At 42.1% G+C, this 59,056-nt stretch overlaps 1 protein-coding gene and 1 long non-coding RNA gene across 5 annotated transcripts; both read left to right on the forward strand.

Annotated features, from left to right (window-relative positions):
- Positions 1–16,964: 16,964 nt before the first annotated feature.
- Positions 16,965–18,074, forward strand: LOC137606905 (uncharacterized). The gene is made up of 3 exons (XR_011037935.1): positions 16,965–17,168; positions 17,244–17,326; positions 17,915–18,074. It is a non-coding gene; the product is annotated as an uncharacterized lncRNA (long non-coding RNA).
- Positions 18,075–25,782: 7,708 nt separating this feature from the next.
- col28a1a (collagen, type XXVIII, alpha 1a) lies at positions 25,783–56,564 on the forward strand. 4 transcript variants are annotated; one of them, XM_068333787.1, is made up of 35 exons: positions 25,783–25,873; positions 26,857–27,010; positions 28,326–28,891; positions 29,170–29,190; positions 29,685–29,744; positions 30,399–30,452; positions 30,550–30,594; positions 30,765–30,791; positions 30,992–31,036; positions 31,110–31,154; positions 33,425–33,478; positions 35,551–35,619; positions 35,753–35,821; positions 36,054–36,122; positions 36,259–36,327; positions 36,435–36,503; positions 36,584–36,652; positions 36,896–36,964; positions 37,049–37,120; positions 37,262–37,330; positions 37,779–37,850; positions 38,750–38,818; positions 40,087–40,155; positions 40,758–40,826; positions 40,940–41,008; positions 41,838–41,906; positions 42,032–42,100; positions 42,423–42,491; positions 42,572–42,652; positions 42,968–43,003; positions 43,088–43,124; positions 43,632–44,180; positions 48,170–48,318; positions 52,999–53,257; positions 53,335–56,564. In XM_068333787.1, exons 2-35 carry the CDS (start codon positions 26,875–26,877, stop codon positions 53,505–53,507), a joined length of 3,516 nt encoding a protein of 1,171 aa, XP_068189888.1. In that variant the 5' UTR covers positions 25,783–25,873; positions 26,857–26,874; the 3' UTR covers positions 53,508–56,564. The 4 variants fall into 4 exon arrangements, with proteins under 4 accessions (XP_068189888.1, XP_068189892.1, XP_068189890.1 ...); XM_068333789.1 differs by having other exon boundaries at positions 25,802–25,873; positions 26,825–27,010; XM_068333790.1 differs by lacking the exon at positions 25,783–25,873 and adding an exon at positions 25,963–26,018.
- The last annotated feature ends 2,492 nt before the right edge of the window (positions 56,565–59,056 follow it).

The following is a 59,056-nucleotide window of genomic DNA, read 5'->3' on the forward strand; positions in this document are numbered from 1 at the left end:
GGTAAGTCAATGTCTAAAGTGTTTGACACAGGTCAAATTCAGAGGTTTCTCATAGGAACAGACCTTTCTACAACAGAGGCAGAATAATCCTCTAAGGTCTGGTGAGACAAAGGTAGTCTACCCTTTGTTCTCTATATATTTTAGAGATGACTTGTTGGATATCAATTTGCTATCCGACCCCTACAAGGCAGTATTGGCCTCTATGCCCAGTAGCAACAACAATTTACACCTGGGTGAGGTCACCAAAATTGATCACATGATGATGGGCGGAACAACGACCCCTTTTGGATCGCAACGACTCTTAACGAGGCCCATTGCCCTGGTGGTTTTAGTCTTTTGTTTGTTTTGTGCTCCAGCAGGAGTATAACTGTCTGGTTTCTCTTACAGTTAGTCAGACCTGAAGAAGCTTCGAGGATGAGATGTGAAATGTCTGGGAGCAGCCTACATCAAGTCTCGTTGATTCATTTTTGTTTAAGCTTTCCTTGATTTCCCCTTGACCTGGTTGTCTGAGAACCTATGCTGACAAAGTGGCTGACAGGCTCTCTTCAGCTGTGCAAGAAAATAAGCTTCTGAAACCCTGGAATTGGAATGATTCCGCAAAAAATATTTATCATGAAAGAGTTAATCATCACTCAAGTGTCTATAATGCCAAAGTCGAAACTCACAGGATTTATATGGGATCAGACAGTTCTACAAAAGAGCAAGACAATCCTCTGAAGTTTGGTGAGGCAAAGGTAAGTCAATCTCTGAAGTCTTTGACAGAGGTCAAATTCAGTTTTTTGATAGGAACAGACCTTTCTACAACAGAGGCAGAATAATCCACTAAGGTCTGGTGAGACAAAGGTAGTCTACCCTTTGTTCTCTATATATTTTAGAGATGCCTTGTCTGATATTCCTCTTGGTTAGAATTTTGGTTCTCTTGCACCAACAATTCATTTGAGATGAACCATCTCCAACTCAATTAGGAGGTGAGGTGCATTATGAGACATTGGCTGTAGTTTTCCAACAGTGTGTTCAGAAGCTGTGCTTCTGAAAGTCTGAAGATGAATTCAAACCACAAGAGATGATTCATTAATTAAGGTTTAATCATCACTCAAGTATGTCGCCAAAGTTGAACCTCAGAGGATTTGTATGGGATCAGACAGTTCTACAAAAGAGTAAGATAATCCTCTGAAGTTTGGTGAGACAAAAGATAAGGCAATCTATGAAGTCTTTAAATCAGGTCAAATTCAGAAGTTTCTCATTGGAACAGACCTTTCTACAACAGAGGCAGAATAATCCTCTAAGGTCTGGTGAGACAAAGGTAGTCTACCCTTTGTTCTCTATATATTTTAGACATGACTTTTTGGAAATCACATTTTCACCCGGACCTGGTTGTCTGAGAACCTACGCTGACAAGATGGCTGACAGGCTCACTTCAGCTGTGCCAGAAAACAAGCTTCTGAAACTTTTGAATTGGAAGGAAACACAAAAAATATTTACCAATTGAAGTTTAATTCATCACTCACGTGTCTATAATGCCAAAGTTGAACCTCACAGGATTTATACGGTATCAAAATTCTTACAAAAGAGCAAGATAATTCTCTGAAGTTTGGTGAGCCAAAGGTAAGTCGATGTCTAAAGTCTTTGACACAGGTCAAATTCAGAGGTTTCTCATAGGAACAGACCTTTCTACAACAGAGGCAGAATAATCCTCTAAGGTCTGGTGAGACAAAGGTAGTCTACCCTTTGTTCTCTATATATTTTAGAGATGACTTGTTGGATATCAATTTTCTATCCGACCCCTACAAGGCAGTATTGGCCTCTATGCCCAGTAGCAACAACAATTTACACCTGGGTGAGGTCACTAAAATTGATCACATGATGATGGGCGGAACAACGACCCCTTTTGGATCGCAACGACTCTTAACGAGGCCCATTGCCCTGGTGGTTTTAGTCTTTTGTTTGTTTTGTGCTCCAGCAGGAGTATAACTGTCTGGTTTCTCTTACAGTTAGTCAGACCTGAAGAAGCTTCGAGGATGAGATGTGAAATGTCTGGGAGCAGCCTACATCAAGTCTCGTTGATTCATTTTTGTTTAAGCTTTCCTTGATTTCCCCTTGACCTGGTTGTCTGAGAACCTATGCTGACAAAGTGGCTGACAGGCTCTCTTCAGCTGTGCAAGAAAATAAGCTTCTGAAACCCTGGAATTGGAATGATTCCGCAAAAAATATTTATCATGAAAGAGTTAATCATCACTCAAGTGTCTATAATGCCAAAGTCGAAACTCACAGGATTTATATGGGATCAGACAGTTCTACAAAAGAGCAAGACAATCCTCTGAAGTTTGGTGAGGCAAAGGTAAGTCAATCTCTGAAGTCTTTGACAGAGGTCAAATTCAGTTTTTTGATAGGAACAGACCTTTCTACAACAGAGGCAGAATAATCCACTAAGGTCTGGTGAGACAAAGGTAGTCTACCCTTTGTTCTCTATATATTTTAGAGATGCCTTGTCTGATATTCCTCTTGGTTAGAATTTTGGTTCTCTTGCACCAACAATTCATTTGAGATGAACCATCTCCAACTCAATTAGGAGGTGAGGTGCATTATGAGACATTGGCTGTAGTTTTCCAACAGTGTGTTCAGAAGCTGTGCTTCTGAAAGTCTGAAGATGAATTCAAACCACAAGAGATGATTCATTAATTAAGGTTTAATCATCACTCAAGTATGTCGCCAAAGTTGAACCTCAGAGGATTTGTATGGGATCAGACAGTTCTACAAAAGAGCAAGATAATCCTCTGAAGTTTGGTGAGACAAAAGATAAGGCAATCTATGAAGTCTTTAAATCAGGTCAAATTCAGAAGTTTCTCATTGGAACAGACCTTTCTACAACAGAGGCAGAATAATCCTCTAAGGTCTGGTGAGACAAAGGTAGTCTACCCTTTGTTCTCTATATATTTTAGACATGACTTTTTGGAAATCACATTTTCACCCGGACCTGGTTGTCTGAGAACCTACGCTGACAAGATGGCTGACAGGCTCACTTCAGCTGTGCCAGAAAACAAGCTTCTGAAACTTTTGAATTGGAATGAAACACAAAAAATATTTACCAATTGAAGTTTTATTCATCACTCACGTGTCTATAATGCCAAAGTTGAACCTCACAGGATTTATACGGTATCAAAATTCTTACAAAAGAGCAAGATAATTCTCTGAAGTTTGGTGAGCCAAAGGTAAGTCAATGTCTAAAGTGTTTGACACAGGTCAAATTCAGAGGTTTCTCATAGGAACAGACCTTTCTACAACAGAGGCAGAATAATCCTCTAAGGTCTGGTGAGACAAAGGTAGTCTACCCTTTGTTCTCTATATATTTTAGAGATGACTTGTTGGATATCAATTTGCTATCCGACCCCTACAAGGCAGTATTGGCCTCTATGCCCAGTAGCAACAACAATTTACACCTGGGTGAGGTCACCAAAATTGATCACATGATGATGGGCGGAACAACGACCCCTTTTGGATCGCAACGACTCTTAACGAGGCCCATTGCCCTGGTGGTTTTAGTCTTTTGTTTGTTTTGTGCTCCAGCAGGAGTATAACTGTCTGGTTTCTCTTACAGTTAGTCAGACCTGAAGAAGCTTCGAGGATGAGATGTGAAATGTCTGGGAGCAGCCTACATCAAGTCTCGTTGATTCATTTTTGTTTAAGCTTTCCTTGATTTCCCCTTGACCTGGTTGTCTGAGAACCTATGCTGACAAAGTGGCTGACAGGCTCTCTTCAGCTGTGCAAGAAAATAAGCTTCTGAAACCCTGGAATTGGAATGATTCCGCAAAAAATATTTATCATGAAAGAGTTAATCATCACTCAAGTGTCTATAATGCCAAAGTCGAAACTCACAGGATTTATATGGGATCAGACAGTTCTACAAAAGAGCAAGACAATCCTCTGAAGTTTGGTGAGGCAAAGGTAAGTCAATCTCTGAAGTCTTTGACACAGGTCAAATTCAGTTTTTTGATAGGAACAGACCTTTCTACAACAGAGGCAGAATAATCCACTAAGGTCTGGTGAGACAAAGGTAGTCTACCCTTTGTTCTCTATATATTTTAGAGATGCCTTGTCTGATATTCCTTTTGGTTAGAATTTTGGTTCTCTTGCACCAACAATGCATTTGAGATGAACCATCTCCAACTCAATTAGGAGGTGAGGTGCATTATGAGACATTGGCTGTAGTTTTCCAACAGTGTGTTCAGAAGCTGTGCTTCTGAAAGTCTGAAGATGAATTCAAACCACAAGAGATGATTCATTAATTAAGGTTTAATCATCACTCAAGTATGTCGCCAAAGTTGAACCTCAGAGGATTTGTATGGGATCAGACAGTTCTACAAAAGAGCAAGATAATCCTCTGAAGTTTGGTGAGACAAAAGATAAGGCAATCTATGAAGTCTTTAAATCAGGTCAAATTCAGAAGTTTCTCATTGGAACAGACCTTTCTACAACAGAGGCAGAATAATCCTCTAAGGTCTGGTGAGACAAAGGTAGTCTACCCTTTGTTCTCTATATATTTTAGACATGACTTTTTGGAAATCACATTTTCACCCGGACCTGGTTGTCTGAGAACCTACGCTGACAAGATGGCTGACAGGCTCACTTCAGCTGTGCCAGAAAACAAGCTTCTGAAACTTTTGAATTGGAAGGAAACACAAAAAATATTTACCAATTGAAGTTTTATTCATCACTCACGTGTCTACAATGCCAAAGTTGAACCTCACAGGATTTATACGGTATCAAAATTCTTACAAAAGAGCAAGATAATTCTCTGAAGTTTGGTGAGCCAAAGGTAAGTCTATGTCTAAAGTGTTTGACACAGGTCAAATTCAGAGGTTTCTCATAGGAACAGACCTTTCTACAACAGAGGCAGAATAATCCTCTAAGGTCTGGTGAGACAAAGGTAGTCTACCCTTTGTTCTCTATATATTTTAGAGATGACTTGTTGGATATCAATTTGCTATCCGACCCCTACAAGGCAGTATTGGCCTCTATGCCCAGTAGCAACAACAATTTTCACCTGGGTGAGGTCACTAAAATTGATCACATGATGATGGGCGGAACAACGACCCCTTTTGGATCGCAACGACTCTTAACGAGGCCCATTGTCCTGGTGGTTTTAGTCTTTTGTTTGTTTTGTGCTCCAGCAGGAGTATAACTGTCTGGTTTCTCTTACAGTTAGTCAGACCTGAAGAAGCTTCGAGGATGAGATGTGAAATGTCTGGGAGCAGCCTACATCAAGTCTCGTTGATTCATTTTTGTTTAAGCTTTCCTTGATTTCCCCTTGACCTGGTTGTCTGAGAACCTATGCTGACAAAGTGGCTGACAGGTTCTCTTCAGCTGTGCAAGAAAATAAGCTTCTGAAACCCTGGAATTGGAATGATTCCGCAAAAAATATTTATCATGAAAGAGTTAATCATCACTCAAGTGTCTATAATGCCAAAGTCGAAACTCACAGGATTTATATGGGATCAGACAGTTCTACAAAAGAGCAAGACAATCCTCTGAAGTTTGGTGAGGCAAAGGTAAGTCAATCTCTGAAGTCTTTGACAGAGGTCAAATTCAGTTTTTTGATAGGAACAGACCTTTCTACAACAGAGGCAGAATAATCCACTAAGGTCTGGTGAGACAAAGGTAGTCTACCCTTTGTTCTCTATATATTTTAGAGATGCCTTGTCTGATATTCCTCTTGGTTAGAATTTTGGTTCTCTTGCACCAACAATTCATTTGAGATGAACCATCTCCAACTCAATTAGGAGGTGAGGTACATTATGAGACATTGGCTGTAGTTTTCCAACAGTGTGTTCAGAAGCTGTGCTTCTGAAAGTCTGAAGATGAATTCAAACCACAAGAGATGATTCATTAATTAAGGTTTAATCATCACTCAAGTATGTCGCCAAAGTTGAACCTCAGAGGATTTGTATGGGATCAGACAGTTCTACAAAAGAGCAAGATAATCCTCTGAAGTTTGGTGAGACAAAAGATAAGGCAATCTATGAAGTCTTTAAATCAGGTCAAATTCAGAAGTTTCTCATTGGAACAGACCTTTCTACAACAGAGGCAGAATAATCCTCTAAGGTCTGGTGAGACAAAGGTAGTCTACCCTTTGTTCTCTATATATTTTAGACATGACTTTTTGGAAATCACATTTTCACCCGGACCTGGTTGTCTGAGAACCTACGCTGACAAGATGGCTGACAGGCTCACTTCAGCTTTGCCAGAAAACAAGCTTCTGAAACTTTTGAATTGGAAGGAAACACAAAAAATATTTACCAATTGAAGTTTAATTCATCACTCACGTGTCTACAATGCCAAAGTTGAACCTCACAGGATTTATACGGTATCAAAATTCTTACAAAAGAGCAAGATAATTCTCTGAAGTTTGGTGAGCCAAAGGTAAGTCGATGTCTAAAGTCTTTGACACAGGTCAAATTCAGAGGTTTCTCATAGGAACAGACCTTTCTACAACAGAGGCAGAATAATCCTCTAAGGTCTGGTGAGACAAAGGTAGTCTACCCTTTGTTCTCTATATATTTTAGACATGACTTTTTGGAAATCACATTTTCTCCCGGACCTGGTTGTCTGAGAACCTACGCTGACAAGATGGCTGACAGGCTCACTTCAGCTGTGCCAGAAAACAAGCTTCTGAAACTTTTGAATTGGAAGGAAACACAAAAAATATTTACCAATTGAAGTTTTATTCATCACTCACGTGTCTACAATGCCAAAGTTGAACCTCACAGGATTTATACGGTATCAAAATTCTTACAAAAGAGCAAGATAATTCTCTGAAGTTTGGTGAGCCAAAGGTAAGTCGATGTCTAAAGTCTTTGACACAGGTCAAATTCAGAGGTTTCTCATTAGGAACAGACCTTTCTACAACAGAGGCAGAATAATCCTCTAAGGTCTGGTGAGACAAAGGTAGTCTACCCTTTGTTCTCTATATATTTTAGAGATGACTTGTTGGATATCAATTTGCTATCCGACCCCTACAAGGCAGTATTGGCCTCTATGCCCAGTAGCAACAACAATTTTCACCTGGGTGAGGTCACTAAAATTGATCACATGATGATGGGCGGAACAACGACCCCTTTTGGATCGCAACGACTCTTAACGAGGCCCATTGTCCTGGTGGTTTTAGTCTTTTGTTTGTTTTGTGCTCCAGCAGGAGTATAACTGTCTGGTTTCTCTTACAGTTAGTCAGACCTGAAGAAGCTTCGAGGATGAGATGTGAAATGTCTGGGAGCAGCCTACATCAAGTCTCGTTGATTCATTTTTGTTTAAGCTTTCCTTGATTTCCCCTTGACCTGGTTGTCTGAGAACCTATGCTGACAAAGTGGCTGACAGGTTCTCTTCAGCTGTGCAAGAAAATAAGCTTCTGAAACCCTGGAATTGGAATGATTCCGCAAAAAATATTTATCATGAAAGAGTTAATCATCACTCAAGTGTCTATAATGCCAAAGTCGAAACTCACAGGATTTATATGGGATCAGACAGTTCTACAAAAGAGCAAGACAATCCTCTGAAGTTTGGTGAGGCAAAGGTAAGTCAATCTCTGAAGTCTTTGACACAGGTCAAATTCAGTTTTTTGATAGGAACAGACCTTTCTACAACAGAGGCAGAATAATCCACTAAGGTCTGGTGAGACAAAGGTAGTCTACCCTTTGTTCTCTATATATTTTAGAGATGCCTTGTCTGATATTCCTTTTGGTTAGAATTTTGGTTCTCTTGCACCAACAATGCATTTGAGATGAACCATCTCCAACTCAATTAGGAGGTGAGGTGCATTATGAGACATTGGCTGTAGTTTTCCAACAGTGTGTTCAGAAGCTGTGCTTCTGAAAGTCTGAAGATGAATTCAAACCACAAGAGATGATTCATTAATTAAGGTTTAATCATCACTCAAGTATGTCGCCAAAGTTGAACCTCAGAGGATTTGTATGGGATCAGACAGTTCTACAAAAGAGCAAGATAATCCTCTGAAGTTTGGTGAGACAAAAGATAAGGCAATCTATGAAGTCTTTAAATCAGGTCAAATTCAGAAGTTTCTCATTGGAACAGACCTTTCTACAACAGAGGCAGAATAATCCTCTAAGGTCTGGTGAGACAAAGGTAGTCTACCCTTTGTTCTCTATATATTTTAGACATGACTTTTTGGAAATCACATTTTCACCCGGACCTGGTTGTCTGAGAACCTACGCTGACAAGATGGCTGACAGGCTCACTTCAGCTGTGCCAGAAAACAAGCTTCTGAAACTTTTGAATTGGAATGAAACACAAAAAATATTTACCAATTGAAGTTTTATTCATCACTCACGTGTCTATAATGCCAAAGTTGAACCTCACAGGATTTATACGGTATCAAAATTCTTACAAAAGAGCAAGATAATTCTCTGAAGTTTGGTGAGCCAAAGGTAAGTCGATGTCTAAAGTCTTTGACACAGGTCAAATTCAGAGGTTTCTCATAGGAACAGACCTTTCTACAACAGAGGCAGAATAATCCTCTAAGGTCTGGTGAGACAAAGGTAGTCTACCCTTTGTTCTCTATATATTTTAGAGATGACTTGTTGGATATCAATTTTCTATCCGACCCCTACAAGGCAGTATTGGCCTCTATGCCCAGTAGCAACAACAATTTACACCTGGGTGAGGTCACTAAAATTGATCACATGATGATGGGCGGAACAACGACCCCTTTTGGATCGCAACGACTCTTAACGAGGCCCATTGTCCTGGTGGTTTTAGTCTTTTGTTTGTTTTGTGCTCCAGCAGGAGTATAACTGTCTGGTTTCTCTTACAGTTAGTCAGACCTGAAGAAGCTTCGAGGATGAGATGTGAAATGTCTGGGAGCAGCCTACATCAAGTCTCGTTGATTCATTTTTGTTTAAGCTTTCCTTGATTTCCCCTTGACCTGGTTGTCTGAGAACCTATGCTGACAAAGTGGCTGACAGGTTCTCTTCAGCTGTGCAAGAAAATAAGCTTCTGAAACCCTGGAATTGGAATGATTCCGCAAAAAATATTTATCATGAAAGAGTTAATCATCACTCAAGTGTCTATAATGCCAAAGTCGAAACTCACAGGATTTATATGGGATCAGACAGTTCTACAAAAGAGCAAGACAATCCTCTGAAGTTTGGTGAGGCAAAGGTAAGTCAATCTCTGAAGTCTTTGACACAGGTCAAATTCAGTTTTTTGATAGGAACAGACCTTTCTACAACAGAGGCAGAATAATCCACTAAGGTCTGGTGAGACAAAGGTAGTCTACCCTTTGTTCTCTATATATTTTAGAGATGCCTTGTCTGATATTCCTTTTGGTTAGAATTTTGGTTCTCTTGCACCAACAATGCATTTGAGATGAACCATCTCCAACTCAATTAGGAGGTGAGGTGCATTATGAGACATTGGCTGTAGTTTTCCAACAGTGTGTTCAGAAGCTGTGCTTCTGAAAGTCTGAAGATGAATTCAAACCACAAGAGATGATTCATTAATTAAGGTTTAATCATCACTCAAGTATGTCGCCAAAGTTGAACCTCAGAGGATTTGTATGGGATCAGACAGTTCTACAAAAGAGCAAGATAATCCTCTGAAATTTGGTGAGACAAAAGATAAGGCAATCTATGAAGTCTTTGACACAGGTCAAATTCAGAAGTTTCTCATTGGAACAGACCTTTCTACAACAGAGGCAGAATAATCCTCTAAGGTCTGGTGAGACAAAGGTAGTCTACCCTTTGTTCTCTATATATTTTAGACATGACTTTTTGGAAATCACATTTTCACCCGGACCTGGTTGTCTGAGAACCTACGCTGACAAGATGGCTGACAGGCTCACTTCAGCTGTGCCAGAAAACAAGCTTCTGAAACTTTTGAATTGGAAGGAAACACAAAAAATATTTACCAATTGAAGTTTTATTCATCACTCACGTGTCTACAATGCCAAAGTTGAACCTCACAGGATTTATACGGTATCAAAATTCTTACAAAAGAGCAAGATAATTCTCTGAAGTTTGGTGAGCCAAAGGTAAGTCGATGTCTAAAGTCTTTGACACAGGTCAAATTCAGAGGTTTCTCATTAGGAACAGACCTTTCTACAACAGAGGCAGAATAATCCTCTAAGGTCTGGTGAGACAAAGGTAGTCTACCCTTTGTTCTCTATATATTTTAGAGATGACTTGTTGGATATCAATTTGCTATCCGACCCCTACAAGGCAGTATTGGCCTCTATGCCCAGTAGCAACAACAATTTTCACCTGGGTGAGGTCACTAAAATTGATCACATGATGATGGGCGGAACAACGACCCCTTTTGGATCGCAACGACTCTTAACGAGGCCCATTGTCCTGGTGGTTTTAGTCTTTTGTTTGTTTTGTGCTCCAGCAGGAGTATAACTGTCTGGTTTCTCTTACAGTTAGTCAGACCTGAAGAAGCTTCGAGGATGAGATGTGAAATGTCTGGGAGCAGCCTACATCAAGTCTCGTTGATTCATTTTTGTTTAAGCTTTCCTTGATTTCCCCTTGACCTGGTTGTCTGAGAACCTATGCTGACAAAGTGGCTGACAGGTTCTCTTCAGCTGTGCAAGAAAATAAGCTTCTGAAACCCTGGAATTGGAATGATTCCGCAAAAAATATTTATCATGAAAGAGTTAATCATCACTCAAGTGTCTATAATGCCAAAGTCGAAACTCACAGGATTTATATGGGATCAGACAGTTCTACAAAAGAGCAAGACAATCCTCTGAAGTTTGGTGAGGCAAAGGTAAGTCAATCTCTGAAGTCTTTGACACAGGTCAAATTCAGTTTTTTGATAGGAACAGACCTTTCTACAACAGAGGCAGAATAATCCACTAAGGTCTGGTGAGACAAAGGTAGTCTACCCTTTGTTCTCTATATATTTTAGAGATGCCTTGTCTGATATTCCTCTTGGTTAGAATTTTGGTTCTCTTGCACCAACAATTCATTTGAGATGAACTATCTCCAACTCAATTAGGAGGTGAGGTACATTATGAGACATTGGCTGTAGTTTTCCAACAGTGTGTTCAGAAGCTGTGCTTCTGAAAGTCTGAAGATGAATTCAAACCACAAGAGATGATTCATTAATTAAGGTTTAATCATCACTCAAGTATGTCGCCAAAGTTGAACCTCAGAGGATTTGTATGGGATCAGACAGTTCTACAAAAGAGCAAGATAATCCTCTGAAGTTTGGTGAGACAAAAGATAAGGCAATCTATGAAGTCTTTAAATCAGGTCAAATTCAGAAGTTTCTCATTGGAACAGACCTTTCTACAACAGAGGCAGAATAATCCTCTAAGGTCTGGTGAGACAAAGGTAGTCTACCCTTTGTTCTCTATATATTTTAGACATGACTTTTTGGAAATCACATTTTCACCCGGACCTGGTTGTCTGAGAACCTACGCTGACAAGATGGCTGACAGGCTCACTTCAGCTGTGCCAGAAAACAAGCTTCTGAAACTTTCGAATTGGAAGGAAACACAAAAAATATTTACCAATTGAAGTTTTATTCATCACTCACGTGTCTATAATGCCAAAGTTGAACCTCACAGGATTTATACGGTATCAAAATTCTTACAAAAGAGCAAGATAATTCTCTGAAGTTTGGTGAGCCAAAGGTAAGTCGATGTCTAAAGTCTTTGACACAGGTCAAATTCAGAGGTTTCTCATAGGAACAGACCTTTCTACAACAGAGGCAGAATAATCCTCTAAGGTCTGGTGAGACAAAGGTAGTCTACCCTTTGTTCTCTATATATTTTAGAGATGACTTGTTGGATATCAATTTTCTATCCGACCCCTACAAGGCAGTATTGGCCTCTATGCCCAGTAGCAACAACAATTTACACCTGGGTGAGGTCACTAAAATTGATCACATGATGATGGGCGGAACAACGACCCCTTTTGGATCGCAACGACTCTTAACGAGGCCCATTGCCCTGGTGGTTTTAGTCTTTTGTTTGTTTTGTGCTCCAGCAGGAGTATAACTGTCTGGTTTCTCTTACAGTTAGTCAGACCTGAAGAAGCTTCGAGGATGAGATGTGAAATGTCTGGGAGCAGCCTACATCAAGTCTCGTTGATTCATTTTTGTTTAAGCTTTCCTTGATTTCCCCTTGACCTGGTTGTCTGAGAACCTATGCTGACAAAGTGGCTGACAGGTTCTCTTCAGCTGTGCAAGAAAATAAGCTTCTGAAACCCTGGAATTGGAATGATTCCGCAAAAAATATTTATCATGAAAGAGTTAATCATCACTCAAGTGTCTATAATGCCAAAGTCGAAACTCACAGGATTTATATGGGATCAGACAGTTCTACAAAAGAGCAAGACAATCCTCTGAAGTTTGGTGAGGCAAAGGTAAGTCAATCTCTGAAGTCTTTGACACAGGTCAAATTCAGTTTTTTGATAGGAACAGACCTTTCTACAACAGAGGCAGAATAATCCACTAAGGTCTGGTGAGACAAAGGTAGTCTACCCTTTGTTCTCTATATATTTTAGAGATGCCTTGTCTGATATTCCTTTTGGTTAGAATTTTGGTTCTCTTGCACCAACAATGCATTTGAGATGAACCATCTCCAACTCAATTAGGAGGTGAGGTGCATTATGAGACATTGGCTGTAGTTTTCCAACAGTGTGTTCAGAAGCTGTGCTTCTGAAAGTCTGAAGATGAATTCAAACCACAAGAGATGATTCATTAATTAAGGTTTAATCATCACTCAAGTATGTCGCCAAAGTTGAACCTCAGAGGATTTGTATGGGATCAGACAGTTCTACAAAAGAGCAAGATAATCCTCTGAAATTTGGTGAGACAAAAGATAAGGCAATCTATGAAGTCTTTAAATCAGGTCAAATTCAGAAGTTTCTCATTGGAACAGACCTTTCTACAACAGAGGCAGAATAATCCTCTAAGGTCTGGTGAGACAAAGGTAGTCTACCCTTTGTTCTCTATATATTTTAGACATGACTTTTTGGAAATCACATTTTCACCCGGACCTGGTTGTCTGAGAACCTACGCTGACAAGATGGCTGACAGGCTCACTTCAGCTGTGCCAGAAAACAAGCTTCTGAAACTTTTGAATTGGAAGGAAACACAAAAAATATTTACCAATTGAAGTTTTATTCATCACTCACGTGTCTACAATGCCAAAGTTGAACCTCACAGGATTTATACGGTATCAAAATTCTTACAAAAGAGCAAGATAATTCTCTGAAGTTTGGTGAGCCAAAGGTAAGTCGATGTCTAAAGTCTTTGACACAGGTCAAATTCAGAGGTTTCTCATTAGGAACAGACCTTTCTACAACAGAGGCAGAATAATCCTCTAAGGTCTGGTGAGACAAAGGTAGTCTACCCTTTGTTCTCTATATATTTTAGAGATGACTTGTTGGATATCAATTTGCTATCCGACCCCTACAAGGCAGTATTGGCCTCTATGCCCAGTAGCAACAACAATTTTCACCTGGGTGAGGTCACTAAAATTGATCACATGATGATGGGCGGAACAACGACCCCTTTTGGATCGCAACGACTCTTAACGAGGCCCATTGTCCTGGTGGTTTTAGTCTTTTGTTTGTTTTGTGCTCCAGCAGGAGTATAACTGTCTGGTTTCTCTTACAGTTAGTCAGACCTGAAGAAGCTTCGAGGATGAGATGTGAAATGTCTGGGAGCAGCCTACATCAAGTCTCGTTGATTCATTTTTGTTTAAGCTTTCCTTGATTTCCCCTTGACCTGGTTGTCTGAGAACCTATGCTGACAAAGTGGCTGACAGGCTCTCTTCAGCTGTGCAAGAAAATAAGCTTCTGAAACCCTGGAATTGGAATGATTCCGCAAAAAATATTTATCATGAAAGAGTTAATCATCACTCAAGTGTCTATAATGCCAAAGTCGAAACTCACAGGATTTATATGGGATCAGACAGTTCTACAAAAGAGCAAGACAATCCTCTGAAGTTTGGTGAGGCAAAGGTAAGTCAATCTCTGAAGTCTTTGACAGAGGTCAAATTCAGTTTTTTGATAGGAACAGACCTTTCTACAACAGAGGCAGAATAATCCACTAAGGTCTGGTGAGACAAAGGTAGTCTACCCTTTGTTCTCTATATATTTTAGAGATGCCTTGTCTGATATTCCTCTTGGTTAGAATTTTGGTTCTCTTGCACCAACAATTCATTTGAGATGAACTATCTCCAACTCAATTAGGAGGTGAGGTACATTATGAGACATTGGCTGTAGTTTTCCAACAGTGTGTTCAGAAGCTGTGCTTCTGAAAGTCTGAAGATGAATTCAAACCACAAGAGATGATTCATTAATTAAGGTTTAATCATCACTCAAGTATGTCGCCAAAGTTGAACCTCAGAGGATTTGTATGGGATCAGACAGTTCTACAAAAGAGCAAGATAATCCTCTGAAGTTTGGTGAGACAAAAGATAAGGCAATCTATGAAGTCTTTAAATCAGGTCAAATTCAGAAGTTTCTCATTGGAACAGACCTTTCTACAACAGAGGCAGAATAATCCTCTAAGGTCTGGTGAGACAAAGGTAGTCTACCCTTTGTTCTCTATATATTTTAGACATGACTTTTTGGAAATCACATTTTCACCCGGACCTGGTTGTCTGAGAACCTACGCTGACAAGATGGCTGACAGGCTCACTTCAGCTTTGCCAGAAAACAAGCTTCTGAAACTTTTGAATTGGAAGGAAACACAAAAAATATTTACCAATTGAAGTTTAATTCATCACTCACGTGTCTACAATGCCAAAGTTGAACCTCACAGGATTTATACGGTATCAAAATTCTTACAAAAGAGCAAGATAATTCTCTGAAGTTTGGTGAGCCAAAGGTAAGTCGATGTCTAAAGTCTTTGACACAGGTCAAATTCAGAGGTTTCTCATAGGAACAGACCTTTCTACAACAGAGGCAGAATAATCCTCTAAGGTCTGGTGAGACAAAGGTAGTCTACCCTTTGTTCTCTATATATTTTAGACATGACTTTTTGGAAATCACATTTTCTCCCGGACCTGGTTGTCTGAGAACCTACGCTGACAAGATGGCTGACAGGCTCACTTCAGCTGTGCCAGAAAACAAGCTTCTGAAACTTTTGAATTGGAAGGAAACACAAAAAATATTTACCAATTGAAGTTTTATTCATCACTCACGTGTCTACAATGCCAAAGTTGAACCTCACAGGATTTATACGGTGTCAAAATTCTTACAAAAGAGCAAGATAATTCTCTGAAGTTTGGTGAGCCAAAGGTAAGTCGATGTCTAAAGTCTTTGACACAGGTCAAATTCAGAGGTTTCTCATTAGGAACAGACCTTTCTACAACAGAGGCAGAATAATCCTCTAAGGTCTGGTGAGACAAAGGTAGTCTACCCTTTGTTCTCTATATATTTTAGAGATGACTTGTTGGATATCAATTTTCTATCCGACCCCTACAAGGCAGTATTGGCCTCTATGCCCAGTAGCAACAACAATTTACACCTGGGTGAGGTCACTAAAATTGATCACATGATGATGGGCGGAACAACGACCCCTTTTGGATCGCAACGACTCTTAACGAGGCCCATTGCCCTGGTGGTTTTAGTCTTTTGTTTGTTTTGTGCTCCAGCAGGAGTATAACTGTCTGGTTTCTCTTACAGTTAGTCAGACCTGAAGAAGCTTCGAGGATGAGATGTGAAATGTCTGGGAGCAGCCTACATCAAGTCTCGTTGATTCATTTTTGTTTAAGCTTTCCTTGATTTCCCCTTGACCTGGTTGTCTGAGAACCTATGCTGACAAAGTGGCTGACAGGTTCTCTTCAGCTGTGCAAGAAAATAAGCTTCTGAAACCCTGGAATTGGAATGATTCCGCAAAAAATATTTATCATGAAAGAGTTAATCATCACTCAAGTGTCTATAATGCCAAAGTCGAAACTCACAGGATTTATATGGGATCAGACAGTTCTACAAAAGAGCAAGACAATCCTCTGAAGTTTGGTGAGGCAAAGGTAAGTCAATCTCTGAAGTCTTTGACAGAGGTCAAATTCAGTTTTTTGATAGGAACAGACCTTTCTACAACAGAGGCAGAATAATCCTCTAAGGTCTGGTGAGACAAAGGTAGTCTACCCTTTGTTGTCTATATATTTTAGACATGACTTGTTGGAAATCAATTTGTCCCCCGGACCTGGTTGTCTGAGAACCCACGCTGACAAGATGGCTGACAGGCTCACTTCAGCTGTGCCAGAAAACAAGCTTCTGAAACTTTTGAATTGGAAGGAAACACAAAAAATATTTACCAATTGAAGATTTATTCATCCATCAAGTATGTCGCAAAAGTTGAACCTCACAGGATTTGTATGGGATCAGACAGTTCTACAAAAGAGCAAGACAATCCTCTGAAGTTTGGTGAGACAAAGGTAAGTCAATCTCTGAAGTCTTTGACACAGGTCAAATTCAGAGCTTTTTCATAGGAACAGACCTTTCTACAACAGAGGTAGAATAATCCTCTAAGGTCTGGTGAGACAAAGGAAGTCTACCCTTTGTTCTCTATATATTTTAGAGGTGCCTTGTTTGATATCAATTTTTCCACTTGACCTGGATATCAGAGAATCTATGCAGACAAAGTGGTAGACAGATTCCCTTCAACTTTTCCAGAAAACAACATTCTGAAATCCTTGAATCGGAATGATACCACAAAAATATTTACCATGGAAGAGTTAATCATCACTCACGTGTCTGTAATGCCAAAGTTGAACCTCACAGGATTTATACGGGATCAAAATTTTCTACAAAAGAGCAAGATAATTCTGTGAAGTTTCTTGAGCCAAAGGCAAGTCAATCTCTGAAGTCTTTACACAGGTCAAATTCACAGTTTTTTCATAGTGTAGCCAGAGGCTATTTCCCTCCCTGTCACCGTTTGGCACTGTGTCAGCCTTTTACGCACAGCTGTGGCGCACTGATGGGGGGGGCGGTGCTACGCACACTGTTATATTCAGGTGCGTGCGGTCGCGCCCGCTCTCTCCTGCTCCTCGTGCACTCCCGTAGTGGCTGTGGCTCAGCGTGGCCGCAAATTGTTTGGCGTGGCATCGGCAGCTCAGTTTCCCCAGACGGCTTCCCATTTGGGTGGTTTGAACCTGTCGTGTGGTCGCCATTTAGGTACCCAACCGTCTCGCCCAGGTAAGCACCCTGCCATCTTTCCCTCCTGTGGGTGCGTAATGCGCACTGTGGTGACACGATCTCCACCTGTTCCAGTGTGGCTGGCTGTCGGGGGCCGAGGGAGAGGGGCTGACCTGTGTGGAGCTCTGCTCAGCGCGTCTGTCTACCTGCCCGCTCTGGTATGTTAGTTTGCGCTTTGTCCGCCTTCGTTTGCTGTGTTTCCACGCACCAGCTCATTAACATCTCTGTGTAAATCCCAGGCTGTGTACCCCATGCGTGTTTGAGACGCACATCCTCCCGTTGCCTGGGGTGTGCTGTGCTTGCGGCGCGCTGGCCATTACAGGACACCACGGACCACTACTCCTTGGGCCACGCTGCTACCCTGGCTCTTCTCATTAGCCCTGGCTCTTCTCATTAGCCCTGGCTCTTCTCATTAGCCCTGGCTCTTCTCATTAGCCCTGGCCCTTTTATAATGGCTTAGTCTTGGCCCTTTTATACTGGTTTTATCTCATACTGGCCCTCTTAACCATTTTATTGAAGTATGGCACATTTGATTTTGGATTATTTGGCTCTTTGACTTTCCTTTTGTTCATTTGGTTCTTTATTTTGGTTCTGTTCTTATTTTGGTTAATTCATTCTCAGTTACATTTTGTTATTTACCATTAGTTTATTGAATTAGTTTGTATATTTAAATGATGTAAATCATCATTTAGTCCACACCAGTTTGTGCTGTTCTGTTGTTTTAATTGTTTTTCCTTTTCTGTTAGGTGCTGCGGGCTGACAGCGGCAGTTTTATCCTTGGTGGTGGCGCGTTCTTCACGATCCCTTTTTTTGGTTTGAGTGTGTGCAGTGTCACTGGGTGATTCGTTTGATTTTGGTTGTCCCTGCCGCTTGGTAAGCCTGGAGCCCCAGCCCTTATTTCCTTTTGACCCCAGTGCTCACCCTATAGTATGGCATAACTGGTGTGTGCCACATATTGTATTATTTTAATTCTTTTGTTAATAAAAATTTGTTTGTTTTAATGGAAAACAGTCTCGCCCCAGTGGTATAACGGACCTGTGTGATCAATCTGAGTTTAGGATTTCCTGGGGTGCAATTCCCCAGGTGGCGTTGTCGACTCAATTCCGGTATTCCTCACCACCCCATACTCCGCTCTCGCCACAATAGGAACAGACCTTTCTACAACAGAAGCAGAATAATCCTCTAAGGTCTGTTGAGACAAAGGTAGTCTACCTTTTGTTCTCTTTATATTTTAGATATGACTTATTTCACACCAATTTGGTGTCATATCCCTACAAGGCAGTATTGGCCTGTATACCCAGTAACCACAACAATTCACACCTGTGTGACGTCACTAAAATTGATCACATGCCCAGGGGCGGAGCACCTTTTTTTGTTACAACAGGAGTGTGACTACCTGGATGGTATTCCAGGATGTCAGAATTGAAAAACCGTCATGGATGAGATGTCACATGTTTTTGAGCACAAGATGGCTGACCCTTAAACTGAATCAGAGATCAAGCTTTTGAAAACCTGGAATTGAAATGGGGCAAGACATTTCAAATACAGTGTAGTTGGATATATGGCAGCTGAACAACATGGATTAAAAAACCATAATACGGGACCTTTAAACACCTTTAAATGTATCTTTATTTGAATTCTTCTCAATTTGAAAAAAATCTTTTTTCATCATTGTTATGCACATTTTTAAAGTAATACCAGTGAATTAAAATACTAGCAGTATAATAAAGCTTGAATCAGTTTGTCAACTCTTAAAAGAGTAATGAGTAGTTATGCCATCAAATAAAAGTAGTGAAGTGACGTAGTGGATTTTTAGAGTGTTCTGACAGGGTATTTAATTTGTAGGATCCATCATTTAACAGAAGGATTAACACCAATTGCATCAGAATTAAGACATAAAATTGACAAAGGCAGCGCTTGACACAAAATATAAGTCAGTGTCAATCCTGTGTTAAGATGTGTATATCATGACAGAGGGGCGGGATGATCATGTCAGCAGCTATAAAACACAAGCGCCTCCTGTCTGACGACAGCTGCAGGGCAGCGTCCTGGAGGAAGACAGATGTCCTAGCAAGACCAGACACTGTTACCGTGGCAGCAGCTGCTTCTAGAGGTCCTCTCTCTCTCTCTCTCTCTCTCTCTCTCTCTCTCTCTCTCTCTCTCTCTCTCTCTCTCTCTCCCCCCCCCCTCTCATAACATTTCCAATGTGACATTTCCTTTTACACTCAGGAACTCTATTTTGTTCTGAAAGCATCCCACAAACGAAAGACTTTTGGAAATGTATTTGTTTTTGTTTTGTTTTGTTTTTTTGCTAATCAAAGTGATTAATTAACTTTGTCTTTTACAGCAAGTAATTGATCAAATTTGTAATAAAGGGTCTATTCACTGCAAAAACCACAGTGTAAATACTAAGAATAAAAGCATATCCCTGATCTACTAGTTACTGTCATTCTATTAGTGTATGGATTTTTTTTAGCTAGAATGAGATGCATATATTTTGTAATGCTCTTTTAGAACTGTACTTCTTCATTGACATTAGTGACTTTACTAACATATAGACTAGGTAGTTGTTGTTTTTTAAATTAGTTCTTTCATTACATCCCATTTGCAGATACCATGAAGTTTTGAGTTGGTATAGGAATTTTAGGCTGCGTTCACCAACTGCTGGGTTGTTGTGCTCTGTAATTGTTCCCCATCATCTTTTATATGTGTGTGTTTGTGTGTGTGTGTGTGTGTGTGTGTGTGTGTGTGTGTGTAAATTTTTTATAATGTATGTATATATGTTTTTCAGTTTTATATATAAAACTCAAAAACACAGATGATGGGGAACAATTACAGAAGTGATCAATGTAACTGACCTAATCTACCATTCTGTCTAAAATTTCAGATGAGACACTTTTTTGAGTTTTCCCTGGAGTTCCTCGTTGGCCACAGATCCCACTCACATGATGAGCCTTAATTTAACCTGGAACCTGTCCTTGAATGTCAAAATGGCATCACCTCAGTATTCAGTACAAGACGTGCACTGTCTGAGACCCTGTTCTACAGAACACAAAATGGTTGGTAACGAGATCAAATTATTACTTGCCCTAAACTCCCTCTCCCTAGCTATCTTTTAATTTCTGGGGTAAATTAAGACAGTAGACATATAGTCCGTCCAGGGCCTCCTTCCACTAGGACATGCCACCCCCCACCCCCCCAGTGGAGGCATCCAGAGGGCAATCCAGCCAGATGCCAGGACCATCTAACTCTTTTTGATGTGGAGTAGCAGCAGCTCTCTGAGCCCCTCCCAAATGACAGGGCTCTTCACCCTGTCTTTAAAGCCAGCCCAGACGCTCTGCAGAGGGATCTGTCAACAGCTAGTACCTAGTACTTTCACTCATTACCTAGAGTTTAACTACATAGGTGAGGGTTGGAACACGGATTGAAATGGAGTAATGGTCTAGCTTCCATATCACTTCAACAGACTGTTGCAGTTCCATCATCACCATCTATCATTGATAGACAAATTGTGCCCCAATTTATCAACACTCCATTACAATCCCACTCATGAACAAGACCCACTGATTACTGAACTCCTCCACTTGGGGCAGCAACTGATCCTCAACCTGGAGAGAGTCATCTTTACTGGTCTAACAGAGAACAAGGACTTTTCGGTGCCGAGTTTCATCCCAGGCACTGCGATGAAAAACTGTGTCAATGTCAGCGAATCAAAATCCGGTTGAATCTCATCCAGCCCTTAGGATTGGCCAGAGACAAGCTTCTGAACCACCTCAGTGACCAGGTTCCGGCATTACAACCAAGACCAACACCAACAACAATACAGCAACAGTTCCAGGCAGCTACCTCAACAGTGGCGGTTTGGAACCCAGCCTCTCTTGGAATGCAGTCAAGGGAGGGAGATGAGAACCTGCAGGAAAACAGGTGGTCCACCTTGACTGAACAAAATCTCATGACATAACATTCATAGTTCACAATGACATAGCGTAAGTCATTCCTAGTCATAATGACATACCTTTCCCACCCCCTTTCGGCCTTTTTGTTTCTCTTTTTCTTTTCTTTTTTCTTTTGGTGAGGTGAATTTTCACAAGGCCATTTTGTTCTCCTTGTTAACCCAGATTTGTCTGCATTAACTTCTCCACAGAGCTGTTAAAGTCAACATTCAATCAATTATGATATTTATAGAGTTCAGTAGTTCATGTTCCACATACCAGGGTAGACACATTGGTTTTATCCTAAAGTCACAGGCAACTACAGCAGCCAATGTGAGTCAACATGTCTGACACAACCTCTGCATATCTCTCCTACATGCCTGTCAGGGCCTCTGAGCAGGGCTTTTGGACCTACCATAAGAAGCTGTCAGACAGCGTTTGAAGTGCCAGGAGGAACCTCGACATATGATCCAAGTGTGGTAAGTTCAAGAAGATACCTGCTAGCACTTCACATGAGAATTATAGACTTCAAGGCTGTAACTCTGCCTCTACAGCCTGTTACTGCTGTAAATATACAGTGGTAGGTCTACAGTTACATCCATAGTACTATTCATCTCAAAGTATTGAATATAACCAAATAGCTGCTCCTGGAACCTGACTGTGGACAATATTTCTGTTACTATCAAGAAACATTTAAAAAAAAAAGAATTGCAAATAGAGCTTAACACATTGATTGTCAGATTGAATATTAATTCTATACATTCCCTTGGAAAACCCATTAGTTCATTTTTATTCAGGTTCAAATTTGGACATTATTGTTGTATATTCCTGATTCAAATATGCTGCAATAACACCTGCCCTCACACCCTGAGGCACTGTGCTTCACGACTGGGGGTCTTGGTCCAGTTCCTGTTCCAGACCGCTTTGGTTAACATCACAGTCTCCCTTGTGGAAACACCCTACAGTCATTCCCATACAAAGAAGGGTGGCACCATCAAGGCTATGAACTACCCCATCCTCTCAGACCCTACCGTACGTTTTCTGATACGTTTAATGGTTGTACATGTTCTTAATCAACCTTGGCGTTCAAATAAAATGGTATTAAGACAAAGTCTCTGAAGTTGTGCACCATGTTTTTTCCCCCTGTAAAAATATTGAATGCTTATCTTAAATGTTATGTCAGCAACAAAAAGATGGAAAAGCAGAAACAAAAGATGGTCAGAAACACCTAACTGAACAATTACTAAATTACAGAGGTTCATTGGTTCAAATAGGCAACAGTATTATGGTTTGTAGAAGGAATTGCCAGGGACCCAGATACAGAGTAAACGGGATGCAGGTTTAATTTCAACAAAGTTCAACAGAACTTACAGAAAGAAACAGCAAATAGTGAGAACTGAAAATCAGCACAAGGGGTAAAGTTGTTAGTTTTGCTGACGGAAAGGGAGAAAGACAGGATCAAGAAATGTACCGTGACATACACCGTCTACTGACAACAATATCTACTGAACATAATATCAGAGACCAGAGAGCTGTAGTACAGGCAAGACACACTACCGTGTGAGGGAGAGCAGTCAGGTGAACACACCTGGAACATTATGTTTTTCTCTGATGGAGCAAGTAAAACACCAGAAACTTCAGATTGTTGATCAGCTGGAACTGATCTATATCTAACTGATCTATATCTAATTGATCTATATCTAACTGATCTATATCTAACCGATCTATGTCTAACTGATCTATATCTAGCTGAGCTATATCCAACACGAATTTGACAGAATTCTAGTTGGCTGTGGGCAAGAACCAGGGTACACCCCGGACAAGTAGCCATTTCTTTACTGGCCACGCAGAAAGACAAACACCTACTGGTGCTCACACTCATACCTACAATTCCTACTGACCTGAGCTGCATGTTTTTGGTGAGAGGAAATCAGAGGGAGAACCCTGGCAGCCATGACGAGAACCAACAAACTCTGCATTGATAGTTTCCAGGTGGAATCGAACCAATACTTTCCTGCTGTGAATCAACAGCTACTAACTACGCCATTGTGCTGCCGGTTGTTGTACGAGTACAGTAATCCCTCGTTATTCACTCTTCAAGATGCGCGGCTTGACTACATCATAGATTTTTAGTGGGTCAGCCAATAACATTGTACGCACATTGTATTGGCTGACAGCATCAGGAAGTGCGCTGTGTTCCAAGACTCACGGAACACAGCGCACTTGTGTGTATTAAACACACTTTTCTTAAAGTGCTTTAAACAGTCTATCAGAGAGTAGGAAAAGGTAATACAAACAGAAGGTGGTTTAATATCAGTATGGGGGGGTTCAGAAACGTTTAAATTACCATAAATGTTAAGATTAATAGTTCATCGCTATGCCGCGGAATGTCGTTATTCACGGGTGGTCTTGGAACGCATTAACCACGAGTAACAAGAGATTACTGTACTTATGTTTCATGGCTAGGGGAATTGGTTTATGTATCGTTGCTTGTCTTTCTGTTTCAACATCAGCGTCTTTGTTCCTGGAATATTTACATTTTAATGACATTGTCAGTTGCTAATGTTTTAAAAAAAAATTATATTCATCTCTCCCAGTTTCTTTCCATGTGTCTCTACATAGTTAACTGGTGTGTTTTTATCTTACTCCTGTGTGTGAGCTGTGAAACACATCCTCTACCAACCATTGGCAGCTTTCCTGGCCATGCCATCCAGAACTTGTCTGGTTGTGTTGTAAAAAGTCTGATGGTCTATCAAAATATGTCATCCTGCAGCAGGATGTGCTCTCTACACTGGTTTTGGTGTTTTTGCCGCCTGGCTGTGTTATCGTAACACAGAGCAGTCTGCAGACAGAGTGCTCCACAGTCAGGACCAGATTCTTCCCACACTCATCCTTCCTCTGAACCTCCGTATGCGCAATATGTAATACAATATGAATTACATGATATGTACCTGAAACAAACCCTTATAATGAGCTTATTAACAATGTTTTAAATAAATAAAAATCAGTTGCAACCAATGGTGTTTGGTGTTACGATCGTGGCGACTTATACACTTTACGTGGAGCCTGCAGCTCCATCACTCTGTTTAAATGAGTCAAGTCTAAGGTCCTCATGGTCCTAAGGGTAAGGGTCTGACAGGTCTCACAGTGCTGAAATGTCAATGCTGAGAAATGTTTGATGTCCAATCTGTAATAAAGGGGAAACATGAGAAGATCTTGTGCTTCTTTCAGGCTTTACTTGAATGTTTTACGTGCTTTATTATGAAACTTTGTCTGGTAGGAATTGTAAAAACATTTCTCGAAGTTTTACTTCCTGCAACAGCTCAGGAAGTTCCACCTGCCCCAGGAGCTGCTGGTCATCTTCTACACAGCCATCATTCAGTTTGTCCTGTACACAACTACAACCGTGTAGTTTGGATCTGCCACAAAACGACGGGCGATCCGGTCTCCTGTGAGGATCACCAGGGAGACCTTCCCTCCATTCAGGACCGGTATCAGTCCAGGGTCAAGACTCAGGCAGCTAACATCTCTGAAGACCCCACAGATCCTGGCCATAATGTCCTCATCACCTCCTCTGATTGGCCTGACAGAACCTTCTCTCTAAATCCACCACCAGTCTACAGGGTCAGTCTTATGGTCCAGTGGATTGATTTAAACAACTCTGAATTACCACGACTTGATGGATGAGAACCTTCACAGACGTCTCACTTTACCACCGTTTTTCTGAAGTACACTGTTTACGGCTCTTCTTGGTCATTCACTCATTGCAGGGCCGTGCGTCTTATCATTTGTATTTCACTTGTTTGTTTGTTTTTTTTAGCTTAAAACTCCCAACACCTCATGTGTTATAAATAAAGGTGTTCCAGAGAGAGATTTCTTGTTTGCATGCACAAATTTAGTAAGTAAAGCTGATTCTGATTTTCTTGGGGGAAAAAGATTGCAGGGGTTAGTATCTATGAGGATATTTAGTCACAATCTGAGCTTAGAGTGCTCTGAATGTGAACTGTGCATTTATTAACAATCATTTCTAAATTAATTCATGAATGCATCCATGTTTAAATCAACCAGATGGCAAATTCAGCCCATGCTAAAGTAAATGAATGAACTTCCTGGGTTGTGGGTTTGTAGGCCTGCATCACGTTGCCTCACAGGATTCTAGTGTTTATGAGCTTATTTTATGACAGCCTAACTGGTCCAGAGCTCACAGACTTCCAAACTACATGCACATAAATTATCATAGCTGTCAGACGTCAGAATCAGCCGTCATTAGTGTGGGTGTGTCCATCAGCAATACGTTTACAGTATGATTAATTAATACTTTAATGTTTTATTTTAATTTTCAAGTTTAACTCAGTTTAGTTTGGTTGAGCTAGAATTACGTATCTTTCGACACCTTCTCAGAATAGACAGGTAGGTTAAATACCTGCAGCGGCAGAGCGCTTCCAGACCCTACAAAATAAAACTACTGTCATTCATAAAAACCCACTGCACACAAATTCTAACTAAAACTCAGAACATGTGCCTCATAACAAAATTAAATAATTACATCAAATGTAAAATGCCGTACACAAAAATCCTTACACGCTCCTTTATTGTGGTTTTTACATTTTATTGTGAAGGAAACAACCGGAAGGCGTTGTGGAAGCCAGATGGCGTTGAGCTGCGGCCGCAGTGAGGCTGTCTGCAGACCCGACTGAGCTCCTGAGGGCCACTGAGGGACTAACCTGCTCCTGAGGGCCACTGAGGGACTAACCTGCTCACACGGCCACGCAGGTACGTGTCCAAACGACCAGCTTCTGTTAGCGTGGGTTTTATTTTCTTAACGAGCTTCCTGTGACCCGCGACGGCGGACACGGCGGGGGTGCATGACGATGAATGAACTTCAAACCGTAGAAAAAGTTGTAGACCTTTTTAGGAAGTGAGAAGTTATGCTACGATATTATTATTATTATTATTATTATTATTATTATTATTATTATTATTATTATTATTATATTATTATTATATTATTATTATATTATTATTATTATATTATTATTGTTATTATTATTATTATTATTATTGTTATCATTGTTATTATTATTATTGTTATTATTATTGTTGTTGTTGTTATTGTTGTTGTTGTTATTTGCACTACTTATAGTAAGTGACATTTTTCTGGTCAAGGTATTAGAAAGTATTTGTAGTTATAGTACTGTCAGTAGAAACCAGGGGTACTGAGGAGCAGTGATTGGACAGTCAATATAAGTAAATACATTTTAACCTAAAGAGTCTGGGTCCTGCCCGCAGTTTCTTCCTCAATGAGGGAGTTTTTCCCCGCCGCTGTCTCGTACGCTCTGGAGGGTTCAGTTGGGTTTCTCTGTCTGTTAAAGCTCTTTGAAATGTCTGTTGCCATGGTTAAGCGCTATATAAATACAACCTGATTGACTGATTGATTGTTGAATTGCTGTGTTTAGCTAACACCTCAAATTGTACATTATTACATGGATTCAAGGTCATAAATGCTCCAGTAGAGTTCTACTTATAAGAAGGTGACAGCCCGTGGCGGCCGTCATAAATCCAGTTAGACCTTAGCAGACATTTGAAGGCGCTCCAGGAGTCTGACAGCGTCCTGTGAGCTGGGGTTTTAGGGTCGTCTCCCTTTTTTGTTCACAAGAAATTCCTGCAGACTTAATGTGACGTGATTGTAAAGTGACTTTGCTGTTCACTGCCTCGTCCTGCCAGGAGACTTATTTGTCATGTGGACCGTTTTCCAGGCGAAGCTGGACTGAGCGATGATGATGGTGATGATGTGGTGGTTCCTAAAGATTGTGATGGTTGCGTTGGCCCTGTCCAGTCCAACCTGTGGCCAAAAGAAAAGAAAAAAAGAGCAGAGAGACGATAACGACGTCATCCTTAATGAGGCCAAAAGTAAGTGTTAACAACTCTGAACGTGTCAGCGCTAAAGGGCTCTCTGATAAAAGTGAGTTCACACTGTTGTCTTCCTCCGCTGACACCTGAGCTTCTGGGACAGAGCCCATGTCTCTGAGACTGGTGGTGATGATTTAGAGCACAGGTTTCAAACTCAAGGCCCGGGGGCCAAATGTGGCCCTCCACATCATTTAATGTGGCCCGAGAGCAAAAAAGGTCAGAGTGACTAAAAGTAAATAGGTCAAAAGTGTGCTTTGAACAAAACTACATTTCCCACAATGCAGTAGTTCAGCTCATTTTAACACTGACAAAAACATGCTGATCAAAGTTAACGTCCTAACTTGTGTCTGATGTTATTTTTCTTTATTGATTGATAGTTTGATCCTTGATTGATGGAGTTCTGTGGGTTTAATAACCCGACAGATTAAAAAGATTCATGTTAGAACAGAGAAACACACACACACACACACACACTGTTTCAGTGCTACTATTTGTAACTTGAAGTTCAATAAATTCATGGTTATTTAACATTATTTAACATTAATGAGTAGTTAAGTTATATTTAGTTAGTTAATTAAATTAATTTAAATAAGGAGTAGTTACATTCATTTTACATTACATTTAGTTATTCATTATACATTCAATAATGTAAGGATATGACCCTTGTGCTTAATAAATAGTTAACTTTCTGTTCTCAACACTTTCTACTTTTCCTCTGCCACATTTAATGGGGGAAACTTAATCTTTATATCTCCTGAAATAAAATAAGGTGAAGTAAATTTTTGAAATATTTTAAATATTTCACATTTTTGAAAAATTTCAAATAAATATTTAAAACACAGTACATTTATTTTTGATATAATTTTTTGTGTTCACAGCATTTTAAGATTTTAAATTTTGTTTTTTCATAGACTAAACAACAACAAAAAAAAAAAGATACAACCCTTGCAAATCTAGGAACAGAATAATTAATCTCACATTTCATTTGTTTCTTCAGATTGTCTACTTCCATTGTCTTTGCAGCTGCTTATCAGAAACACAGGAGTACGACACTATCCCTAAATCTGAGCGTCCTTCTAACTGTGGTATTGGGGGAGAATAACTGTTTTGTGACGACAGCCTGTGATTCAGTATTGACTGTTCTGATACATTGATTTGGTTCTATAAGTAATGCAACTGACTTTTAAAGATGCTTCAATGAGCAGGACTGAATTGAAAGCTGGATGAACTCTCCTGATCACTAGAGGGATGATGATGTGAGTTCCTGTGGTGAACGAAGGTGCTGAATAAGAATATAATGTTCTTCTCTGCTCAGCCATCATCTGCCCTGTGGAGATCATGTTCATCGCTGACAGCTCAGAGAAAGCCAAGCCGGTGCTCTTCGAGCAACAGAAGGAGTTCATCCTGCGCTTCAGCACCAAGGTCACGCAGCTGCACGCAGCCGGCGTGCGTCTGCGTCTGCGCTTGGCTGCTCTGCAGTACAGCAGCACGGTGTCGGTGGAGCACAACTTCAGGGACTGGCAGGACGTGGACGTTTTCCACAGCCGGGTGGCATCCATGACCATCATCGGCCACGGTACCTACTCTGCCTACGCCCTCACCAACGCCACGCAGGTGTTCAGCCGCGAGACGTCCTCCAGTAGCCTGAGGATGGTGCTGCTGATGACGGATGGACTGGACCACCCACGCAGCCCCAGTGCAGTCAGAGCTGCCACTGAGGCCAAGCAGCACAACGTCAGGGTGTTCGTCATCAGGCTGTCGAACCCACCCAAGGACAGTCCCGTCAGTGTCAAACTGCGATCTGTCGCCAGCGCCCCCCCACAGCAGCACATCTTCAGCCTCGCCGACCACCGCCTGGACGACAGACTCTTCCATGGATTGGTGAGTCATGTTGGTGTCGGGGCTTTCAGTTGTATGGTGGTAATGAGAAAACAGTCGGTAGAAGATGGAATGTGAGGTCTGATAGAGATCGGATGGAGAATTTGACCTGTCTTCCCCGTCAGTAGCTCGTGTTTAGAGACCCAGGAGTTACCTGAGCCGTATTGATGTGGTTCACAGTTAAGATGCAACTGAATGTACAGGACAGGACGCTTTAAGTACTGCCTTGAGTTCTACTGTCTGCACAATCCAAATCTAATTAACTCTGTCTTTTCTTTCAGAGCACAATCATCAAAAGTGGGGTGAGTCTAAAACCAGGAATTAAATAAGAGGAAAGGAGTAGCAATGAAGTTAAAATATCATCAGCTAGTTATAATAGACATGATGATGATGATGTTCTCAGCTGAAATAGGGTGGAGTGCCCACTCCAGGTAGGAGACGAGGCCCTGCCTCAAGTGGAAGAGTTCAAGTATCTCAGGGTCTTATTCATGAGTGAGGGATGATGTAATGGGAACTAGACTGGCAGATCGGTGCAGCGTCCACATCGAGTGGAGCCAGCTGAGGTGGGTCAGGCATCTGGTCAGGCATCTGCACACCTTCCTAGAGAGGTGTTCCAGGTATGTCCACATGGACGAGACCCAGAGGCAGACCCAGGAGTGTCTGGATTCCCCTGCTTCAACCTTTGCCCCACGACCCAGATGCAGATGAGTGGCTGATGCTGAGATGAGCTGTGATTGGCGTGTTTGTTCCTTCTGTTTGTCACTAAGCACATAAGTCCATCATGTTTATATTTCAGTGCCCTCAACCAAAGACCTGCCTGTGTGAGAGAGGACAACGGGGTCACCCTGGCAACCCGGTGAGATTTCAGACTTATTCAGTCCCTTTATTACTTTTCTCTGCCTCGTAGCTGCTTTCCATCACAGGTAGTTTGGGAGGCATGTGGACTGAATTGCTGGGTAGTTGGACCATGCAGCTCATGAACATCTGATCCAGCCCCTTCAGGCTTATGATGTGGGAATGGACTGTTGGACAGGCTTCGTCCTCCAGATTATCTAGGTCATATCTTGACCGTCTCACCCTCACTTCTTTCTGAGTCAGTCAGAGCCCAAAATGCTTCAGCTGTTTCCTTGTTCTTCCTGAATTTTGAGGGATTCTCCCAACATGGCCTCCAGAAGCAGGAACATCTGGCCTTCATTCACACCACAGAAAAAATACCAGGAAATGTTTCCCACCGTGCAACTGTAGCAGGTGGTGATGAGCCACCTGAAAGGGCTGTTTTCACTGGTAGCACTGCAGTCGAGGGTGTAAGATTAGACCTGAGTAAACACAGTCCAGGTCTAAGGTCTATGAAGCCTTTGCACTGAGCTGACTGTTTATGTAGGGCCCGGGTTGCAGACAGGTTGCACTGAGGATGACCTGTCTCCCACATGCCTATGCACACACAGGACCCAACCTTAAAAGAGTTCAGATATTCTCATTGTGTGAAATCGCCCCCTTTACTTTCATCTAGGGGAAACCAGGCGAGCCGGGGTCCGACGGGCCTAAAGGTCCAAAGGGGTCTCGTGTAAGTCTATTGTCTCTGTAATCCAGCACTGTAACAGAAAGAGTCCATGGAGTGTCCAGTGATTTATTTATTTTTTGTATGGACTTCATCGTGGTAGGGGGAACCTGGCCTGAATGGACGTCCAGGAATTGAGGGCCTTGAGGTATTTCTCTCAACTTTCTTTTGCATTGACGTCTAAACAGGAAGTGTCCTTTGATTTTCACCGTGCTTACGTCTCTTTTACACTTAACATGATAAGAATCAGTATTTTGTTTCTGTATGAATGAAACAACTGTCTTTCTGACTGTCTTTATCAAATTTTGATCCCTACAGGGTCAACCTGGCAGCACAGGGGAAAAGGTATGTGTACATTTGATATCAATTTATAGATAATCCCCAAATCTATTTTCAAATAAATGTATGGAAATATCATAGACAGGAAAGTGCATCAACACATGTTAATAATGTTTTTGGTGGGCTCCTGTGCTTACAGATGTGCATCAGAGTAGAAACTGATTTCTTTAAGCGTTACGTCACCTAAAGCTGGTCTTACTTTGTAGGGAGAAAAGGGTGAATGTGGTGTCCCTGGGTCAAAGGGACAACAGGTAGGTCTGATCATTTATTTTATTGAATCCTTATGTCTTTAGTACTGATATTATGTTATGGTGTTTTCCTTAGGGTGCAGATGGATCTCCTGGACCCAGGGGTCTGAGAGGAGAACAGGTAAGGTGTGACTGGGTTACTCCATTAGTTAATACTAACCAGCAGGTCTCTCCTAAAGTTTCAACTCCCTTGTTTTCACAAGGAGTAAATTATTGCTGTTGAAGAAACAGCTGACTTGGTCTATTGACAGCTGTCAGCGGTGGGTTTGATAGTTTCTTCCTGGATCACTGAGAAGAAGCATTAATGAGTAACATGGTTTAGTTCTGGTCCCTCAATGTAAGGCTGTATTTATACTACAGTCTTCATGCACCGCTCTGCTTTTTATATTCTTTTTTTATATCTCAGATCAGATTTTTTGTGTAGCATGTTAGTTTTACATTGTGACCCCTCTCAGCTCCAGATTGGACACCCAGAAAGTCGTCACCTGCAGGTGGTGATCAGCTCAGGTCAATCGGTAGCGGTTACTCACGGTGAACGCGTTGCGGGAACACCCACACTCTTATAGTCTGCTTAAAGCAAATTTGTATTAAAGAAAAATCTCGGAATGCAGCGCGCTGTCAGCCAATAGCATGTACATACGGTATCACGTGACCCCCTACTAAAAATCCACGATGTAGTGAAGCCGCCCATCTTTAGTAAGCGTGAGAAAACTGTATTTTATTTATGATCTGAACAATGTTTAGTTTTAAATGAGTGGATTCTCTCCTCCACATCTGTCTAGGAGTAACTACTGGTGCTTGTCGAGATGCTTGCCTCGGTCACATGACTACCGCTCCGACCGCTGACACAGAATAAATTACTGCTAAACTGAAACTCCCAAGCTAACAGAACCAACAAGAAACAAACGTTTTTACAAAGGTTTTTATGGTGGTTGTATCGTTTTATTTTGTTGTATTTATCCACCACACCTTAAAGGACGGTCAGTGAAAGTATTGTCTGACATTAAACCGGTCCGTAGAGAAAAAAGGTTGGGCACCACTGGTCTACACAAGTTTTCATTGCGAACTAAAGTTGGACATTGGCTCAATGTTATATTACAATACTGCAGTGCTTGTAGTATTGATAATTTTGCAATAAGAATTAACAATAATTGCAGTTATTCAGTGAAAACGTAAGCAATGGGACACCATAGTGACAGACAGACAGACAGACAGACAGACAGACAGACAGACAGACAGACAGACAGACAGACAGACAGACAGACAGACAGACAGACAGACAGACAGACAGACAGACAGACAGACAGACAGACAGACAGACGGGCAGACAGACAGACGGGCAGACAGACAGACAGACAGACAGACGGGCAGACAGACAGACAGACAGAAACAAAACAAAACAAAACAAAACAAAACAAAAAGCAACATTTTCAGGAAGCCACAAGCACTAAATGTGCAGGTCAGGGTCAAATGTTGAACAGGGGTGTCGCGGGATGTTGTAGTCTCTGACTGCTTTCTTGATATTTCAAAACACTTGTCACAATTGATATTCCTTCAGATTTCTGGCTTCACTGCTTTTTAATTGTGTTAATTTTAGTGTAATTTATTGAGATTATTGTTTCTATCTTGCAACAAGCTCCACTGTGTCTATCTCAGTCAGAGCACTGCTGTTACCGCCCTGTGTTCCACCTGTGAACCAGACATATCTTTATGGACACAACGCTTCACAGGCTATACACCTGAATGGGTTTGTGGTCAAATTGAAAGATTCCTGTGCCCCCCTACATCCGTGCTGTAGTGAGTGCCGTATACCCTTCTGTCCATCCACCGCTCTGCACACGTGGAATGTGAGCTGTGGATTAGGCCTCATCCCTCTCCTTAAATAGTCTGTCTAAACATGGAATCGAAGCTTGAAATGTGTGTTTGTAGTCACTGAGCAGACGTTTTCCCATAGGAGTCAGATTTGAGCCTGTTTTTTATTCTCTCTGCAAATATGAAGAAGACAACACACTGAAAACATCAGATCAGATTGTAGCTACTCATGTAAAGACAATTCCAAATGAACACATCAGTTATAAGAAGTATACATTTAGTTCCCAAACACACCACATATGAAATGTCAGTGAATTCCGTTCATAAGTTTCTTTGCGTGAACAAACCCCCAGTCACACCCCTACCAGACCTGCTACACATGGTCAAATGGATGGGCAATAATAGTCAGCTCAAACCCTCTTTTGGCAGGGCTGCAATCCAAATGGTGCCTTATGTTTGTCAATGGAGGGCTCTGTCTAGAGGCTGACAAGTGATGTGTTTCATTTGCACTCCAGTAGGTGTGTTAATCATAATTTTGACTTGTTTTCATTTTGTGTGTCTTCTTTGTTCTTCTCCCAGGGAGCCAAGGGAGAACCTGGAGACCAAGGTGCAGAGGGGCCATCTGGAGCTAAAGTAAGAAATCTGATATCACACTGTCAAGTTCAAGTAGACTAAAGAGAGACCCAGCCAGCACACATAGTAGTTCCACCAGCGACACTGCCATTAAAATACAGTGATCCCTCGTTACTCGCGGTTAATGCGTTCCAGGACCACCCGCAAAACCTAAATTCTGCGATAGAGCGACAAACTATTTTATTATTTACAGTAATTTCAACGTTTATGATCCCTCCCCATACTGATATTAAACCACCTTATACCTGTATTACCTTTTCCCACTCTCTTATATACTTGTAACACCCCTGGTGTTTCGTATAGTGAGTGGGCAAGGATGACACACACAATATTCCTTGAACGTCTGCATTTGGCGTCCAGCCTTAACAAGGAACAAAGAAGAACTGACGATGATCTCCTGCTCGCACTCTCGCTCTCACCTTCACGCCCAGTGTCGCGAACACATGCAGAACACAAACGTAGGCCAGCTCAGGACAACACACACACCAGAACAACACGGGTTATCACACACGGTTTAAAACACTTTTGTATTAAAGAAAAGTTGCTGGAAGAACCACGAGTCTCGGCACGCAGTAACAGACAGAGAAACCCAACAGAACCCTCCAGAGCAAGCATTAGCAACAGCCGCAGTGGAAAACTCCCTCATTGAGGAAGAAAGTCAGAGCAGGACCCAGACTCTGGAGGGCGGTCATCTGCTTTGACTGGTTGGGTGGGAAAGGAAAGATACTGGGGACAGAGACAGGGAAAGGAAAGACAGAGACAGAGAGAGCGTGGCAGACAGGCCAGAGAGGGTTTCCAGTCGAAATGGTGCTGTTGTTGCTGAAGTGGGGGCAGACTTTCCAGGCCCTCGGATTTCCAAGAAGCTGAATGAATGAACAAACTTTTTGGTGTGGTTGCCACCTGACTTTCCAATCACTGCCACGTTTTGACTGAAATTTCCCACAGCAGATCCTCGGGTCCTGGGTGTTTTTGACCCGGTTTATCCGTGCTCTCCATCTCCTCCCTAGCTTCTCAGAAGTTATTCTAAAGAACGACAGGTTCATGTCTTTGTGTCTTCTTGCTGATCTGTTGACACAACCGTTCACCGCGCAGGTAACCATGATAGTTTTGGAGTTAATTGCGTCTAGAGTTACATTGTTTCTTATGGCTGCTAAGCTAGTTTGTGCGCCAGTGACGTACGACGCCCACGTGACCACTGAACGCAGAAGCTGCTGCGGCAAAGATTTTAAGCTTTTTTGACCAAACGGATGATGCTACACATATAAAATGTATTTTTGTCTTCTATTTTTCATAACGATGAATAACATATATGTCACTTAAAATTAACTTTACTGTCCCTTTAAGCAGATGACGATATGAAACAAAGTAGATGTTACACTGAAAAATGCTTTTCATTACAAATCACAACAACCAAATTCACAAGAAACTACATGTACACGCCTTTCCTACGCAGCTGGCGTGTACAGCTACAGACTTTTCCACCTGGCTACATGATCGCAATTGAACTCTAATCCAGATTCAAACAAATAACTAGAACCAATGCAGTCACAGACTGCAACATCCCACGACACCCCTGAATTCAAAATTTCACCCTGACCTACTTTCATAAGTCAAAGATCAAAGCTAGTACTCTGACCTACTGTCATAGATCAAAGCACTAGCTTTGATTTATGGTCTTACTCACACTGGCCTTTTCCCCTCGTCTTTCTATCTTATCAGGTTCCTGAGTGTACAAAAGTTGAAATTTGACCTTGACCTAGTTTTCTCAAGGTCAGGGTCATCATCTTATTTTCATCCCCTTTGCTGCCTGAGTAATGTGCTTTTGGTTTCCTCTTGCTATTTGCAACGGTTGTGAAGATATTGGATGGACAAACTAACAAACTAACAAACTAACAAACGGACGAACGGACGGACACACAAACACTGGCAATTACAATACATCACTTCGAAGCAGGATGTAATAAAAAGACCCTCAAACTAACCTGGATGATCTGATTACCTCCCAGAGGTAATCAGAATGTTCTCGCGGTGATGTTATGAGCACGTTTGTAAATTCATATTTCCTCTCGAAGGGTGAGCGAGGACTGAGAGGTTCTCCTGGTTCTCCAGGAGACAATGGCATCGGTTTCCCCGGTCCCAAGGTACATTTAACTTTGATATAGAAAAACATTAAAAAGGAAGATTTTGTGTCTCACTGTACCCATCTGCAAGTTGTCAGTGCATATCCTGTTTACTCATGCATCCTTAATCCCTAATCTGTACTCTCTTTTCCAGGGTGACAAGGGCAACCAAGGAAGACTGGGCCCACCTGGACCAATGGGTACTGGTGAACCAGGGACTCCTGTGAGTTCAAAAGCCCACATTTTACCCATAAATTACATTCATGTTTGCAACACCCACATTTAGATTGTTTTCACCATGATTCACCAATTTAGGTTAGTCCAAACCGTTAGAACAGAATTGCTGGATCTGGATTGTCAGATTCTCCATAAATTAAATTCCCAGTTCACAAAACTGTTTGTCCATCCAGCAATTAATCTGTTGATTTTGGTATTTGGGATTATTTGATGTTTAGGGTCCTGCAGGGCAACCAGGGATTCAAGGACCACCAGGGTTTCCAGGTGAGGGTCTCCCAGGCTCCAAGGTAAATTTCAGGACATATTTCAAGTATTAATTTTATTTGTATTTTCTTTTGAAGACAATCTCTGATCTACAGGGATCATTTTTCTTCAGAATTTGATGAAAACATTGTACCAAGTCTCCCAGTGTATTTTTTCCAGGGTGACAGGGGATATGAGGGACCCAAAGGCAACCGTGGCCCCCCAGGGCTTGGGTATAAAGGAGATAAGGTATGGATACTTGTTAAACGTTGTGGGGATTGCTGACGGTCTTAGAGTTAAAATCTGTGATGCTATAAAGTTTGACCTGTCTGACCTCTTAATTGTCCAACCCTCAGGGACACACAGGAGCACCTGGGCTCCCAGGCTTGATGGGATTTCCAGGGTCAGGCATCCAGGGAGAAAAGGCAAGGCTAATGAAACTTGCCACTGACATTTTTTGTTTGGGTAACTGCAGCTAAAAACTGATGTTTCTCTTTGACTTTAGGGCGACCAAGGGCCTGCAGGGCCTTCTGGTCCAAGAGGACCTCCTGGATTGGGTATAGTTGGATCAAAGGTTAGTAGCAGAGCATCAGAGATCCGAGGCTGCAGCTCTGAGGCAATGAACTCTTTGGTTTCCAGCCGTTTTCAAAGCAGGGATGATGTTAGCTAATGTTAGCTCAAGTTAGCAGATAGTCGATGTTGCTGAGTTAGTCTACTGATTCACTGATACGCTACAATTTAACATATACTAGTAAATACCCTCTCATGTAAATTCCAGAGCTTAGCTGATCTTCATTTAGTCGTCATTGCTTTTCAGGGAGATCAGGGTTTCCCAGGAGAGCCTGGACCTCAGGGAGAGAGAGGTGTTGGTGAGCCGGGTCCAAAGGTAAGACCTCCTAAATCTCCGTGAATAAATAATGTAGAAGCAATTGTGGGACTCCGAAGTTTCAAGCTTTGCTTGGTTCTCCAGGGGGAACGGGGCACTGATGGAACTGCTGGGATACCAGGGATTCCTGGAGAGGAAGGAGTTGTTGGGCCCAAGGTGAGTAACTGACTGTAGGTCAAATGCCCCGTGTTGTGACATCACAAGGTCTTATCTGGACGGACAGTCCGTGGTTACCTGTTCTTTTTATTTCACCTGATGTCAACCTCTGTGATGCTTTCCACTTGCTTTTTAAACCAGGGAGAGATGGGGTTGCCAGGTCTGCGAGGCCTGGAGGGGGCGCCAGGGAGAGGCTCTCCAGGAGAAAAGGTCAGCTTTACCCAGTGGCCAGTCCCACCCAATGATCGTGTTTCTAGTGTGTTAAAACTCAGCAGACTAACACTCTCCTGATGCATGACCAGTGTGTAGATTCTACTATGTGTTGAGCTATATTTCCACTGTGCATTGGTGACAGTTTCTTGTTTTCTGCCAATTGAACATGTTGAATTGACCACGGAGGTTGTCTGTCAGAGAAATCCTTCAGGTATTGATTCTTGGTCCACAGTGTCCACAGTGGGTAGTGAGATCACAACTAATAAAGACATCTTTAATCTTTAAGTGGCAGAGTAGATATTAAGTATAACTTTATACAGAGAGAAAACCAGATAAACAAAAAACACATGTGGATACCAGCTACACTCTACTTACCTTTACTACTACCTTTTTTTGTAATACAGAGCCAGAGCTGGATAACATTACGTGATTGGTTCTTTCACAGGGAGACAGAGGGGATCGTGGTCCAAGGGGACTCTCTGGGTCTCCAGGTCCAGTAGGACCTGCAGGGGCTAAGGTATGTCGCACACAGGTTCCATTGAAAACTCCTGGGTTGAAATGTCACAGGAATGGGTAATCCAGTAGCTCAGATTACAGCTGGTTAAATAACTCCACCAGTTTAATGACTGAATGGTTCGTTTATATGTTATCTTGGTTCATAGACTCAGGTGATTCCAGCGACTTCAGACGGTTGGAAGAACATAAAGGACAATATATTTACACATGTCATTTCCCGTCTGCATGCAGGACTAACATTGTCACATTACTGTAAAATCTTTTCCGTGCTATTTGATTTCATTGGTGGAGGTAGAGATGAGTCCACACAAATCTCAATTTTGATCTGTGTCTGCAGAATTTTTAGATGAGCAAGTCTTCACTCATACATGAACTATTTAACAACTCAACAAAGTGAAAATGTCAAGTTTATCTAATTTGACCAAAGTGCTAAAAAAATAATTGAATTTTAAATAGGAGCAGTTTAGTAAGTTCTGCTGCCTCTGCTGCAGCTTACAGAGAACAGATGATGAAGCGCTGGTTTGACTGGTCACAGCAGGATTTTCAATTCATCTATTCCTACTGAAATGTACAAACTGAATTCTTCCCTATTGCTGACAAGTTTTACCAGACCCCTGGTCTTATGTCATTGGATACTTAGACCATATTGTACTAGTTTTAGATCCTCAAATGCAATGATAAAATAAAAAGGTTGGTGTAACTCCTTATCAAGTATGATCACATTCAATAAAGAACTCTGACCACTGGAGGCTTGGAGTCAAAGTTTTGCTTCAGAATTCAGGATGGTGAGAACTTCTTGAAGTCAGACCTTTTGTTCATGACAGTTAAACCTCATGAGAGCTGTGTGATCCTGGATTGCTGTCAGCTACTGTCAAACGTTTTCTTGAATTCTCTGATCAGGGAGAACCTGGCAGTCCAGGAATGGTAGGACTACCTGGATCTCCTGGACGTGGCTTACCCGGAGAAAAGGTGATGGACTCAGTCTGTAACAAACACACTTATACCCAAGCAGACACATGATATGTAGGTTCTCCTAATTCACCAACTGTGTTTATTCAACTAATAAATGGAAGCTCTTTCACTGAACAGGATTCTTGTTGTCAACCTCATGTTTTGTTAGAATTATGTAAAGAAACAAGCGCAACGAGACGTGGAACTGCATTTTAACTCAAGAACTTTGACATTGGAGACAAATGACACAAGGTCAGCAATGTGGCGCCACACAGAGTACAGGTCTAGGGAGTCCTCCAGGTGCTGAACAAAAGGGAGAGGGTGGATAAATAGGCCCCAGGTAATCAGCCTGATGAAGCTCAGGTGTGGAGACCCGCCTCCTGCCCACGAGCCCAGACCCGCCTCCTGCCCATGACCCCAGACCCGCCTCCTGCCCATGACCCCAGTCCCGCCTCCTGCCCATGACCCCAGACCCGCCTCCTGCCCATGACCCCAGACCCGCCTCCTGCCCATGACCCCAGACCCGCCTCCTGCCCATGACCCCAGACCCACCTCCTGCCCTCGAGTCCAGACCCGCCTCCTGCCCATGACCCCAGACCCGCCTCCTGCCCATGACCCCAGACCCGCCTCCTGCCCATGAGCCCAGACCCGCCTCCTGCCCATGACCCCAGACCCGCTTCCTGCCCTCGAGTCCAGACCCGCCTCCTGCCCATGACCCCAGACCCGCCTCCTGCCCATGACCCCAGACCCGCCTCCTGCCCATGACCCCAGTCCCGCCTCCTGCCCATGACCCCAGACCCGCCTCCTGCCCATGACCCCAGACCCGCCTCCTGCCCATGACCCCAGACCCGCCTCCTGCCCATGACCCCAGACCCGCCTCCTGCCCATGACCCCAGACCCGCCTCCTGCCCATGACCCCAGACCCGCCTCCTGCCACGCTCCAGCACTGCAGAGAGGGAGAAGGAGAGCAGAGAAACATGACCAGAGCAAAAACACAACCATTATATCATAAATAGGTGGATGAATGGATAATCCACATGATGACATCACAATATTTAATCTCTAATAATTCAAGGAGCCACTCCACTGTTCGCCAACATTTGCAAAACTCAACAGCAGTTTTCTTTCCCACCAAAGATAATCTACTGACACTTCCTGTAGGAACTTTTTTTTCCGTATCGCTGTTCTGAACAGTTAACTCACAGATGAGGATTAGTATATGTAGGTATGAATACATACATAATAAGTATTAGAAGCAAGTATAAAGTGTTGTGTGCACTTCACAGGGAGATCCGGGGCCAGTAGGGCTGGCTGGACCTGTTGGAGAACCTGGAGTAGGAATCCTTGGTCCTAAGGTAACATTATCACACAATGTAATGAACGTCATGTCATGTAATGTAATGTTATGTATGTAATGTTCATTATAATACGTGTGAGCAGACCTCAGCACGCCCAGCAGGAATGTCTGACATCCTCATCAGTAGCTTATTGATCGCTTTGTTGCCACAGCTCCTTCAATGGTTTGTGCTTAATGGAAACAAACTCATTTTTTTCCCATTGACCACTATTACAAAAGACATTTTATAACTTTTGTCAAGTCACCTCGAACTGAATATTGACTTGCTAGTAAAAGCCAATCACAGAACAGTGAATTGGGTGTTGCAGGACTACTTTGGGCAGTGAGTAAAAACACACGAGCCATTCTTATTTGATTGTTTCGGCTCCATGGAACATCTGGTTGTACCACTAATTTATAGAATGATGTATAAATGAACCTTGAAGCTTAGGCTCATCAGCCGGTCACAGTCGAGCTGTCAGATCTCTCAGAAACACATTGACTGGAGTCGGTTTAAACTACTGGTAACTCCTCCATCTGCACTTATTAATGCTGATATATAGATCAAACAGGATTTTTGACTCTCTGCTCATATTGTGTTCATATTTCGTCCTTCTTCAGGGTGACAAAGGAAATCCTGGGCCTGTGGGGCCAGCAGGAATGAAGGGAGATGACATCCCAGGGCCCCAGGTGAGAGGAAATAGATACCAGAAATGATGTGAAATGATGTGAAATGAAATGTCATTTTTAGTGCTTGTCAGAAAAAGGATTGCGTGGATGAAGTTATTTGTGGTCCCTGTTAGGGGCTGCCTGGCTTACCTGGGCTACAAGGAGAAATGGGACCTGAAGGAAAAGGACTACCTGGACCTAAGGTGAAGCACAATTATCTATTTTTGAATTCATGAAGGGATGGGGGTTGGGGAGGCATCTTTCAATACAATGAATACATGGGAAAGGACAAACAGCACTGGATTAATGGCTAATTAGTGGATGACATGAATATGTAACAGATATTTCAGCACTGGCTCAGGAACATGTCACAAAACCTACGTCTGAGAACATAGTTCTTTACTAAAGTTTCTCGAAGATGTTTCGCCTCTCATCCAAGAGGCTTCTTCAGTTCTTCTGCCTTCTGAGTCCCACATTCTGCTGCCTGACAGCAGCTTCACAGCCAAAGAGTCCAGGTATAAGACTGACCTGCCCTCCGTCAGCTCCCATACCTCAACGAAGTTTTCATAAAGAAAAAGGTGATGAAGCAGTAACCTATGCTTCCTTTTAATATAAGACAAAGGATTGTAAATCAGTGGTGGAGCGTATGCTTCTCATGTATGCTTCCCTCCGGTCCATCCAGAGTAAAACACTTTGCCAAACAAATATGAGAGTTAATCTAAAATGTAAAAAGGATGACATGCTAATGTGACCACTAACGGGAAAAGAAGAAAGGAAGTTTAGTATTTTTAAATAAAATCTACACTCATGACATTTTAATTGGGGTCGTAAGAACTAAGAATTATTCACAGTAAGAATGTAAAAGTCTTATGGCCTCCTCAAGTATGTAGAAATATTTCTAGAAGTTAGCCAAGTGAAACAGAGAATTCTGTATGGAATTGATTGCAATGTAGACTACAATGTGGGGCACTAAACCATGGACTGGATCAGATGAACTGGTAGTGAATTGTATTTGTCCCTGTCATGTGTCAGGGTGACAGAGGCTTACCAGGGGTTCCAGGTCCATTGGGACCTCCTGGAATTGGGCTTTATGGACCTAAGGTAAGTGTGCAGTAGTGGAGTAGGATGGGGTTAAACAAGTTTTGTTGTTTCAAACCATTTCTTCTTCATGTATATCATAAATTATTTAGAACGCGGTGGCTACGGTGTACCGTCTTTATTCACAGGGTTCTATAGGGCAACCTGGACCACGAGGCCTGCCAGGATCTCCAGGAGAGGGACTCCAGGGACCAAAGGTAAGAAACACTTGACAATTGGTGTCAGACAGGACAGTGGGACTAGAATTATGTCCGAGTAGTAAGGAGAAGTATCACATTCATATCATATTCCTCGCCAATGTGAAGTGGTGGTCTGGCAGCTTCCCCTTGACGATGGAGATGCTCCTGGACTTGTTCGGCTTGATCTTCATGGGATCAAGTAACAGAGCTGACTCTATGACCTCTATCTTCTAAGCCTGAGTTGTTAGCCTGTGCTGTCCATCACAGTGTTTCAATCCATGGACGGGGCTGACGGCTTGTCCCTTGTTTCATTTAATAGCTCATCAATTTATCTTCTCAGGGAGAGCCTGGGTTTCAAGGGCCAGTTGGCCCCCGGGGGGCACTAGGGGATGGCCTGCCAGGGGAGAAGGTACAAGCAATGTTCCTGACTGGTAACTTATCACCTCTTCTACATATGTGCAGTAATAAAGATCCTTTTCACACACACAGGGTGATAGAGGCATTCCTGGAGCCAAGGGAAAGAAAGGAGACAAGGGGGAGTATGGAGAACCTGGATCTCCTGGACCAATGGTAATGTCCAATGAGGACTCTAGGTTTATGTTTATCATGGTCCCAAACTTACTACAAGACCTTTTCTGAAGCATTTTTATTGGGTGATTTGAATACTTCAATAGCATTTCTGCTGAAATTCAGCATTTCTGTTAAATATCATTTTGACATTTTTTATTTATTTATTATTTATTTAAAAGCCTTAGTGGTATTCCACAAGAGAATCTCCACTTCCATCAAATTTTGATTTGAACAGAAAGTGAATCTGGATGAATCTTCAGGAGTCTGGAGTAGGAGTTTAATGACTTTAAAATAACTGTGACTTTTGTTTTGTAGGGGAGACCTGGTGTAAAGGGGGAACGAGGGCTGACAGTAAGTGACACCAGTGAAAGATATGCAGGTACATCTAAAAATAATTTAAGAGCTAATTTATTTCATCCTTATTTCTGTTCAAAGAGAGAAGAAGTCATCAGGATAATAAAGGAGATCTGTGGTAGGTCACACAGTCTTACCGTTTGCTGTAGTTTAATCAGTTGCTAGTGTCTTTTAGTGCTGGCAGCCAGTCTTTGTGCAATGATATGATACAGCTTCATGAAAAACACTCAGTGTTGAGTGGCGATAGAAGCAGGTGAACGGATATTCAATGGATAAGTATCTATAGGTCGTTTGGGGCACTCTTGTTTTATTCTAAATGCCATTTTGCACTGTTATTTGTTGTTTTTACTAAAACACTCAGGGTTCTAAACTCCATGGTGCATCATGTAGATTGTTTTATTTTGTTTTTCTCTCATGTTTGATTGTAATTAACGTTTTAGCTCTTAGCTTTTATGCTTTTAGGATTTGACAGAAATGCAATTCCATGTCTTGGTATGTGTACGCATGTAACTGACGCGACAATAAAGCTGACTTTGACTTTGTTTCATCGGGTAAGATCCACACAGACAAGAGGTCACTTGAATAACCTCATTGTTCATGCTTATGTATTCACTCATGTCTCTAGGCTGTGGTCTGAAATGCAGAGAGATCCCCCTGGAGCTGGTATTTGTGATAGACAGCTCTGAGAGTGTGGGACCAAACAACTTTGAGTTGGTGAAGGACTTTGTGAACACTCTTATTGACCAGCTGCCAGTGAGTCCAGAGGCTAGTCGAGTTGGCGTGGTGCTCTACAGCCACATGGACGTAGTGGTAGCCAATCTGCAGCAGCAATCCAGCCGAGATCATATCAAGGAGGCCATTAGACAGATGCCGTACCTGGGTCAGGGTACCTTCACGGGGGGAGCCATCCATCAAGCCACCCGGATGTTCCAGGCCTCTCGACCAGGCGTGAGGAAAGTGGCTGTCGTTTTAACAGATGGGCAAGCTGACCCCCGTGATGTCATGCAGCTCGCAGAATCAGCAACAGAAGCCCACGCTCAAGGAATTGAGATGTTTGCCGTAGGAGTTATGAACAGGACAGATCCTCTCTATGAAGACTTCCAGGATGAGATGAATGTCATCGCCTCCGATGAAGAGCATGTCTATCTTATAGATGACTTCAGAAACCTTCCTGGTAAGCCAATGAGGTCATTTTACTCCTCAAATAACTGGTTGTCTGTGAAAAGCTGCTGACTCCTAGCATTGTTATCCCATGTCCTGGGTGTGATTCCACCTGGGCTCTGTCTGTGCTGACTTTACATGTGTTCTCCGACTTCCTCCCACCACCAATGACATGCAGCAAGTGGGAATTGGTCAATTTAGATTGTCGGGAGATGCGAATGTGACCATGAGTGGTAGTCTGCCTGTGTGTGGCCCTGTGGTGAGCTGGTGTCTTATTTGGGGTGTACCCCGCCTCTCGCTTGTAGCCAGCTGAGATCCAGCAGTAGCTCCAGCAGAAGCTGTGACCCGTGAATATAAAATAATGGCTGAAGACAAGACGGTTAAGGAAGGGAGGAAGAAAGGGAGCAAGGAAAGAAGGAAGGAAGCAGGGAAGGAAGGACTGACTAGCTAGTATTAATACTCTACTCCAGAAATGTTGTGCTGGTGTGTCTGTGAAGGTTCTCGTTCATCCAGGTGATGGTTATTCTTCAGAACTGAAGAAGACCCTTAAATGATACATGAAACGTCTTCAAGGAACTTTCTACAATCCAGTGGATTGATTTAAGTAACTTCTGATGTGTTGGTGTGTACAGCCAGATTTGTTGCCATTGGATTAAAAATCTGTCAACCAACCAATCAAATTTTATGTGTACAGCACAAATTCACATGATTTTGTAAATTTTTATCAGGACAAAGACAAAGTTCTTGAATCAGATGTTGGTCAGGGTAGGTTTGAAAGTTTTGGGCTGTGGATGTGAAACCTGCATCCCGGTAGTGTGGTTTTGCATTTCACTTTGGATTCATCTGATGAGCACAACATAGATGTCTTCTTCTTCTTTTTCTTCTTCTTCTCCTCTGGGCTTTTCCCTTCAGGGTCTCCACAGCCAATCAGTGTCCTCCATCTAACCCTGTCTTCTCATCCTCTTCTCTCACACCAACTACCTTCATGTCCTCTTTCACTACATCCATAAACCTCCTCTTTGGTCTTCCTCTAGGCCTCCTGCCTGGCAGTTCAGAACTCAGCATCCTTCTACCAATATATTCACTATCTCTCCTCTGGACATGTCCAAACCATCTCACACAGTTATTGCCCTAATTGTGGCAATAACTGTTGTCAGTAGATGTTTGTAACGAATGGAGTGAATTGTAGCGGTTGCTGTTTGGCGGACAGCAGTCACTCAGAGGTGTTAGTTGCCTTTACATCCTGCAGGTGTTTTCTCTCTCAGGTGCCATTGTTCTCCCATCCTCTTGGATCCTCTCTCAATCTCACTTTCATCCTTGAACAGTTTTTCTTGTTCTATTTTTTTCAGTTGACTTTTTAGTTTCTTAAGCAGATCATATCACTGTTAATTAACTTGTTCTCTTTTTTCTGCCTGTGTTCCCACAAGTTTTTAATTTCTTATGTCTGTTTATGTTTTGTTTATTGGTTATATTATCCTATAGTGACTTCCTTTGATTGGGCCAAAAGTCCAAATTATCAAAAAATTGCTTTCACATCATTGTGGCTGAAAATGTGACAGAATATAAAAAAACAAACTTTTTTTTATGTTGTTTATTGTCTTACAATGAATAATGTAAAATTCAGTCCAAATAATTATCTCAATGCCAACTTATGTCAACCATCCAACGGAACAATACTAGTTGACAAAATGGTCTTTCCTGGGCTCCCCCTGTCTGTGACACCAGAATGTGAATAGGTGAATGCAAATAGTTATAATTCGTACACCTGCTGTGACACTCCCTCGATCCAAGGCTCAACATAACGTTTAAAGAAGCCAGGTGAAAAGTATGGTTCTGAAAACCACATGGAAAATAGAGGGGGGATTATGTGACCCTGCCCAGAGGAAGCCCGGTGCCCATGTCTGGAGCCAGGCCTGGACGGAGGGCCCGTCAGTAAGCGTCTGGTGGCCGTGTCTGCCACGGGGCCAAGCCAGGCTTAGCCGACAGAGGCAAAGTGTTTTCCTCACCCCTGTGAACCCATGACCCGAAGGGCGGACCGTTGGGGTCAGGTGCGCTGCCATACGGGTGCAGTGGAGTGATCAGTGTGATCTGGTGGGGCTTCGCTCGATGCATAGCCTATGCCTTAGAGTTTTTTTAATTTAATTTTTATTTAATTTTTTAAATTTAATATACTGTTTTGATCCCCGGAGGGAAATTAAGAATGCACACTCTAGCTAATGATTCAAACGCATGCATTTGGGGGGACACTTTGACTGTTGTCTGTGCATATGCACCACATAGCAGCTCAGAGTATTTGGCCTTCCTGGGGTCCCTACATTGGACCTTAGACCGTGTGTTTTGAATACTCAGGTAGAGGGGCAGAGCTTTCAACTGATCTCCAACTGGTGGTAAGTTGGGTCCGTTGGTGGGGGAATCCTCTGGATAGACCTGGTAAGCCCAAACAAGTAGTGCCCTGGGTGACCTGGGAAAGTCTGGAGGAATAATCTGTGTATGGCGCATCACACTCCTCAGCCTCACTGGGAAAGTTTACTCCAAGGTGCTGGAAAGGAGGGCCCAGATGATTGTCAAACCTTGAATTTAGGAGAAATAATGTGGGTTCCGTCCTGGTTGTGGAACAATGGATTAGCTCTTTATTCTTGTAGGTATCCTGGAGGGGGCTTGGGAGTATGCCTATCCACTCTACACGTGTTTTGTGGACTTGGGGAAGGCATATGTTCGGGTATGGGAGGACTCTGGGGTGAGGGGCCTCTCCTCAGGGCCATCCAATCCCTGTATGCCCAAAGTGAGAGCTGCATTCGAGTAAATCAGACTTGTTCCAAGTGGGTGTTGTCCTTCACCAATTCTAGTCATGATTTTCATGGACAGGATATCGAGTCGTGGTGAGGAGGGTTCACAGTTTGGTGGCCTGAGGATTGCATCGCTGCTTTTTGCAGATGATGTGGTCCTGTTTGCGTCATCAGCCTGTGACCTGCAGCGCTCACTGGTCCGGTTTACAGCCGAGTGTGAAGCGGCGGGGATGAGGATCAGCACCTCCAAATCTGAGGTCATGGTCCTCAGCAGGAAACCGGTGGACTGCCTTCTCCGAGTGGGGAATGAGGTCCTTCCACAAGTGAAGGAGTTTAAGTATCTCGGGCTCCTGTTCACGAGTGAGGGAACAATGGAGCGTGAGATTGGACGGAGAATCGGGGCAGCAGGAGCGGTATTGCAGTCGCTTTACCGCACTGTTGTCACAAAGAGGGAGCTAAGCCGAGAGGCAAAGCTCTCCATCTACCGTTCAATCTTCGTTCCTACCCTCACCTGTGGTCATGATGGATTATGGCCAAAAGATTAGAGGTACAAGACGCTGGAATGGGTTTTCTCAGGCACCCCTCATGGATTCCCTCTGGCGGGTAGCTGGTGTCTCCCATAGAGATATTATTCGTGCTGCTGTTCGTGAGAGGCTCAGAGTAGAGCCGCTGCTGTTTTGCGTATAATTTTGTCAGTTGAGGTGGTTTGGGCATCTGGTGCGGATGCCTCCCGAGTGCCTCCCTACGAAGGTATTCCTGGTATGTCCAGCTGGGAGGAGGCCTAGGGGCAGACCCAGGACCAGGTGGAGGGATTATATCTCGATACCGGTTTTTGGAACACCTTGGGATCCCCCAGTCAGAGCTGGTGGATGTGGCCATGGAAAGGGAAGTTTGGGGTTCCCTGTTGAAGCTGCTGCCCCAGCGACCCGACTCCGGATGAGAGGATGAAAATGAGATGAGACCAAGTAGATATGTCGGGATCAAACTTACTAGTTTAGCTCTTACACACATTATGAAAAAAACTATGGTTCATTTTGATCAAGCCAAGAACCTCAAATTTTTATCAGAACAAAGACAAAGTTCTTGAATCAGATGTTGGTCAGGGTAGGTTTGAAAGTTTTGGGCTGTGGATGTGAAACCTGCATGGATTCATCTGATGAGCACAACATAGATTGAAAGCTTTGCCAATGATGCTTTATCTTTTGTCTTGGTACAGCTCTGGAAAGCAGAATGCTGCATCAGATTTGTGAACAAGGCAACACAATATCATCTCTACCAGCCTCGGTCTTTCCTCCAGTGGAAATCCTCCCAGAGTCTCCAGAGGACAGCCTCTCCATACAGAACCCAGATGGAGAGCACATACAAGTAATGACTGAGGGAAACTGGTACTCACACATTCTATACTCACCTACATGGAACCTCATTATTCACTGATGATTCTACAGGACTAAGCTGAGGCTATGTGACCATTGGTTAACACAGCATGAGGATTAGGAAGATGGTCTAACCTGTGGCCTTTTCAGCCTTAGTTGTGTCATAATGTGGAGGATATGGTCTACTATGAGTCACAATCTTGATGTCCCCCTCACCTTTCCTTCAGCAACATTATGTATTTTATTCTACATTATAGAAGTGTCTTAAATTGAATGGCGTAAAGGTACATACAGTGCGCCCTCGTTCTTTGTGTTTAATGCGTTCCAGGAACCACACGCGATCTATTTATCTTACTATTTAACCCTTAGGTACCGATTAAAATGGCTCTACACCTTAGCCAAAGAGACAAAAAATTGACATTTCATAAAAGTGTTAAAAAAAATTGTAATACAGAAATATTTTTTTTTCTTTCAATGCACCAATCTTTTACATTACTTCAGCCCTATCCATAGATATAAAGTTGTATTTATTATTTTATATGTCTATATGGAATTTGCCATTATAACCTTTTTTTCTTCCAATGGGAAAAACACAAAATGTGGAATATTTCCAGAAGTTAGTGCACAGTTAAATACTTCTGCTAAAGATATTACAACCTTGACCATACCAATAATTGGTAGGATTATTAACTTTAATGCATCATTAGTTTTTGGTACAATGAGAATTTTAACTTTTCTGAACACTTTAACCAAAGAGACAAAAAATTGACATTTCATAAAAGTCTTCAAAAAAATTGTAATACAGACATATATTTTTTTCTTTCAACGCACCAATCTTTTCCATTACTCCAGCCCTATCCATAGATATAAAGTTTTTCCATTATTATATATGTCTATATGGAATTTGCCATTACAACCCTCTTTTTCTTCCAATGGGAAAAACACAAAATGTGGAATATTTCCAAAAGTTAGTGGACAGTTAAATACTTCTGATAAAGATATTACAACCTTGACCATACCAACAATTGGTAGGATTATTAACTTTAATGCATTATTAGTTTTTGGTACAATGAGAATTTTGGCTTTTCTAAACACTTTAACCAAAAGAGACAAAAAATTGACATTTCATAAAAGTCTAAAAAAACATGCCATACAGAAATATTTTTTTCTTTCAGTGCATCTGATCTTTTCCATTACTTCAGCCCTATTCATAGATATAAAGTTTTTTTTATTATTATATATGTCTATATGGAATTTGCCATGACAACCCTCTTTTTCTTCCAATGGGAAAAACACAAAATATGGAATATTTAGAAAAATTTGCATATGGTTAAATATTTCTGATAAAGATATTACAACCTTGACCATGCCAGTAATTGGTAACAATATTAACTTTAATGCATAATTAGTTTTTGGTACAAAGAGAATTTTAAAGTTAATGAACACATTGGCTAATGGTCCAAAACGGATCATGTCATGAAATTGTATGCGCCTCGCTATGGCAACGTGTCCGGTGCAGACAAACAAAAATGAGACCTTCGTACAACTATATATTTTATTATACATATAAACATTTCAACATTCATTAAATTTCAAACATAAGAACAATATTTGTGCAGTGTATGCCGTGGTATGGTATGTTTTGTTGTTGTTGTTGTGTGTGTGTGTGTGTGTGTGTGTGTGTGTGTGTGTGTGTGTGTGTGTGTGTGTGTGTGCGTGCGTGCGTGTGTGAGAATGAATGTTTACTGGCACTTGAAACACGACTCACAGATAATCTTGTTTGCCTCTTGCATGCATGTGCGTAACACTTTGCGCACTGGCTCCACACTCCCTTCTGATCAGCGCACAGCACATGCGAGTCTTACGTGATTTGGCCGGGACCGGCTGTGGCTCCTCCCCTGCCCCATCTCCCTCTTGATTGGCCCGGCCCTGGACTTCACGGACCAGGCTCGCCGAAAACGGTGCTCTAGGCATCTGCGGTCGGTTCTCCATTGCTGGGGTGACGAGCGCTGCGCCGAGCTGCTCCAAAAAAAGGTGGCGTTTCGTGGACCGAGAGCTGTTCCAGCCGGGGTACACAGACAAGAAAAGACGGAAGGCGTTGTAGCAGGAAACATGGACCATGTGATAAAAAAAGACACATGGGCCAGCGGCGCGTTTGCCGGCTGCAGGAGTAGGTGCCACAAGCCTGCGGAAGAAAAACAAATTACACGAATGATATGCATACAATTTCACACATCCCTCTTGATAAATAGAAAAATATTCAACGAAATAAAGTGCATAGGCTATTGCTATATCGCACAATCAAACGTAGTGAGTAACAGTAAATAAATACCAGTAAGTGAAATAAATAAGTGATGCGTAAATACCTGGTCCAGGTGGTCGACGGCTCCTTTGCAGCGATTATAGTCCATTATTATTTGTGGGGGTTTTTTCCCCGATTCCTGGACCTCTGGTTCCCGGTGTTTTGTGCTCAGGAGAAGCACGTTTGTTTTGTTTTGTTTTTTTGGGGGGGGGGACGACATATGACACGATCGCTGTCTTCATGCGTGAATCCGAACAACGATGACTGCACTTGCCGCTGTTTACTGTCTAAGAGCTGCGGGGGGAGCACAGCCAGCCCCCCCAGCCAGCGGAAAAGATGTAAAAAAAAAATTGTCCGTGGTCAGCGTGTGGCCCTGGAGCGATTCAGTGAGCTCCAGTGCCACACGCATTCCTTGGTTGCGCTCCACCGGAGCTGACGCAGACCTCCCCGTATAAACCTGGAGCCTCCACGCGTAAGAGGTCTGGACATCACACAAAGCCCAGATTTTGAGTCCGTACTTGGCTGGTTTGGAAGGCATGTATTGTTTGAATGAACAACGGCCCCTAAAAGCGACCATTTATCTACTGTGGCTTCTTTTGATCCAGCAAATTTTGCTGGATCAAAAGAAGCCTCCGCTCACCTATTGGATGAATGGAAATACATATTTTTGCAGGTGTGTAAACACAGACCTGCAAAACAAATCATGTCCTTTTTCATGTCCTTCTGTCACACCAACTACCTTTCATGAAGGTAGTTGTTGTGAATGAAGGAACGAAAATAAGAACAGGAGGAGTAAACACAGACGGTGGGTCTGTGTCTGGGCTGTGGGGTCAATGTGGGGACAGTGGCTTGCTGCAGACAATGAAGATCATGTTGCATTATAACATGGCAGCATTATTGTATATAGTAATATATATAATATGCATATATAATATATTAATATATTATATATATATATATGCCTATAGCATATGAAAAATATGTGGTTATAATGGGAGTCAATGAGACCATTTTTGTACCAATTGGTTCCTGTGTGTACACGGTGACAATCTACTATTCTATACACTTCCAATGACAGGCATTAAGGAATTTAGAAAATAAAGTTGAAAGAAAATGACTGGCAAAATTTAATATATATAGCCTTTTAATTGACTGATTTATTGGGAAAGAAAAACATAAAAACAACAAAAATGTCACTTTTGGTACCAATCAGTCCCCAAGGGTTAAGGTAATTTAAATGTTTCTGACCCCCCCATACTAATATCAAACCACCCTCTATCTGTATCACCTTTAAAACACTCTGATAGACTGTTTAAAGCACTTTTGTGTCTCATGGAAGTCTGAGACTTACGGAACGGAGCGCACTTCCAGATGCCGTCAGCCAATAGAATGCGTGTACGGTATCACGTGACTGCCTACCAAAAATCCACGATGAGGTGGAGTCGCGAGCGTTAATGCGCAAATGCGCGAGGAAGCACTGTACACTAAACTAGCCAACAACATTAAATGTAGTAATATTGATGTTCCGTTGACCTTTCTCCAATTTATACTAAACAAATTTCAACAAATACCTTCTGAAAGGGGCCGCTAAGACAGGTTCTCTCTGGGAGAGACCAGGATGGATAGGATCAGGAAGGAGTACATCAGAGGGACAGCACATGCTAGAGGACACTGATTCACTGTGACTGATTTTGGCTGATTTTGTCTTTTTCCCCTGAAGGGAAAAGCCAAAAGATGTGTGGTGATCACATGATTATCTCCAGGTGTGTGTGTACCTGAGTCCCCTCCCAATGGGAGGCACACACAACAAAACAAATCACCACCTCCACAGCATGGATATGACAGGAATTTGTTTTCTGATTTCTTGCATTCACACGTTCTGTGTTTGGACACGGGGGTGAGAGTGGACACATGGCACCAGCTTTTGTTTCATACTGTTATTACTTTTTTCTTCTGCTCTGCAAAGACATGATGGAGGAAAAAATGGCTGTAAAGTATAAGTGAGATTTCAGTTTGGTCCTGTGGTTTTCAGCAATACGTTCTCAGGAGACTGTCCATTTACATAACAGAAACCTTTGACCAGATGACTTTGGGAAATGAAATTGTAATTTTTTGGTTCAATCCAGGATGTAATATATATTAGATGTAAACTATTTTTATTGATCAGATCATCTTTAATCATCCTGATTAAATTTCGTGGCCATTAAATCAGTCTGAACAAATCTGCTGCGAAACATTGATGATCATATCACTTAAACACAAGCTTAATTTCATACTATACTAGAGTTATTACTGCAATCTGAGTGAGTCCATAGAAGACAGAAAAGACCTCTTTGTGAACTATGAACTGGAGTGATGTCTGCTTCCCAGCTTGAACTCCCAGGGGACACTGGAACACCCCTGACTCCACTGCCCCATGAGCCAGGCCGAGTTGACAGAAACCTGGATGGAACGCGACTGCTGGGGATGCCAGATAACACGTTTGCCTCTCCTGGGGGGGTAGCGTTTGCAGACCCAGAGGTGGCCGTCGTGGATCCCCAACCTCCAAGTCATAGCATGTATGAGAATGTGAGCTCACAGGCTCAGGTCAGCCCATCCCCTCCTGCCGTGACTGATTCCTCAGTGCCAGGTAAATTTTGGAGTGTACTTCAACACGTCTAGTAATCTATGGAGCAGCAGACCCATTGTCAGATTCTCATCTTTCAGGTCGGGGATGTGGCGAGCCTCTGGAACTGGGACCCTGCAGACGGTATGTAGTGAGGTGGTACTACGACCCCCGGTCCAACGCCTGTGCCCAGTTCTGGTACGGAGGCTGTCAGGGGAACGCAAACAACTTTGAGACTGAAGCCAGCTGCAAGAGTTCCTGTGTCTACACGTAACAGACTACGTTCAGACGATGATTGTGTGTGTGTACAGCGCTAACATGCTTCCATTAATGTATATCAGTGGGTAACAAGGGACCGAGGGTGCAGAATATAGTGTCTAAGCTACACTCAGGCCATACTCTGGTCCTCCTGCTGTAGGTGAAGGGAGTCCCTTATTCCCCAGGCTACATTCAAACTGTTGAAGTCTGACATGTTGCATTTAGTATCACTGGCATTATGGGAAATATCAGTTCAGAGATGTACACCAACTGAAACTAATACCAGTTAGCAGCAGCCTAAAAACAGTGGTTAGACTAATCCTTTTATATTTACCTCCTTTTTTATGTTGTTTAGAGGTAGAGCTGTTACACAAGACAATAAAATACAGGTAGTGTAAAGAAAGAAAAAGATCATTTAAAGTCAACAGCTGTCAGAAACCAACAATGTTAGATTTTTGTTATATTCCAGTAGGAATCATAAACAGCTCAGCTGATAAAGTAGATGTGTGTCATGATTATTATCAAACCAAACTTCACTTGGACATCCAACCCCAAATCATTGATGAAGAGACGTGATAGAACAGTTGGTGTGCGGCTGTGATTTCCCTCAGAAAGTCCAGATGAGCCGTTGGTCTGCTGGAGCTGTCCTCCCAGTGGTCGTCAGTCAAACCAGGTTCAGACAGGAGGAACCTGGGAAAGATCGTTTTTATACTCGAACATTCACTTCATGCTTTCAGCAAAGACTGAAAGATATCACAGGAAACTAATCCTAGAGGGTGGAGCTGCTGTGCTGACCTGATTCTGGTTGATTTCCCTTCACACTGGAATGAACAACCGGCTGGGCCATGTGTGAGCAACATTTATAGTATTTTCCATCCTATAAGGCACACTGGAGTATAAGGCGCACCTTCAATGAATGGTCTATGTTAAAAACTTTTTTCATATATACAGGACAGCTGATTATAAGGCGCACCTTCAATGAATGGCCTATTTTATAACTGTTTTCTCCAGAATAGGGCTCACATCATCATAAGGCACATAGAATAGAAACTACTGTAGTGGCTGTGGTTGTGTTAGACATCCACCAGATTGAGCTGTGCTACAGGGATTACATTCAAGACTCTGCAGCCTTTTCTTAAATTTCAAGAGCCAAGTTACTGCTAGCCAAAGGTGCCTGGTATGCTACAATTGATTTGCAAACGTGGTTGACACCTGAAACAACAGGTAACTGGGGGGGGGGGGGGGGAGCTTACACTAGTGTATTCTGTCTGGGCTGCTGACCAGATAGGCAACAGCGTGGGGGTTAAGGTTACAGATAAGAGCTGAGAACTCGTCTTCAATGAGATTAAAACTAAGGATTATCCCCAGTGGTTACATTATCTTTACGGTCTCTTGTACATGCATATACAGAATATATGAGTTAGACAGAGCAAACAATGTTGTGTACAGGCCCCTGGAACACACACAGCACACTAGGGGGCTGTCAGCATGCACTGGGTAGAACATCAAACATCAAACAGTGCAGGGGAGTCAGAGTGACGGGTCACGAGTTTGGGGTGCGCCCCAAATGAGCAGCTTGTAAGGGGGACGGCGCCTTGCTCAGGAGCGCCTCAGCAGTGACCGGGAGGTGAGCTGACACCTCCCACTGTCAGCTCACACTCCGAGGATGGCTTGCGGGGGCGGGAATCGAACCGCCGATGTCTGATCATAAGGTGTCCGCTCCGGCAGTGGCTCAGCGGTAATGGCCTGTTTTGAAACAGTTCTCATATATAAGGCACACTGGATTAGTCTAACCACTGGATTATAAGGCGCATTGTCGGTTTTTGAAAAAGTGAACAGCTTTTAGGTGCGCCATATAGTGCGGAAAATATTGTAGTAATTTTCTTTTTTCTTTTGCCCTTTGAGAAAAGATGAGAAACAACTGTTGGATTATTTACTGCTGGAGGTTGTTGGGTTTGTTTGCCATGACAGATGCCTTAAAGCACAGGTGTAATCGCTCTAATAATGTGATTGAATCACTCTTTCCTCTCATCAGTACTCCAAGCAGTTCAGTGTGGGTTTCAATGAAAAGCTCATTTTAAATGAAACTCATCTGTTAAATACAGTGTCTCCACACACCAGAATTTATTTAGGGTCATTGATTCTACCAGCATTTGAGTTGCTGTGAAATGTTTTACTTTGCATTGAATTAGTTGAGAAAGTCTTCATTAGTCTTGTGTCTGGATGTTAGAGATGAAGCCGACTTTATAACTGGATCAGGTCTAAGATTGTTACCCCGCAATCACCTGGCAGGTGGGGACACCTTTAATTTGTGTGCAGATTGAACAAAGCAGATAACGCTTGCATCAGTTAAGACATGGGTAGGAAAAATTTAGAGACTGTAAAACGAGAATAGAACGATATTATCACACGACAACAAGACAAAAACATGGACTGAAAGTGAGGAGGAAGGCTCTATCCCACGCTGCTGGGGGCAGCCTTATCCCCCCTACCTAACTCAGATCCACTCCACAAAGTGTCCAAAAGGTTATGACATTATGACAGCATGATAATGATGTACTACATATAGTCATATTTTTATTCATTAAAAATCCTGTGATTCATGAAGTAGAAATAATAAATGCATAAAATAATAAAACAGTCCTGAAGCTTCATACGTCCTGTACAGACTATGAACTAATCAGAACACCAGAAAGTCTATGAGCGTTATTTCATGTGCTTTTGCACATTAGGACAGAATAAGAAGACAAATGTTACTCTAAGTGTAGCCCATTGTCTTCTGTTACAGATGTAATGTATGCACCTGAAGCCTGTTTTTAATCAAAGTATGGAATCAAATGTTGTGGATTTTTTTTGTCTTTATCAACAGTGTTATTTTTACATTATGTTTATTTCTTGTGCAGTTGTTTTAGCTAAACTTAAAGTCTATTGATCTCTATGTTCACCCATGTTTTATGGACAAACACTTGATTGTAAGATATATTGTTTAATACTATAAATGTAACAGAAGGAATCAGAGTACAAGCAGAGCATGTAAGTTGAACAAAATAAAGTTTATTTTAGTCAATAAACTCTAATTTCCTGAAGAAGGATAATGTCAGTGGCCTTTTTCAAGAAAATATATTGCAGATGATATGAATGAAGTTGGAACTTTTAACTCAAATATTTTGGGATATGTACTGCATGTCGTTTTTTGAGTGAGGTCAGTTGGTAGATTCCACTAAAAATAGCCTACAGTAATAAGCAAGAGCTCAAAAACACTAAAAACCAAACTATGAAATAGACGAGCTGTGTTATAACCGGGTTTGTGTGCTGTACTTCTGACATCCTGGAGGACTTATACCAGGATCTTCTGGATCATGAAGAGATGAAAATCTGTCTTTTACCGCAACCACTTCCAACTGTGTGGGGTGGCAGTGGCTCTTGGGGACCAGAGGGTGAGCTCTTCAAGACCGTTGTGGACCAAAAGTAGGAACGTGAACTCGGAGTTGAAGAGGTGCTAGTTGACCACCTGAGCAGTGCTGAGGTGCCCTTGAGCAAGGCAACAACCTACACAAGTTTCTTGTTGAGTACAAGGTGGCTGCCCGCTGCTCTCTCCAACTTTGCATGCTTACTGGCTCTTCATGTGTAAATATGAGTGGAAAAGATGATTTCCCTGCGGGGGTCAATATAGATTTTTTTTAACTACCCTCTTGCATCCCTTCTACGTCTATTTTAGATATCAGTGGTTTTTGCGAGTCCGTCTTCACAAGTCAGAAGTAGAAAACAAACCTTTTATCTTGGTGTTCCTAGAGATGCTATCCATTCACTAGTTTCGTGGCTGCAGGCGATGAAGGATAATGGAATTACAAAGCTTTTTGTCCAGTGTCGACATTGGAAATGAAAATAAGTCTCCTTCTAGACCAAACCCCAACTCTCCACCCACCACTGTTCCAGTACAGCCCCCATCACTCCACCAAGGTACCCCTGCTTCCCAAAGAATATAGAATGCGTTGTTGAATGGACCCAGATCCAATCTACCTCACAGGCTAACATGACAGCTACCACTTCAACTACAGCTGTCCAACACTGTGGCTGCATCCATGAACCAACAGACAATGACACCGTCTATCTGGGCATCCATGACTATTTTGTAATCATACCTGTGTATTTCAAGGGTGTGGGAGAACCTATGCTTTGCATGTGAAATCAAATGCATCCTGACACGCTTCAGGATAGCAGCTGTCAAGTGTTTCCTGCTGGACGTGTGATCTACACAATAGGGGGTGGATATGGTCATATGCATCGTAAATACTCCCTGAAGCTGAAGTAGAAAGATAAACCTTGGAGCTGATGGCATGGCACTCAGTTTTATAGTGAGAAAAGACAAGTAGTTCATTAACTTCTGTTGGAAATCAGAATCCTGGGGGGGGGGGGGCATTTGGTGCCTTGGATGACAAGTTTTTATCCCAATATCAATCATAGCATTGATGATCAAGTAACCATCAAATCTGTTGTGAGCTGTAAACATAGTGTCTTTGTTGTGAGGCCTCCTGAAATACAGGATGAAGACTCCAAGATGTCTGAGCTTTACCTTGTAATGATTTGTTTTTTTCACACACCAGGTCGGAGATATCCATCATCAATTGTACCATTGCTCATTCTTTTAGAGAACAATAGATACCATGAGTTATTTTAAAGACTTCATACAAACAACCATACTGACAATGAGTCAACTAACCAATGTCTTATTTAGAGCAGCTGAGGCATATAACACCAATGGAAACGATCGGTCTTCAGGTGGGATGTGGAAACCCCATTTATTGTACAATTCTTCTGTGAGCAATTTATACAAACCTTTTTAAAAAAAAAAGTATACTAATCATACAAAATGTTCTGTTAATACTGTAAATTGCTACCACTTGAGGACTTTTAATTTCTGCAGCTGTATGCAGGAGTGGGAGAAAACCAGCAGGACTGTAGCCTTGTACAGATACTAGAGTTGTTCATTACAGTGTCAGTACACAAAACTGCTAGTAGCATCTATTATTTCACAAATCAATTACCATTTGTTGGTACTTTTTTCTTTATCAATACAACCTGCGCAATATTTTACTTTTTCTAGTGTCTATTTCTGTACTCCATAGTAACTATAAGTACCTCCAGATTTCCTCACCGTAAATCCAGGATTCTTTTGATAAATTAGAGGAACAGTTCACCCCAAACTTAAAATTCAGTCATCATTACATTAACATTGTTGGAGCTTCACAGTAAAACATTGTTTTGATCGAAGCCTAAAGGAGATGGAGACTAGTCTTAAAACATACATAACCATGGATGTGTGAGCCAGACAAGAAGAAAAGAGAGTAAAGGGATATCTACTCAGTCATATGGAAGACAGATGTGTTCGATGCAACAGAATGTGATGTGTGGGCAACAGGTTAACTACAAAGGTATAGAGATCTCCTGTTAACATTTGTACATGCATGTAAACTTGAGCATCTTCTTCAGATAGGCTTTTAGCTTGGAGGCTACAGTGAAGATCTCAGATTAAAAAGCTGGAAAGGTCTTTTGAAGTCTATATGA

This window comes from Antennarius striatus, chromosome 14 (genome assembly GCF_040054535.1).
Source record: "Antennarius striatus isolate MH-2024 chromosome 14, ASM4005453v1, whole genome shotgun sequence".
In the NCBI taxonomy this organism is placed as follows: domain Eukaryota; kingdom Metazoa; phylum Chordata; class Actinopteri; order Lophiiformes; family Antennariidae; genus Antennarius; species Antennarius striatus.

Excerpts from the sequence above, each read along its gene's own strand:
- col28a1a (XM_068333787.1), top strand. The coding sequence starts at position 26,875 with ATGATGATGGTGATGATGTGGTGGTTCCTAAAGATTGTGATGGTTGCG. Across the intron at positions 37,331-37,778 it reads GAGGCTCTCCAGGAGAAAAG|GGAGACAGAGGGGATCGTGG; the intron begins GTCAGCTTTACC and ends GTTCTTTCACAG. Across the intron at positions 42,101-42,422 it reads AGGGACTCCAGGGACCAAAG|GGAGAGCCTGGGTTTCAAGG; the intron begins GTAAGAAACACT and ends TTATCTTCTCAG.